This window comes from Paroedura picta, chromosome 5 (genome assembly GCF_049243985.1).
Source record: "Paroedura picta isolate Pp20150507F chromosome 5, Ppicta_v3.0, whole genome shotgun sequence".
In the NCBI taxonomy this organism is placed as follows: Eukaryota; Metazoa; Chordata; class Lepidosauria; order Squamata; family Gekkonidae; genus Paroedura; species Paroedura picta.
The window spans coordinates 40658438-40727279 of NC_135373.1; the positions used below are offsets into that span (position 1 = coordinate 40658438).

Below are 68842 nucleotides of genomic sequence, written 5' to 3' on the forward strand. Positions count from 1 at the left end.
TCATTTATTTGCTTCATTTATAACCCACTGTTCTCCCTAATGGAGACCTGAAGTGCCCATCCTCCATTTCACCCTCACCACGACCCTGTGAGGTACGTTCGGATACAAATGTGTGATTGGCTGGGGGTAACCCAGTTGGCAGAGCAGGGATTCGAACCTGCCTCTCCCAGATTTTAGTCCGACCCTCTTAACTGCTATACGTCGCTGGATCTCAACTAGACATTAATTTGTTAGGGCTCCTGGCTTTAAAAAGAAAAACTGACCCCTCCCCCCCACCTTTTTTGGTTGCATTTAATTTCTTTTCCTTGCCTTTGGCGGGAGCTCCCAAACTTTTACGGTAAGCTGAGAGAGGAAAGATGCCCCCCCCCTCCCCAAGGACATCCTGATTGGCCTGAGATTGCCGGCATCAGATTTAACAAGTAACGTTGCGTTGTTTTATTGTTTTATCAGATATTGATTTAAATTGTATGTACTCTGGGTGCGTATGTGTGTGTATATATATATAGTAATGGCCTTTGGCTATAAACAATAACATCTATTCATTCATTCAAGTAACGTCATGTGCAATAATAGTGCAGACTCGGGACAGGGGGAGGTGTTTTCATAGGAGCACCCCCACACACACAACACACGCACACTGCCTTAGGTGCTGTGTTATGCTTTCCCGAGCAGTGCATTGAAAACCACTTTCTAGTATCCTTGAGAGCAAAAATACACTGGAATGGATGCAGCCAAGGCCTGCTAAAGTTTCAGGCATCACAGTGTCAGGCTAAATACGGTGCCCTGCGGTTTGAGCATCTGTGTACCACAAGGCATAGTGATTGGGTGGGGTGGGGGCAACAGTAAAAATTGAAGAATATGTTCGGCAAAGAAGTTTGCATCATTGGACAAGTCTCAGAAGCCAACTTTACAGTTTGGAGCTACTATTTTAACTTACAAAAATACAATCTGACCCAAACAAGGCCATTTCCTACTTTGGCAGTTCTAAGCATGTGCCACCAAGTGGCACTGCTTCCTCGCTCAGCTTGCAAGTTCGGTTTGGCAGGCCAAATGCAAGATTGTGGCCAGCCTTTTGGCTAGGTCTACAGAAGGGGCTTCAAAGACACAAATGACAAATCTGTGATCTCATTCCTGGTTAGGAGAACTACATAATGAGCAGCATCTTTAAAAAAACGAAACCATAAATTTCTCGTGAGCCCCCCCCACACACACACCCCTTGCCTCTTTAAGCACCCTGCTTGCTTTCCCAGCATGGTATAATGTCCTTGGTGTAGGATGATTAAGCGATGGGAGATGCCCAGATTGAACCCCCCCCCTGCCGCCATGATGACCTTGCACCAATCACACACACTGAGCGTACCCTAACCTGCAGGGATGTAGTGAGGCTAAAATAGTGGTGGGGAGGGGATGCATGTAGAATTCAGGTCCTTGGAGAAAGGCTAGGATGAAAATGTTTTTCCCCATTATACTCTTTAGTCTAACTATGTATTCCCCCATCTTATCATCTCAGACTCAAGGCAGCAAACAAAAGAGGCATAATACCCGGGGTGGGGCATAGTTTGAGATCAGGGGCACCTTTTACTCTGGGCGTAAGTTTTCATGTGCACACCCATTCTTCCTCAGACACATTGAAATGGGAAAATATATTCATAGAATCATAGAATAATAGACTTGGAAGGGACCTCATGGGTCATCTAGTCCAACCCCCTGCACTATGCAGGACACTCACATCCCAATCTGTAATCTGCCACCCCCTTGAGCCTTCACAGAATCAGCCTCTCCGTCAGATGGCTATCCAGCCTCTGTTTAAAAATTTCCAAAGATGGAGAACCAACCACCTCCCGAGGAAGCCTGTTCCACTGAGAAACCACTCTGTCAGGAACTTCTTCCGGATGTTTAGATGGAATTTCTTTTGAATTAATTACATCCCATTCATTCTGGTCCATCCCTCTGGGGCAAGAGAGAACAATTCTGCTCCATCCTTTATATGGCACCCTTTTAAATACTTGCAGATCCCCTCTCAGTCGTCTCCTCTCTAGGCTAAACAGACCAAGCTCCCCCAACCTTTCTTCATACGTCTTGGTCTCCAAACCCCTCACCAACTTTGTTGCCCTCCTCTGGACACGTTCTAGTTTGTCAACATCCCTCTTCAATTGGGGTGCCCAAAACTGAACACAGTACTCCAAGTGAGGCCGAACCAGAGCAGAGTAAAGCGGTACCATCACCTCCCGTGATCTGGACACGATACTCCATTTGATACAGCCCCAAATCCCATTTGCCTTTTTAGCCACTGAGGCACACTGCTGACTCATGTTCAATGTATGGTCAACTACGACTTCTAGATCCTTTTTGCACATGCTACTACCAAGACAAGTATCCCCCATCTTATATCAGTATATTTGGTGTTTCCTACCTAAATGCAGAACTTTAAATTTGTCCCTATTGGACTTCATTTTATTCAGTTCAGCCCACTTCTCGAGCCTATCAAGATCATCCTGTCTTCAGTTGTGTTTGCTACCCCTCCCAGTTTAGTATCATCTGCAAATTTAATAAGTATCCCCTCTAATCCTTCATCCAAATCATTTATAAATATGTTGAACAACACAGGCCCTAGGACAGATCCTTGGGGTACTCCACTTGTCACTCTTTTCCAAGAAGATGCTGAACCATTAACAAGTACTCTCTGGGTACGATTTGTCAACCAGTTCTTGATCCACCTGACAGAATTAGGATCCATACCGCATTTTACCAACTTGTCAACAAGAATATCATGTGGATATGATGAGCCTCCCTTCTCCAAACCTTGCCATCTCCTGAATCTACCCTCCCCAATTGCTAAGAATTTCCCAAGCCAGAATTGGGAACGGCATCATATGCATCTTTTCACTTAGGTACAAAATCCCTCCAATTGAAAACTGGGTATCAAGAAGGATTCAATTCTCGCTGGCATGCTGGTTTTCTAGGTGTGGGGAGGCCCTTTCTTTTTTAGATGGCAGACCACACAATGCTGCATCATCCCCCTTTGCCCCCATGACACAGGCCCATGTTTGTCTTCCTTGTGACAGCTTGGGCAGGGCTCCTTGCTCAGTGTGTGCAGTTCCTATTTCTGTTGATTGGTGTGGCTCTCCCTTCCCCCCAAGCTGCTAAGTGGGGAGACACCAAGAACAGCCCTCAAAGAACACAAGAGGACTTCCCTGCTCACGGCTTGAGGAAGAGGGCCCCTGCACAGGGATTGCTGCTCTAGCCCCGCATCCCTGGCTGGCCTTCCTTGGCAAGGACACCGGAGAAGAGGCTTTTCCCAACAAAACAGGAAACAAGACAATGGCTGTCTCCTTATCTCAGCCGGGCAGCCTTCCCAGAGCTGACCTCTTCCCTTGTCAGGACCGGCAAAGCAAGGTGCAGTCCCCCCTCCCTCCCCCAAGGCCACTGCTGAAGGGGCAGGGAAGAGAGGGGGAGGGGGCTTCGATGCCCACCCCCTTCCACAGGGTAATGTGCAATGCCATACACCAAGCTGAGGAGGGCCTTCAACGGCAGTCCCACCCCTTGAAGGTGCTGAGATGGAGAAATGCTTGATGTAGTGAATAGAGCTGTAAGACTCAATTTCAAATCCGTGCTCTGCCTAGGTGAACTTAGGCCAGTCTCTCTCAACCCACCCTACCTTGCAGGGTTGTTGTAGAGCAGCCTTTGACTTTTTATACCACTGAGAAACCCATGAAATATTCTTCAGGCTTGAAGACACCCTAAAAGTGGTGCAATTGTGCAGAATATGGTTGAGAAGCATAGCTGTGTACACGCCCACATGGGGCTCCTCCCCTTCTCCCCCTCCAGGCCAATAATTGGCCATTTTGGGAGGTGGGGCAGGTTGGCATGACCATATATGTCACCCGATAAACGTTTAACAAATTTAAAATATATTTAAAAAATTAACCTGCTGTAGAGTTTAAAACGGAAGCAGGGGGATCCATGTACCGTGCCCTCAGCTTCTTGGAAGAATTTTTGGGTAAAAACATGACAGAAGACAACAAAACATGCAGAGTATGAAAGCTCATTGACCCTTTTGTTTGACTTATACTCTGTAAGCCAGCCATTGAAACACATCTTTGGTTTGGGGGTGGTTGCTTTTTTTACATTTCTCACCTAAGCTGTTTCTAACTTGTTTTACAAGCTAGTGAAATGCTCAAGCTCAAATGCTTTTGGGAGACCTTCAGGGCTCTTCAGAGGCCTACAAAGAACTTCCCCCAACTCCCCAAACATTTCAACCTGCCAACTTGAGAAATATGTCTATTTTTAAAACTCCAATAAAATAACCATGGGGAAGGAAGGGGGGGGGAGCTGCAAAAATTTATCACGAGGCATAGGAGACATAGAAGGGGGGGGGAGCTGCTGAAATTTATCACGAGGCACAGGAGACATAGAAGGGGGGATAGGGAAGGGAGTAAAAAAACCAGGCACTGAGACTATTCGCCGATCTTTGATGCGTTTTATTTACAAATAATAAAAAGCAAAATAAATATAAAAGAATCCTCAAAATACAAAAAAAAAAAGTTCTCTGCACAGAAAAGGTTAAGATAGTCTGGTCTTGTCTTTGGATGCTCATTTGATCTGGGCCTTGCTTGGGTCAACGTCTTTGGAATGTAAATAATCATGTTGGGGGGAGAGAAGTGAGGTTTCCACATCAGGTTTTGCTAAGCCACCCAACTCAGCCGATGCTTACTGGTAGAGAGGAGAGGTTTTTCATTCTCAGAGACCACACAGGGAATCTGAGGTGGCTAAAGAGGAAGAAGGGGTAGGCTCTGGCTAGGAAGGGGCAATGCAGTACTTCTCTCCGCACTACTTGGATGGCACAGCTCAGACAGCCGCAGTGCATACAGGGTGAGAAATCATCTGGTTCACATCTGTTCCCACCCCCCAATGCCGACAGGTCTCACTTGGCACCAAAGCTTAAGGCCCAATTTTAACATTACCCTGGTGCATAGCTGCATGAGGGTTGAGACCCACAGGACAGGGTTTGGGCCAGTGTCATGTTCAAATCAAAACCCTCCTTTTGGGTTTCCATCCAAAGCTGTTCTCCTGGGCCTGGGAGCTCTGCTGGAGTTCAGAGTGACCAGACGTCCCTCCTCACAGCCGGCCTCCCTGCACCTCGAAAACTGACAGGGTGAGCAGAACAGCTTAGCCGTCTCCTTGTGCTACTAGCCTCCTCTGTTGTGAACTCAGGGGGTGGGATGTACGGAGCAGCATGTCATGGGCAGACATTTCACCTGCGGTGTGCAGCAGCCTGGCCCAGGCGCAAGCTTACTGGCTCAGTGAACCCAAAATGGAGCCTCAGAAAATGTCCCCCAATGCCCATCGACCCCCCTGGGCCCGGCTTTGATCTCAGCGTGGTGTGTGAACATATGCCTGGATGACCGCACGTTCTGGCGCCCCATGCTCTTTTGTGAAATCGCTGGCTCAGGCCCTCGTCTAAAGCCACGCCTGAATGCGCTGCCCATCAATGCACACTTTCCCTCTCTGCTTCTTTAACATGAATAGGGGCAGCTCGGTGTTCACAGGCCGCCGGCGCAGCTGATGGGACCGGTTGCGACATCCGGCTAAGCCGGGCCCTTTAAGCAAGCGGCAGGTTCTTCACAATGGGCCCATTCAGCCAGGGCAGAGGATTAAGCACCCAAAGCCCCTCACATCCTGCCCAGGAGGCTGCGGGGCAGGAGTTAAGACCCGAAATAAAGGGATGGGGGTGACCATCAAGGGGAGGGGGGCTTTGAGCCCAGATCGTACAGGAGGGTGTGCAACACAGCTCTCTCCAGGTCAGCAGAGCTCCGTAAGCGCTCTTTGCAACAGATCTCATGGGGGGTTGGGGGAGCAGAAGTTAGTATGCATTTGGACACGGGAGGCCAGGGCAGAGCAAAGGTTTTCTGCTTTCCTGTTGTGAATGGCGGGGGATTGACATCAGGAAGGCCCTGAGTTCAATGTAGCTCGTAGAGTCAACCATCATTGGCTGCACAGTCTCCCTTCACCAAGTCCTGTTGGGCACGAAGGTGGAGTGGCACGCGGCATGGGATGTGGTCCTCCTAAACCCTAAACGGAGACTGAAATCCAAAGTTTAAACGTTGCCTATATCCACTTTAAAGAACTGCGTCCTGCTCAATCTTAGTCATCTTTAAAGAACTGCGTCCTGCTAAATTTCCCTTCAGAAATTGCATGAGATACAGGAGCCCTGGGCCTCTGTAGAATCTGACCGCCTTGTCCTCAAATTGAGCTGCGCCTTTCTCTCTCCTGCCTTCCCACTGGTTGGCGGCTCCAGGCTGAAGTTGGAAATCATGCAGGTTAGGAAGTTCAAGGCAGTGGGGCAGAACGCTCGGAGAGTCAGGCTATGACCAGAGAGATCGAGGGTCATACCCCTGGTTGACAGGAAATGTACAGGGGGACCTTGGGCCAGCCCCTCTTGCTCAACCTAACCTACCTCACAGGGTTGTTGTGAGGATAAAGCAGAGGAAGGATGCTACGCTCACCTGAGGGCTGCAGAGGAAGGACAAAGTAAAACTATAGTAGATAAATAGACATAGTAGATAAATAGAGACATGGTAACTTTTATCTCCATTAGATGGAATACGCTGCCTTGGAGGGTGGGGGAGTCTCCTTCGTTGGAAGTTTTTCGGAGGCAATTGGATGAGCACCTGTCAAGAATGGGTGGCTTTTAAGTCCCCAAGAAAGGGGAGGGCTGGACTGCATGGCCCTTGGTGGTCTCTTCCAGCTCGGTGGGATGCTGATTCCGTCACCAGGCTACTGTTGCCAGAGGGGGCCTCATGCTTCGATCTCCATTCCCTGTTTTTGTGGCCTTTTGTCATTGCCAAAACTCACAAAGTTGCCTTGCTCTGAGAGAACAGAAATGAATAGATGTTCCACAAATGGCAAAGCGTCCCTTGTGCACACAGCAGGGGCCCAGAAACGGGTCTCCCCCGGATAAGACAGTGCTAAATCTGCATGTCAACCAGAAATTATAACAAAGGAGGTGGGGGTGATTTGGGGGCTCCAGGCCAGGGCTGGGAGACAACCCTGTCCCCTCCATCCCCTGGGGGGCCTGTAGTGTACAGAAGCCTCTCCACCCCAGGAGAAAAATCAACTTAGGAGGAGAAGAGAAGGCATTTGTGATTCAGAAATGATATGGGGGGGAAGAAGTACAATCCAACCCCCGTGCTACTGTCTTAGTCCATGGATCTTCTGCTCTCTTTTCAACATTGACCTGCAGCCACTCTCACAAGCTTGGAGACACAATTGCCGTCTTGGCTCTTCCACCAGTCATGAATGGATGAATCAAAAATTAGGTCCCCAAATGAGACGAACTCTGGACTTCTCTGGAAAAACTTGTGCTCTTCTACATAACTCTCTACTCAAAATCCAGATGGCATTTCCATTTCTGGACTGATCCAATGCCTGCCCGCTGCTAGAAATGCCTGGCGAGGTCCTGAAATTGGCCGCCTTTTCCTCTCCTGGCTTTGCTGGGATGATTTGTCTGTTTGTCTGGGAGTTGGAATTCCTCCCCTGCAGGTTAGGAAGGCGACAGAAGTACAGACAGAAGGGCTAGGGCAGAAGCAACCCCCTGGGAGTTAAAATTGATGTGAGGCAGCTTTGAGGCCGGCTTGGTCCCCATAGGGTCTGGCTTGTGTACATGTGTGAGGGAGGGCAGCTGGTAGGCTAGCCCACCCTGCTTGAGGTCAGAAAGGTTTGTCGTGAGAAGCTGCCAACTCTGGTTTCACTGCCATGGAACGGTCTCCGTAAAAGAGGCAGCCATGGGGAAAGGCCAGGTCTGAGGAAGTGGTAGTTGCAAAATGTCTCCTGTAAGGAACTGGTGAGGTATGGAGGAAAGTTCTGGAAACCACAGGAATGAGAGAGGCTGAGCTCCCCTTCCTTGTAGCATGGAGCTTGGCTTGGCCTGGATGCTTGAGGCATCTCACCCAGTGTTCCAGCCATTTTGTCCACGGCGTTCCTGGTTTGCTCCTGAGCCATTCGTTCTTTGTGATAAGGGGTCAGGGATGAGGCCCTTTCGTGGTCCTTCCCGATGCTTCCAGGAGGCCTCCTCACACACAACATCTTGAGTTCTTAAGGATAAGCCAGCCAAAGCCTCAAGTTCTAGGCCTCAGCGAGTCCTGTGCAGAAATCAGATTGCGGCCATTCGCTTTGGAGACAGATGTGAGGGTGAAAATCAGCTGTGTGATGGATCTCCAGGCTTTTCAGAGAAGAAGGTGGGCAGAGGTAATAGAAGGAAAGAAGTCTGTGCTGCTGAGCTAACTCCAGAGGATCCCTCCTCACTTTTTGCGGTGCATGTCCTCCATCCCAACACGGCCCCAGACACCCACGACAAAGGTCTCTATCTCACACTCGTTGGTGCCACGGGCGATACGGAAGTAGCCATGTTCACCCCAGTGCTTTCCCCAGGAATTAGCAGCAATCTGAGGGCAAGGAAAAGAACACTGTGATAGTCTGTGCAAATCAAAGGACTCCCCGACAAACAACCCATAGCTTTAGACAGCAATATGTCTATGTATATATTACTTTACCAATATATACTACTTTACCAATCTGAAGCCACAGCAATACAAATGCAACTGACATTTTGTTGTTGATTATTATCCAGAAGCAAGGGGATGGGGTGGCAGCACTCAAGGGGGAGGGGTTTCAGCTCCCCTCCCATTTTTCCAACCCCAAGCCTGGGGACCTGTATACTTCTTACCAAGACTCAGTGGAGAGCTCACATTATACCAGTGCTCTCCCAGCTTCACTGGCTCCAGATCGAAGACCAGATCAGGTTCAAGGTCTTGGTGCTAATCTTTAAGGCCCTAAAAGGTCTGGGACCCCAGTATGTACAGGCCTACCACTTCCACTACACTCCCCCCCCACACACAAGTGCTCTAAAATCTAGTGAACAACACTTGCTCAAGATCCCCAGGCCAAAAGAACTAAAATTAGCACTGGACAGAGCGCCCTGGTACCATCCTGGTGGAACACTCTTTCTTGCAACACTGGGGCCCTCCAGGACCTTCAACGGTTCCGGGGGGGGGCTGTAACATGGAGCTGTTCCGCCAGGCCTAAGGCCGAGGCCAGGAAATTAACACCAAGAAAACATTGGCCTCCTGGCTCATAAAACAGCAGTGCTTCATCCATAACACCAACCGCCCAACAGAAATTAATTCCCCTTCGGAAGGTTTTTAAGGAGGCGGTTCAATGTTACAATTTAGCTAATAGATGTTAATTTAAAAGATTTCAAAATTGTGACCAAATACTGGTATACTTCTTGTTGTTACCCGCCTTGAGCCAGCAGGGAAGGGAAGGCTATAAACTTATTATATCATTATTATCTAAAGAGAGTTACACCCATGAACACATGCAGCTTCCTGAATCAGACTCTTGGTCCATCATTGTCAGTACTGACAACCCAGACTGCCAGCAGCTCTCCAGGGTCTCAAGGTCTTTCAGATCACCTATGACATGTTCCAATTAAATGGAAATGCCCTTCTGAAGCCCCTGAAGAGAGGGGTAATTCTGCTTAGGACTGCACTGTCAATGAGTAACAGTGGTTAAGAGGGAGGCCTCTAATCTGGAGAGCCAGATTTGATTCCCTACTCCTACTCCTCCACACACAGCCAGCTGGTTGACCTTGGGCCAGTCACAGTTCTTTCTCTCAGCCCCACCTCCCTTGCAGGGTGTCTGCTGTGGGGAGAGGAGGGGTAGGTGATTGTAAGACTCCTTCAGGCAGTAAAAAGTGGTGTACAAAAAACCAAACTCTTCTTCTATATATAAACTTCCTCAACAGGGCAAGCCAGAATTGCCTTGGGCAGTTTCAGGTTGGTAAAATGGCATTCCAGGAGGACACTTAAGTCCCGGTTCCCAATGTGCTGCAGCCCTTGTATGAATTGATCCCCAAGGGCTTGCCTGACTACTTCATGGAAATTTTGTCTGGCCATTCTTAATACATTTTACCAGACTATAATGTTGAACCAGGGACAGTTAATTTTTACCTAAACTTAATTCCTTCCTTATCTGCTCAAACTTCTAACCTCTCTCTTCATCCATTATCTGTTTCAGCCACAAAGGAGAGCTCACAATTAGAAGTTCTAGGACAGAATTCACACCTAACCTTTCAAGGTCTTCTCCCTACATGAAGTTGAAATATTTGTGCTGAAATTTGCTCTCCACTGCAGCTTGCTCCTGAGTCTTGACCCATAATCTTCCCCATAAAATTGATTCCCACTGTGTTTTCCACAAATATCTGAAGACGTGAGCTCTGACTCATGAGAGGTCACACTAACACAGTGCCGCTAGACTTTGATCTTAGATTTGATGGAAACATGTGAATCAAAAACCAACAAGGGTGTAGCAACCCTGAACATGGGTTTTTCTGGTAAATCCTGGATCCAAAATAGCAGCACTCACCCAGTACTTCTGATTTTGTCCATCAGGTGTTTGCTCTTCTCCCCATCTGTGGCACAAAACAAAGGAACATGTGAATAGCTCCACTGATCAAAAACAGAAACCAAGCCTGAAATGCTGGCTTTTTCTCACTGGACCAGAACCCATTTTGCAAGGAAGCCCCGTATGATAAATTTATACACAATCAAAAATTTTTGTAAAGCTGTTGTATTCGATTTTTTAAAGAAAGTTACAGAGTTATTATTAATATATCTTATTTAAGATGTCACACTTCTGTCCACACAATGATCTAGTAAACCTGTTTTGACAGACTCCTGCTTCTTCAGTAGACTCAAGAAGCCACAAGGAAAAATGGCTAAACAGGTGCCAAAGACAAAAGACCGCACACCAGTCATTGCTATGTGTCTAGGAGAAGAGCTGTTCTTTTGAACTGAAAAGTCTGTTTGAATATTATGGAGATATATATATATATATATATATATATTGTTACAGCCCAGGGCCATACACAATAAATTCAACTCAACGAGCAATAAAAATAATCTTTTCCAATAATATGTTGTCCATGTAGCTGGGAATATCTGAACCAGGACAAAAATTCTGCATTACAGACAGCCTCCGTATAGCTTTATCATATCTTTATCATATCATAAATAACTGTGCCAACAAAACCTTAAATCATGTCCTTCTAAATCCAATAGTCTTTTGTTTCTCAATAAAACCCATTCTTTATCCATAAGAAGCAACATGCCGCAAAATAAAATTTCAGATCTGATAAATCCAAACCTGAAACAACGAAGACTGAATTTAGCAGTCCAGATGACTTAGAGAAAAAGCAGCACATGCAAAATATGTTCAGGTTAACTGGAAAACAAATGGGGAGGTTGTAGAATCCACTATCTTGTCAGCAGGACTGGGGTGCTGGAGGTGAAGCAGGAAGGGGCACCATACGTATTTGCAAGGAGAGAGCTTCATCCGAGAGCTATGGGAAGAGCCGAGCAAAAAGGTTCATTCCCCTGTTGGCTCGCGACATCCGCCTCAGCTCCTTCTGGTCTTAGGCATTTAAAGCAGTGGTCCCCAACCTACGGTCCGAAGACTGGTACCGGTACGTAGATCAGTTGGTACCGGGCCGCAGCTCCTCCTCATCCTCCTCCCTGGCTGCTGCCTCAGAGGCTGCCCTCCCACTCTGCCACTGGCTCACCTTTGGTGTTCTCCAGCAGCTGCCATGGCTGGGGCTCCCCCTCAGCATGGCACTGTGCAGCTGCTGCTGGCAGCGCCCCCCCAGCGGGCAGCGGGAAGTCAGGGGCGCGGCAGGAAAGCAAGTGGAGCAGGGGCTCAGGGGGTGGCAACATCCCTCGGCAAGACTACCCCCCCCCGGGCCTCAGTAAAATTGTCAAGCATTGACCGGTCCCCGGTGACAAAAAGTTTGGGGACCACTGATTTAAAGCATGTTTTAAATCATGGACAGTTATTCTTTGTAATTTTAGGAGTGAGCTTAAACAGGTCTATTCAGAAGTAAGGGTTTTACTCCCTGGAAAATGTTCTTAGGCTTGCCCTGTTTGTTATTTTTCTCTCATGAACCACCTCGAGTCTTTCTTAGGGCAGAAAGCTCAGAGAACCAGTGTGGTGTGGTGTAGTAGTTAAGAGCAGTGGCCTCTAGTCCAGAGAGCCGGGTTTGATTCCATGCTCCTCCACATGCAGCCAGCTGGATGGCCCTGAGCTAGTCACAGTCCTGATAGTGATCTTCCCACATATCAGTTCTGTCAGAGCTCTCTCAGCCCCACCCACCTCACAGGGTGTCTGTTGCGGGGAGAGGAAGGGAAGGTGACTATAAGCCGGCGTGAGACTCCTTCAGCCTACAAAAACTCAGCTCTTCTGGAAACTGACTTTATCATACCTACAAGACTGCAGTCCTGATAAGTACTTCATCCATCACATTTTTATATTCTTCCCCCCCCCCCAGAAGTTCAGAAGGGTTCAGTATTCTCCTCTCTTCCATGTTATTTTCACAACAGCCCTGCAAGGTAGGTTAGGCTGAAAGAAAGTGGCTAGGCCAAGGTCACCCAGCAAGCCTCCAAGGCAAAGCAGGAATTCGAACCTGATTCTCCTAGTCCAACAGTATCAGAGTTTGGAAAAATAAGAATGCAAGAAGAGCCTTGCTGGATAGAGATCCATTTAATCCACCGTCTTGTTTCACACAGAAGCCAGCAAGTTTCACGGGAGGGCTGAACAAACAAGGCACAGAGGCCAAGGCTTGCTGTCTCAGCAAGTGGAGGTTCAGTAGAAGAAGAAGAGCTGGGTTTTTGTCCCCCGCCTCTTCACTGCCCAAAGGAGGCTCAAAGTGGCTGACAATCACCTCTCCTTCCTCTCCCCACAACAGACACCCTGTGAGGTAGGCGAGGCCGAGAGAGCTCTGAGAGAACTGAGCAGGCTCCCTCTTAACCACCACGCCCCCAAACTGGCTCTCAGTAAGCACTGACAGACCTCTCTTCCACAAAGCTGTCAAATTCCCTTTAAAGCCACCTATATTTGTGGCCAATGTCCCCTGGCCATGAATTCCACTGTTCATTTACTCATGGAGTAGCATTTCCTTTTGTCTCCAGCCATGGCAAGGCGACTCGTGGTTGTCTTGGAGAGCTCCCAGTTCATTCCCCACCGATAAGCTCAGCACTCACTCGTTCCCCTTTCGGAGGAGATAACAAGCCTGGTGGAAAATGCAGCCTCGATGGGCTGGCCAGGCGCCTTTGGCTGCGTTCTCTTCAGCCTGCCCCACAGTTCAGTTTTTTCCTTCATTCCAGGGGGGGCCTTTGCCCGTCTAGGAGTGTTTTGCTCTCCGTATTGGAATGGGTCGTCCTGGCAACGCTGTTGACTTTCGCTCTGCCCAGTTGGAGTTACAAGCTCGGAGGACTCCCGGTGCCAAGGCTTTGTTTAGATTTGGTGGGCCGTTCCCGACCACCATCCTCGGCTCCTTACGGCACACAGTCTTCGCCCGACGAGGAGGCTGCAGACGGCTGGTATTTCAAGCACGCCTCTCCGAGAGAAGAGCATTTCTCAGTGGAGACAGGGCAGCTCAGCGAAGGAAAATCTGGGTCAAGTTCTTCTCCGCTTCACCTCCCAGTAGACCCTGCATCTAAAGTCCCATGTCTTTGGGGGTGCTCCACATGCTGAATTTCCCACCCTTTGACATTGCATAAAGGAAGTGCAGAGGTGCAAGGAAGGCCAGATGGGGAAGTAGCATCAGGAGAGCCTTGGGCTGGCATGGTGCTTAGGGGACCTGGCAAGGATCTGGAAAATGCAGATCCAAATCCCTTCTTTGCCATGAAGTTCAGTCTTGGGTCTGTTGCCTTGTCTCATCCTGGCCTACCTCACAAGGCTATCGTTTGAATGTAATTTGGAAAGGGTAATCATGCAGACTGCTTTCGGCGAGGAAAGTTGGGATTAAAAATGTGCTACAGAGGTAAAAGAAGAAGAGTTGGTTTTATATCCCACTTTGCACTACCAGGAGTTTCAAAGTGGCTCACAATCACCTTCCCTTCCTCTCCCCACAACAGACATCCTGTGAGGTAAGGCGGGGCTGAGATATCTTGGAAAATGGCTCTGTGAGAACAGCTCAAACAGCTCTAAGGTCACCCAGCTGGCTGTATGTGGAGGAGTGCGGAATCAAACCCAGTTCTACAGATTAAAGGCCACCGCTCTTAACAACTACACTAAACAGATTGCATTTAGAACACCATTATTCCCACAACAAGAATCCCTGCTGACGAATAACACGTACAGAGTGCATTTTCTTCCCCACTGAAGAACCACAGCCCACCCAGAGACACATGCAAGTGTGGGGGAGAGACCACAGTGTTTCCTAGTCCACTGAAATGCACAGAACAGGGGTCATTGGCCCCAATCCAGAGCCCTCCAGCCTCCACTAGATCTGGCCCTTCCAGAGGCCCTCTTTCTCCATGTTTGACCATAGCAGGGTGGTTCGAAGGGTCCTGGGATGTTGCCATCTCCTGCACCAGTCTCAGGGGAAAGGACTTGGCAGGCTCCAGCCCAGCTGCGCTCCAGACCCCAGCCTTTCCCACTGGGTCAACGAGCAGTTGGGTTTCTTTAATGCCACAGAGGGGAGGGGAGGGGAAGAAACCTCACCTTCCCTGGAGAGGCTGCCCTTATCCGGCAGCAGCTTGCTCCGACAGCCTCTGCTTCCCCTCACAGGGCCTCACACAACAGTTTTCGTTCCTCATTCCACAAGCAGCAGTGGACCTGGCAGGCACCAAGCAGCCCTCTCTCAGCTCCCCAGCCCAGAGCCCACAGAGGGCCGGAAAGATGAGAGAGATCCTCTCCACAGGGCACCGCAGAGGCGAAGAAGCAGGCGGATGACTGGGAAGCCCTGGGTCTGGCCCAGAAAAGCTGCTCTTGTCTTCTTTAGGACAGAACTCCCACCCTAATCTCATTCTGGAATACGCGCCCCCTCTCAAAAGATTGCTCCCCCCCAAATACCTCTCAACATGCTTGTCCGCCCCTGCCTCTCCATCCAAACCACCGTCCCTTTGTTTTCTCACCCTGTGATTTTGACGGAATGGGTGCCGTGCCGTCGGTACTGCTCCGGCTTCCCGGCCGCTACAGGGGTATGCCGATAAACTCCACTCCCGTACATGAAAAAGTCCTCGTGCACCTCCATGATGGCTGTAAAGAAAAACAGGACAGAGATGAGCAGGGACTAGCAAGGAGCCCACCACTGGCATCTGTTTAGGCCTCCTTAAACTCTGTGCTTGGATGCATGCTCTACACCAGGGGTAGTCAAACTGCGGCCCTCCAGATGTCCATGGACTACAATTCCCATGAGCCCCTGCCAGCAAATGCTGGCAGGGGCTCCTGGGAATTGTAGTCCATGGACATCTGGAGGGCCGCAGTTTGACTACCCCTGCTCTACACCATTGTGGCTTGCCCCCAAAGGTCCTTGGGAGTGGCAGATTGCAAAGGGCGCTGTGAACCTTGCTAGGGCCACAGAATTTCAGAGGGGTATTTAGGTAAGAGTGCTGAAGATCTGTCCTAACAGTTTGGATGACAGATTTGGGGAAGGAGCTGCTGACGCGGTTTTGCAGTACCTGCTTCTTGATGGTTCCAAGCTCTGAAGGGGTCCTCGGCAAAGACTTGAGTGCAGGATCCCTTCCACGCTGCCGTTGCCCCCCTCTGTTTCCCTCCCCACCTTTCTGTGCATCCTTTCCCAGTCAATTGTAAACCCTCCCTTGGCCTTTCTGCCCTTCTCTTGTCCAAGGAGTGTAATATAATATCGACTCCAGAAAGAAGAAGAGCTGCATGTTTATCCTCCGCTTTTCACTCCCTGAAGGAGTCCCAAAGCAACTTACAAACCCCTTTCCGTCGCCCCACAACTGACACCCTGTGAGGGAGGTGGGGATGAGAGAGCTCTTGGAGAACTGCTCTACAAGAACAGCTCTGAAATGACTGTGACTAGACAAAGGTCACCTAGCTGGCTGCATGTGAAGGAGTGAGGAATCAAACCCGGCTCTCCACATTAGTCTGCCGCTCTTAACCATGCTGGCTGTCGTGCAAAGGGGCTTTGCTGATCAAATACCCTTTAAGCAGGGACAACCTTGTGATGGTCATATTGTGTTGCTGTTCCGAGGACAGGAATCATGTGTCTGCTGATGCCAGGGGCTAGCCAACGATTTCGGTTTTGAGCCACCTGTACTGCAAACCACAAAACAGTCATACTGCAAGGAGCCATTTCTACCCTGGGGGCAAGCAGACAAAGCTGTAGCCAGTGAGTGGTCCTGGGATGAGGTCAAAAGCGCTGTGGACCTTGAAGGTCCCCTCTGCTCCAACCTGCTTCTGCTCAAAGCTGTTGAGTAAAAACCCTGCTGCCGTGCCCCTGTCATTTTCTTATTCAGCTGCTAAATTTCTTTTACTGTGTCAAGTCATACAGCCGACAACAAAACACTTCCAAGGCCCTTGTTCTTCTCAGCCTTGTGCTGCATCCTGCAGAAGTTATTCACTGTTCCACCCAGAAGAGACATAACCAAACCCTATGAGGAAAGGCTGAGGGACTTGGGACTGTTCAGCCTAGAGAAGTGGAGGTGGAGAAGGGACATGATGGCTCCCTTGAAGTATCTGAAAGGATGTCCCTTGGAGGAGGGCAAGAAGCGGTTCCTGTTGGCAGCAGGAGAGGACCCACATTGATGGCTTTAAGCTACATGTAGAATGGAACTGGGTAGATATGGGGGGGACTGTAGTCAGAGTAGTTCAGCAGTGGCATCAGCTGCCTAGGAAGGGGGGTGAGCTCCCTCTCGCTGACGGTCCTTTAAGCAGTGGCTGGACAGATCCTTATCCTGAATGCTTTGGGCTGATCCTGCAGTGAGCAGGGGGTTGGACTAGATGGCCTCTATAACACCTTCCAACTCTATGATTCTATAAAGAGAACAAGAACTCTGCATCGTCCTGTCAGCCTCGTGCCTCCCTTCTCCAGCACCAGCCTCGGCCCTGCTGCAAATTCCAGAAAGTCTCTGGGTGGGCAGGAAGACCCTCTTGCTCACCTTGCACTGGTCCATTTTCCATGAGCTCTTTCATGATTTCCTTCTCCTGCAAGCAAAGGGGGGAATTCAGTCAAAGACCAGGAGGCCTCCTTCCTTTAGTTCCTCTCTATGCCATGGAAGAAGGAGAGGTTTTAAGCCTATTCCGTTAACAGGAACCAGAACTTTCTGACCTCAGATCTGTGATAAAGCTGGCATGATCTAGCACAAGGGGATTACAGATTGGGGATGCATGCACTAGGTCTTGTTGGCAGCAGAGGATCATAGGACCTGCAGTAATGGGCTACAATTACATGTAGAATGGTACCAGCTAGATATTGACGGGGAAGGGTCACAGAGAAGTCCAGCAGTGGCATCAGCTGCCTAAGGAGGTGGTGAGCTCCCTCTCACTGGCGGTCTTCAAGCAGTGGCTGGACAGATGCTTCTCATGGATGCTTTAGGCTGATCCTGCACTGAGCAGGAGGTTGGACTAGATGGCCTGTAGGCCCCCTTTCAACTCTGTGATTCTATTATTCAGTTTGGCCTATCTATAATGCTTCTTTTGTGGACTCACTGAGACTTGGCCCTTAGATGCTAGGAGAGAGGGGGCTGACTTTGATCAAGATCACAACATTGGGGGTGGGGGAGTAAGCCTCCTCCACCTGCTGTTTGTCTGACCTGAAAAAAATATTTACTTCCGCTTTTCTCCCCAGCAGATCCCCCTAAGTGGTTTACATCACTCTCCTCTTCTCCCTTTTACCCTCACAATAACCCTGCAAGGGAGGTTTGGTTGAGACGAGGTGACTAGCCTAGGGTCACCCAGCAAGCTTCCATGGCAGTGTGGGAGTTCTGAGATGGTCCTCCCACTCTAACCACTATACTATACTGAAACAGCCCTTAGGGGTGCTGCTTGCCTTGCTGGAGGACCTGTGTTCAGAGATTGGTTGTATATAAGTTTCCCTTATGTTCCATCCACGGCCGGTCAGGCTAAATACCCCTTCCCCACATACCCTGTGGTCCTGATGCAAGTCAGCCTCGATACTCCAAAGAATTAAGTCCCAAGCCAAGAACATGCCTGCTCACCAAGACCCAGCGTAGCCTGATGATAACGTATCACTTCTCCAAGCGCTGAAGAATGGGACTGCCCCTGAAAGTTCATTCAAGCGCTTGGAAAGCTGTGGTCCTTCCCTGTGGTCAGCTAGCATAACCTGATGCCAATTATCAGATTGCTACCAAGCTACCTAACCTGGGCAAAGGGGTTGCTACTACTGTCCTGGGGGCATCTCAAGCCACTCCAGACCTTGAAACTGCACCCCAAGCACTGGATGGCCCATCCATAGGTGGCATCTGAAGTTCTCACACTATTACAATGGACCTCCAGATGACCAAGATCAGGAGATAATGGTTGCTTTGGAAGATGGACTCTATGGCATTTCACCCTACTGAGGTCTCCCCACTCCCAACACCCTCTCAAAGCTCCATCCCCAAGATTCAGGGACTTCCCAAGTATGAGTTGGCAACCCAACCCCAACATGATCCCTGCCTTGCCTCTAGAACTTACGTTCGAGGAGAGTCGATAGGCAGGGGTGGACTGGTAGATGTCATTGGAGTGCACCCAGGGGTTTGGGCACCGTGCCGTGGCTTGTCTCTTCCCTCGGCCAGTGGCTTGGCTGTGCATCATGCACCGAGGGGGCACTGAAGAGCTGTCTTTCTCCTGGTTGTTGAAAGGATAGCATTCATCTGTCACCACCCTGGAACGCCAAAGGGGAACATGGGGAGAGATGTTGACTTAAGAGGTGAACAGCAAGACAGCTTGAGGGTCTCGGATCCTTGCCTGTTCTTCCAGAGGTGCCCACAGCTCCCTCAGGCCCCATAGATTCCAGTCTCTCTGACCCTCATTCTCCCATGGGCTCTGCTGATGTTCCTCATTGCTGCTTCCCATTCGCGATATTCTGGGTTTTCCCCAAACCAAAGCCAATGGCATGTAATGATTTGCCCCCCTCCCAAAGTGGCTAATGACAGTCCCGGAGGGGGTGAAAAGGGGAGGCCCTCCAGCCATTTAAGCCTTTGCCACTCAAGACTCCTCTTACTGCCAGAGGGGCGTGTGACAGGGAGACATGGCCAGCTGGTATCACTTCCTGGTACCTGGAAGCCTGAACAATATTCCAGCAGTCCCACCATAGTCAAAAGGCTGCTCTGAAGAGTTGCTACCAGTCTGAGGGTACAATGGACTTTTGGCCTGATGGACCAAAGGTTTGATTCAGTATAAAGCAGCTCCTTTTGAATCTCCATTTGGCCATGGAGATGTTCATCAGAAAGGTAGGTGTGTGTTAAATATTTTAGACTGAAAAATAAATACGGAGACCCCTTGGGGATCAACATGACCGACACCAATAAGGAACAGGAATCTCACAACCCATGCTCAGTACAGTCAAAGCCATCCTGGACTGTTTCAGAACTGAAAGGACCGAACCTCTCTGCACCAACTCACCCTCTCCTGCGTAGAAACCACCAGGCCCCATCAATCCGGCCCCCACTGCAACCTTGCTGGTGGCGGGTGTTGCAGGAAAGGAGGTTCTGGGGGGATAAAGCGGGGGTCATGTGCCCCATGGAGTGGATGGAGATTCGATCGGAAGCCACCGCTAGGGAGAAAACACAGGTCATTAAATGCCAGGCTTGATGATCAAATGCCCAGAGCCATATGGAAGGGCGGTATAAAAATCTAAAATAAAGAAATAAAATAAAATAAAGCCACGTTCCGGGAACCTTCCCGTCGGCCTCCACTAACAGGAAAACACCCCCCCACACACACTTGTACTCCAAGGCGCCTCTGTACTATTTATTCCTTTGCTTCATCCCTACCTCACCTTTCTCTCCAAAGGGAACTCAAAGCATCTTACAACATTTCCCTCTATTTTGTCCTTGCAATGACCTCTGTGAGGCAGGCTAGGCTGTGTGACTGGCCGAAGCCGGAGGGGCCACCACGAGGGCCAGACTCACGTCCCAGGTGACTGTTCTGATTCCCAGCACGTTCTGAGTCAATGATCTACAAACGGGTGTCGGCATTCCAGCCAATGGGATCCTTCCCCAGTAGGCTGAGAAACCAGATTTGCTGCTACCATAAGGAGAGACAAACAAAAGTCTGGAAGTATGCATCCCTTCCCTCGGAGAGTCTCGCTCGGCTACCTGCGGTGGAAAAGGCCCATGAGCCGGCGCAGTTGCCCTGATCAAGGGGCTCGTGGATCATTCCAGACCATTTCTCAGCAGCGCTGAAATGAGGGGGAAGCACCTCGTTGGCATCCATGCTCACCTGAGGAAAAGCAAAAGCAGAGGAAACAGGAAAACTAGTCAGTCAGAAAACGGAAAACCAGTCCGGGGATTCCCAGACGAAATAGCCTACAAATAGTCATATCCTGGCTCTCAGGAAACTCAATCTGCAGTATTCCAACAATGCATGTGCTTCCCCTTGCTTAAGTACTTCGTTATTGATTCATTTATTGGCTTCTTTATTCTTTGGGTCTCCTAAAAGGGACCCAAAAGCAGCTGACTTCATTATCCCCACTTCCAGATTGGTGTCATGGTTAAGAGCAGCTTCTAGAGAGCTGGGTTTGGTTCCCCGTTTCTCCACATGCAGGCACCTAGGTGCCCTTCGACCAGTCACAGCCCTGTTAGAGCTGTTCTCACAGAGCAGTTCTCTCAGAGCTCTCTCAGCCCCACCTAAGTCATAGCGTGCCTGTTGTGGGTAAAGGAAGGGAAGGTGATTGTAAGCCACTTTGAGACTCCTTTGGGCAGTGAAAAGCTGGGTATGAAAAACCCCTCTTTGTCTTATCCTCACAGTAACCCTGTGAGGTAGGTTAGGCTGAGAGCATGTGACTAGCTTCAGGTCACTCAGCAAGCCAGAGCCAGGACTCAGGTCCAGCCTGGGTCACCTAGATCCTAGCCGTACACTCTGACCTCATCAAATCGACAGTAAAATTTCCCTTGGTCATGGCTTGAACATACGTCAGACCATATAATTCCCCCAAATTCTAAATGACAGGTTAATCCTCATCAAGAATACAAGTTTGTAGGCAGGAAACAAACTCCAGTTGGTCACAGAGGCCCAATTTGGTCCTTGAGTTAAGGTCAAAGAAACCTTGAATCGGGAAGTCTTGGATTTTGGTTCAGGGTGTGTGGGTGGGGGGTGGGCGAGCCCCAGAATAAATCCTCGTCTTCCTCATTGTAAACTAACTCCAGAGTGTTAAGAATATCAATAAGATATCACTGCGAAAGTCATAAAGGAAAGTTCCATTAAAAAGATGGGGAAAAGAGGACATCAGAAAGAGAAAAAACAGATTGCCCAAAATGGTTCTTTAGAAATTCATGTTCAATAAACATGGATCCTTCGTTCTACCACATTATCATGTTAACTGAACAGCCACACAGAGCACCTTGGGTGAATGATTGTTTGCAGACCTTTGTTTTGTCAGAAGGAAAGCTCAAGGGACATGCTTCTGACTACTTTGCACTTCTCTCTTTCCCCCTCTCTGTAGACCGCAGCCGGCCCACAAAGCTGCAATGAAGTTGGGTCACCCCCCACAGAGAACTGCTTAGAGTACCCCAATCCACCACAGGGGCCAGAAGGAAGGAAGCCAGCCTCCAGGTGGGACCTGGGGACCCCATCCCATAATAGCAGCTCCTCTCCAGACTACAGAGATCAGTTCTCCTGGAGGAAAGGGCTGCTTTGGAAGGATGTCTTGCAGGGCATTGCACCCAGCTGAGGGCCCTGAACTCCCCAAGCTCCATCCCCACGTCTCCAGGAGTTCCCCAACCTGGCTATGGCAACCCTGCATACCCCATCCTTTGCTTGTGGCGGGGGGGGGGGACCTGGCAACCCTAGTAAGAAGTGGGCAGCTCTGGATATGGGAAATTCCTGGAGATCTGGGGGAGGAGCTTGGGGATGGCAAAATTTGGGGTGGTGAGGGGCTTCTGAGGGTATAATGCCACAAAGTGGCCAGGAAACCGATCTCTGTCGATGAATTGTCAGCTTGATGTAGTGGTTAGGAGTGCGGACCTCTAATCCGGCGAGCTGGTCTTGATTCCCTGCTCCTCCCCCACATACAGCCAGCTGGATGACCTTGGACTGGCTACAGCACCGAGAAAGCTGTTCTGACCGAGCAGTAATAACAGGGCTTTCTCAGCTTCACCCACCTCACAGGGTGTCTGTTGTGGGGAGAGGAGAGGAAAGGCTGCTTTGAGACTCCTTTAGGTAGAGAAAAGCGGCATATAAGAACCAACTCTTCTTCTTCCTCTTCAGTAATATCAAGACTTTCTCAGCCTCCCCTCCCTCACAGGGTGTCTGTTGTGGGGAGAGGAAAGGGAAGGCGACTGCAAGCTGCTTTGAGACTCCTCCAGGTAGAGAAAAGTGGCATATAAGAACCAACTCTTCTCCTTCATTCTGGAAGATCTCTAGGCCCTACCTGTACTTGGCATCGCAACCCTATCTAACCTGCCACTGGGGCTTTGCTATTTCCCAGCTAGCAGCATAGATTGGCTGGGTCCAAAGCATGGCCTGCATTGCTAGGTCTCGGGGGGGCAACATTTGGCTCCTGATGGGGAACCCAAAACCTTTGACCCACCCCTGAGCAGCAAAGATCCAGCCACGCAGAACTGAAACCCGCCAGCTAGCAGCTGGCATCCCTGGCTGAATGGACAAGTTCTTGTTCTTCCCTCCCTGAGAAAAAGGAGCATCTTTGAAGCCCGTTTCCCGTTTCCTTGCTCCAGAAAGGGAGCCAGACTCTTCCTTCCTTTGATATTTCCATTGCTGGCTGCCTCTGGCCCCCGTGTTTGCTTTGGAGGGGGCTTCCTTTATGTCCAGGGTAATCTAGCGGCACCTCAGTTCTGCTGACTCAGTGGCATTAGCCGATGTCCCCGAGGGCCTGCTGCCTTCCCAGAGAGCCCTGCCATCAGTTTTCCAGTGGGAAAAAACAACAACACCGGCCAACAGAAAAGAACATCCCCGCTGGGGTTGGAAAGGGCTGAAGGCGGCTGCTGAGTCAGGATTTGTTTGCAAAAGTGTTTGCAACTCTCCCCGCCCCCCTGCTCCTATTTTAACAAAGCCACATGTGAAAGAAGCCCTCACTCCCCACCCAAAAAAGTACAAGTGATCTCTTCTTGTTGTTTAAAGCTCCAGGCTAGGAACAGAACAGGACACCTCAAAAGCACAATGAGTGCAGATGTCAGCTTATTAAAAACCACAATGATCCCCCCTTTTAGAAAAAGAACAAGCTCCTAGTCCTCAGCCTTTCCTAAACCTCTGATACAGGAAACTGTGGACATTCGTGAGCTAGATTGAATCCAGTTGCAGAGGATTACTCTTGCTTCACAAGGCACTGTGTGAGTAAGACGTCTGATGATAAGGAAACATACTTGGAATACTGACTCATGCAGAGATGCAACATGTAGCCTCTTCTGGAGGCAAGTTATCCTGTGAGATGATTGCAGTGGCTGCCTGGGATAGGACCACCTACCCTTGGTGGATGTGCATTGCCAGGAGGTTGTAGAAGAAGAAGAAGTATCAACGAGTATCCAAAGAAAGCAACTTGCATGATTCAAGAAGAAGAAGAAAGAAGAAGAAGGAAGAAGGAAGAAGGAGAAGAAGAAGGAGGAGAAGAAGAAGGAGGAGAAGAAGAAGGAGGAGAAGAAGGAGGAGGAGGAGAAGAAGAAGAAGGAGAAGAAGAAGGAGAAGAAGAAGGAGAAGAAGAAGAAGAAGAAGAGTTGGTTCTTATATGCTGCTTTTCTCTACCCGAAGGAGGCTCAAAGCGGCTTACAGTCGCCTTCCCTTTCCTCTCCCCACGACAGACACCCTGTGAGGGAAGTGAGGCTGAGAGAGCCCTGATATCACTGCTCCGTCAGAACAGTTTTATCAGTGGCATGGCGAGCCCAAGGTCACCCAGCTGGTTGCATGTGGGGTGGGGGAGCACAGAATCAAACCCGGCTTGACAGATTAGAAGTCCACACTCCTAACCACTACACCAAACTGGCTCTCTAAGCAGGGATGGAGAAGCCAGGCACTTTTGGCTACATCAGCTATGGGCTCACAGGATACTTTAATTAGATAACTACTAATGAACCATTTGGAAAATGTAACAAAAATAATACATAGAATTTAGACAACATTTTCATAAAGGCATTACCTTGTGATCCTTATAACAATCCTGTAATTTAAGACTGTGTTATCATCCCAATATTGTAGATGAGACAGAGAGACAGAGGGGGGTGGGGGGGTGGGAATAGAGAAAAGATCAAAAGCAGGAATATCCTGACTTAAGGCTCAGATTCTCGACCACCACACACTGTGGACCTCATTGTTGCTCTTTGTTCATGCATTGTTTGGGGCCAGCTTGTTGCATACTGGGGGCGCATGCCATGGGAGACTCACATGCAGTTCATTCATATTCATGACGGCCGTGGGAGGCTTGATGGTGCCTAGCCGGTACTGGATCCCCTCTTCCAGCGTCATGCCCCAGAACTGGCTGTAGTTGGATGCTCTCCAGCTACAGAGATGGAAGGAAAAGGAGACACTTGGAGAAGGTGGTGATGTTTGGCATGGATATCTTACTCAGAGGATGTCCCTCTCCCAATCTTCATTTTATGGCTGGCTCCACACTCCCATGGCAGCCATTTTGTGGTTGGCTCCATCCTCCCATGGCAGCCATTTTGCAGTTGGCTATGCTTCCCTGTGGCAACATTCCACAGGGAATGTTACTCAACAAGGTCAAGGACCCTTGTTCTTGTATTTCTAACTCTATATTCATTCCCACACACTGCATCCAAATCCCACTCTAAATCTCAAAGCAAACACCAACACTTTGTCCTTCTGCGAAACTACCCCTTCCCTTTTTTTTTTTGAGCCATCGCATAACAGAAAATCTCCTGGTGTACCATCAACACGAATGGTCACCCCCTAGGCTCATGACCAACGGAACTTCTTAAAGCGTTCAGCATGAAATCCGTACCCATAATTCCCTCTGTTGACAGCATCAATCCATTCCCCGTTCATGAGGCAGGCGTGGTTCTCACAGTCCCATTGCCCATTTCCACTGCACGTGCTGAGGAGAGAAGACACAGCAAGGATCAGGCACAAAGCCACAAGGGGAGGACCGACTTGCAGTAAAACAGAATTCATAACATTTCTAGGAATCTAAATTTACAGACAATGATGGTAGAACACTGAGAAAACTTAGTCTGGCTTTCTATACCACTTAACATCCAGTGCCTCATGAACATTATCTCCACTGTGCTTACAGAAGCCCTTCAAGGTTGGACAGTCTGATTAACCCCCATATTGCAGAAAGCTGACAAGGGAGCCTTTCTCAACTTTTTTTACCATTGAGAAACTCCTGAAACATTCTTCAGGCTTCAGGAAACCCCAGAAGTAGCATGACAGTACAGAACATGGTTGGGAAGCATCGCTTTGTACATGCCCAACCAGGGCCCCTCCCCTTCCCACCCCCTCAGGCCCATCTTCGGCCATTTTGGCAGAGGGGAGATAGGTTGACATGGCCATATATGGTCATATCACCTAATAAATGTTTAATGAATTTTTTAAAATATAAAAAATAACTAACTCCCAGTCATTCAGGAAACCCTTCCAGGGTCATCAGGAACCCCCAGGGTTTCACAAAACCCTGGTGCAAGGCAATCAAGTGATTTGCTGGTGTGTAAAATAACTACCTCGGAGAAATGTTGTAAAGGAAAGCAGGGTGTAGTCTGCACAGGGCTTTTTACCCACTCCCAGTTCGAATGAATCCCTCCCATCTACACTGAATTTGATTTACATTTTGATTTTGGGCGCTTTACATTTTCCCTCTGCAACATGCATGATTGATCCAGAGTGACCCTACCTTTCCCCCGCGATATCCAGAAGTGGATATAACCCACGATATTTGAAAAACTGGCATTAGTAAGTGTGCAACTTCCTGCTTTTTGCAAATTAACTCCTTTCTCTGTGCCTTGTAACAAAGCAGTCTTCCCTGATTGGCCAGGGAGTCAGTTCAAGGACTTCCTGGTTCCCGGCTGCAAGGCTGGTTTTATAGTTGTAACCCGCCACGAGCCGCAAGGGAGTGGCGGGCAATAAATCGAATGATGATAATAATAATAATAATAGTGACTGCGCTCCAGAAGCCCTAATTTCTCTCAGCAGAGATTTGCCTCTTATTATTTCCTCTGCTGTCTCCAATCCTCTCTCCCCACCCCCAGTTCAAGAAAAGAAAGAAAGAGACGCCTGCTGTGCTTGTCTCCCCTCCCCATTCTGAGCTTCCCCAATCAAGTGCCGGAAAACTTTTTGTTTCAATGGGGGGGGGGAGATAGAGGAAGACCCGAGTTCAAAGAAATCTGAATTCAGCAGGATCCACAATGGGGAAAAACAAAGTAAGTGCAGAATCAGCCCAGGATGAAGACTTTGCGAGCTGACAGCAATCCAAAATAAAGCACAGAATTTTAAAATCTCCCAGCGTGATCTAAAAGATCTTGTGGATCCTGGGGCCTGATGTATTGACTGTGCTTTGGAAGAAGGCCGGCCAACGTGTGCTGGCTGGCTAGCTTCCTCCTCAGATTCTTTTTCAACCTGTGTGTTTGTTTACAAGCACATTTTTATAAAGACAGCAGGGATTTCCAGTGTTCTCAACTGCAAAAGGAAATAGGCTCTCCCAAGGCGAGCCCTGAACTTTGCAATGCTTGGCCAAAGGGGTGTGAACAGGGCCAATATGATTGTCTTCTGTGGGTTCGTTCGGCTCAGCACAGATGTACAGCAAACCGGACTGCTGGGTCCTTCCCGCTTCCCTGAGCAACGAGAAATTTAGATGACAGCATCTGGTTTCCTTTTGGAAAGGCAGGAGTGGCGATGGATGTTCTCTTTTTGTTTAAAAGTAATGTTTTATTTACAGGCATGTAAGCAGGACACAGTAGAGGCACAGTAGATTCCCAGAGCTATTTATCATGGAACAGTTTCCGAAACAGCAATTCCTGAAAGCCCCTTAACAGCTGCAGCCCCACTTGTAGCTCAAGCTAGCTAAAAACGGTCAGCTTTCACTGGCTGCAGCTACACAATTCACTGCTCTGCATTTATGGATATTATATGAATACTAGAAATCAAGCCTGCTGTATGCTAAATACAGCGGGCGCTAGCATGGTTCCTGGGCAGCCCCTGGCACGGCGGTGCCCCTGCCACCCTCCCCCCCAGGACCCCGGCGTGAGGAAAGGAGCAGGGTCCCTGCTCCTTTCCCAGGTGGAGAAGCTTCATTTTCCATGCCCCTCCTGCCCAAGGCCCTGGCTTCCCGGCTGGAAAAGGAGCAGGGCCGCCTGTCGGAGATGCGGCATCCCTGCTCCTTTCTCAGCCGGGAAGCCTCGTTCCCCGCCCCCCCTCCCACCCTGGGCCCAGGCCTCCCAGATGGGAAAGGAGCAGGGGCACCGTGTTTCTGACGCAGTGTCCCTGCCCCTTTCCCCGCTGGGAAGGCTCGCTCGTAGGTGCCCTGCCGCTCCTGCCTCTGGGTACCTTGTTGGAGCCAAGCTCCAAGGCAAGCATGTTCTTGTAATGGCGGCAGGCGGCAGCAGGCGGGCAAGTTAGTGGGCTGTGCGGGCAGTCCTGGGCTCAAGGGGCCAATCAGGAGCCGTGCTGTGATTGGTCCCCTGGCCCAGGACTGACAATCAGGGGGGGGGGTCCCGATTGGCACCCTGATTGTCAGTCCTCCTGATTGGCACCCCCGATTGTCAGTCCTGAGCCAAGGGCCAATGGGCTCTGTTCCTCATCCCGGACTCTGCCCACTCCCCTTGCCCTGCTTTATTTATACCGCTCCCGCGGAGTGGTTACAGATGAATACAGAGACTTTCCCATCGACAATAAGAATGTTCCCAGGGGAGTTTTCTGTGCATTTCTCTCCATCAGCCCCAATTTCCCCTGCATTTTTACTCTGCCATATCACCAAAGGTTTTTTTTTTGTAATTTTCTAAAAATGGTAAATTTTAGTGGTATAACACTATATTGCTAGAGCAATTGCAGGGGGTGAGTGGGGTTATTTAGTGTCCTTTTTGCCATTCTGGGACATGATGGAGAAAATGGTGGCTATGAAGGGGTTTGTGGTAGGAACGTGGCATTGATGTAGGTGGGACCTTAGAAAATGTGAACTTCCTTATCCAGGCAGCGCACTGATGCAGGTGGATTGTGGTCTTGTGATAAATTGTGATAAAACAGGTTCATAGTCAGGACAACTAACCCCTTGTAACTGGACAATTAGAGTGCAACATATCAGCATATTTAATTTCTATACCTCCCCCCCCTCACTAGGAGTCTTTAAGCAGAGGCTAGATTTATTTATTTATTTATTTATTTATTTATTTATTTATTTATTTATTTATTTATTTATCATACTTCTATACCGCCCTCCCCGGAGGCTCAGGGCAGTTTACATTATAACAGAGAACCATACATAAAATCATGGATGCTCTAGGCTGATCTTGCATTTAGCAGGGGGTTGGACCAGATGGCCTGTGTGGTCCCTGCCAATTCTATCATTCAGTGATTCTATCATTCTAAAAAGAAAAGGTGCTCCCATTTAGAAGCAAAGGCCATCAACATGGAAACATGTCCAAATGTACCTGCAACTGCCCTTTGGCTTTCTCTCTGGCCTTTTTCAAATCTTGACAGGTGTGACATTCCAAAGTTTGGGGGGATAGTCCATACCATTAAGACCCACCAAGCTCCTTTTGCTAAGCCTGGATACCAAGTGAGGTGAAATCATAGACAACCAAGACAGCAAAACCTTTTAGCATGACAACTATGGCAATCCTCCCCAAAAACAGAAGAAAAGAGAGTGGGGAAACAGGCACATATCCCTTTCCCCCTTCTCGTAGCTTCTGTTCTCAAAACCCCATACACTGACATTGCCTCTTTCCCTTTCCCACATGTAGGGGAAAAGACACAGGCCTTTTTTGTGAAGAAATCTATGTATACATCTGAATAATTTATGCATATTGAGCCTGCTTGCTTACTCCATGCTGGAGTTCTTACTGTTTTACATAATTAATCCCATTTCTGCTAGTTACAGAACTCTGAAGGCTTCCTGGGGACAGAGCCAAGGTCCCCTCCCCCTAAAGTGGCCAACTTCAAGCTACGAAATTCCTAGAGACCTGGGGGTGGGGACTGAGGAGGGTGGGGTTTGAGGAGCGGAGGATCCTTTGTGGGTCATAATACTATAGGGTCCACCCTCTAAAGCAGCCCTTTTCTCCAAAGAAGAAGAACAAGAACAAGAACATTTGGTTCTTATATGTTGGTTTTCTCTACCCGGAGGCTCAAAGTGGCTTACAGTCGCCTTCCCTTTCCTCTCCCCACAACAGACACCCTGTGAGGTGGGTGAGGCTGAGAGAGCCCTGAGATTACTGCTCGGCCAGAACAGCTTTATTAGTGCTGTGGCGAGTCCAAGGTCACCCAGCTGGCTGCATGTGGGGAAGTGCAGTATCGAACCTGGCTCACCAGATTAGAAGTCCGCACTCCTAACCACCACACCAAGCTGGCTCTCAAACTGATTTCTGTTGCCTGGAGCTCTCTAGACCCCACCTAGAGGCTGCAGAGCAAGGCTCCCCTAGCATGATTTGCCTTTTGTAGCACAGAACTCCCATGCCAGTTTGACCCTTTGTAGAACAGCTGTCCAATCATGTGGACTAGAAACAAGGTGGTTTTAAAGGAGAGATTCCTAGAGAGCTCTTTGTTGTGTGCTTTCTTCCTTTGTGACAGAGAGTTGTCCTTGCTTGGATTGAAGGCTGCAGCTAGAAAAGTGCCATAATCCCTTTCATGGAACCTTCAGGAATCTTCCGTCTCCTTGACTCAAGGCCAAGTCCAATATTAGCTACACACATCATACAATGCTTGGCTTCTCTCCTAGCTGAAAGCCACTTAAAAAAAATCCAACAGAGCCCCTTCCTTGCCCATCCCATAGGCAGAAACGAAACGGCTTTTCCTTTTACGGGTCTGCCCAGCTGCCTTCCTGAGTTAGTCATTGCCCCTCGAGGGCCTGCTGAGCAGCAAACAGTAGACTGGAGGGGAAGAAGTATTTTAACTCTTCTTCTGTCGGGTGGATGCAGGACAAAGGAATGAAGAAACAGCTGCTAGCTGCAGACTTCTCCTCCTCTCCTCCCTTGCTGCTTTTTATGAAAAAGACCCCCAACATGTTCCACTCCCTGCATTTTCAGTCGCCCATGGGTTTCAACCTCATTCAGATGCTGGAACAAACTGAGGGTTGTCTGCACAAATGCAACCTGACTTGGGCCTCCAAGCAGGTTATTGTGAGTGGGGATCCTCCACTGCTAGTGGGCACTTCTCGGCAGCTCCTTAGCTGGCCAGCAGGGGGTGGTAACTTCACTCCCCATCCACCTGGAAGTGACCTCAAAGCGTTGCAAAAGGACAACCTGGCATTTAGGGAAAACTCTATGACTGAACATAAAGTTTTGCCCGACTGCCAGAGCTTCACTGGCGATGCACTGAGATTGCGCCATCTGGGGACCAGAACATTAAAAAGTTCTTCCAGTGACAATTACCAACTGAACTTTTACTCTTTTTGAAGAACTACTGCAAGACAAAAAGATTCCCCGGATGAAGCCTGTTGGCGAAACACGCAGGGAATTTTTGGAAATTTAACTGAGTAATAAAATATATTTTGATCTGATTTCACACCATCGGCCTTGGTCCTATTTTTAATCTCCTGTGGCTGATGTAGTTCTTGGTTTTCCAGCAACATCGTAGGACTGAGTAGTACTCATTTAGCTCCTTCTCTTTACAATATGAGCCTTTGGAACTGCCTGCAGACCTTTAATTCTTTTGTTGGCCCTCCAGCTCTAGAACCTGCCTAGGTTTGCCTAGGATAAACTGGACCTGAGAATGAGCAGGGTGCCAGATGCACCAGGGGCTTAGCTTACTCCCAGCCCTGAGTGGCAGGACAGGCAACTGGAATCTCCACTGGGTCCTGTTCTGTCCCTGACACGGGCTGAGTCCAAGCTATGTCTTAGAGGCATTGCTGCAGAGACTTAACTTGGACTTGGCTAGGGTTGTCAGCCCCCAGCTCAGCATGGCAACAGAAGAAAAATAAAATAAAAATGGCCTCTGGGCCTATGTTGTGATGTCACTTCTGGGGAAAACCATAGAGTTTTCTGGTGGTTCTTACAAAGGCGTGACATCACTTCTGGGATTTCCCAGAGCTGCTATCATGCCATTAACAACAGTTCCAAGTGGCAGTAGAAGAAGGGCGATGAATGAATGAATGAATGAATGAATGAATGAATGAATGAAGGAAGGAAGGAAGGAAGGAAGGAAGGAAGGAAGGAAGGAAGGAAGGAAGGAAGGAAGGAAGGAAGGAAGGAAGGAAGGAAGGAAGGAAGGAAGGAAGGAATGAGCCATTGCATCACTTCCAGGAAAAATCTGGAAGAGAAAAAAGGTGTTCCTGGAGCTGCTGGTGATTCCTAGAGCGACCTCCACTGATTCCAGGCCATCTCTGGAAGTGATGTCATGCCATACCTGACACTGAGCCCCCCCATGACATTGACCAGTTGCCAGGCAACCCTACAATGACATGGAGTTGAATTCAAGATTTCTCCACTCAAGCACCCATTCTCCACCCAAAACAAGGGAGAGAAGGAACCAGGGGAAGACATGAACGTGAGAAAACATTAGATTTGCATCAGTCACGAAACACCCCACAATGACCATTGACTGTGCCACCTAAATGCTCCCATTTTTTCTTCCCACTGCTTCAGAATTCCCCTATTTAACTTAGGGAAACAGTGAAACCTTCCTTCCATCAGCAGCTTGTGGGGGTTGTTTGGGAGTTATATCAATACAGAAAGAGAATGCTATGAGATTCTTGTGCCATGTGAAATATGGGCTTGGATCAACAAACATGGGCAAAAGTAGCTGCCTTGTAACTGGGATATAAATGAACTTGATCCAAATAGGTAGCAGTCCTCATTTTACTTATGGAACTCATGTCCTGGTTTCCTTCTGTGGTAAACCACAGAGTTTCCACAGAATCCTCGAGTGGCTTGATGTCACTTCTTTCTCCCCCTGAAATTGGCCACGCCATCCTCTCTTAAGCGCACCCCTGTGTCTCCCAGCCTCCCATGGGTTGGCAACCCTACGCTCCACCATCCACACAAGCTTTCTTGTTCTGAAGCCTGGCTGTTCTGACATGAAGGAGACATATTATTTCCCTGGAATCTCTTTTTTTTCACACAGCTGTGGGGTCTCTCCTCCCACGCTCTGAACCAGGCAGGAGCTATGAGGCAGTGGGAAAAGTCAGAGGTCAAATTCCTCTGCATCCAAGATTCCTTTTCGAAAGACCTCCCTCTGCCCCCAAGCCATAAAAACACACACACAATTACTAGAGGTTGGCAGAACACCCCAGTCGCTAAATCCTTCTGGGCAGGAATTCAGCCCTGCCTCAATTTCTTCTACATCCCATGTGCTCTCAGTTTCCACAGTCAATGTGCTCTGTGTGTATCCATGGGGGGCAAGAGGGGGGGAGGACCAGTGGTGGGATGGGCCACATAGGGAGAGAGAAGAAGGGAAAGAGGGAGTCAAACCTGAAACTGCTTCCTATGCAGGCAATCAGTCCTGCAAATCTGATTTGCATCCTCACACTTCTGAGTCTGGGGTGGGTCTTATTATGTCCATTTTAGCAGAAATTCCTATTTATGAAGCTTGTGAACTGACTGGTTTTCTTGGAAAGTTGTGATCCTGCTTCGCACCTGGGAAAAGCTGAACTGGAAGCAGAGGCCAGCTTAGTGTAGAGGTTAAGAGTGGCGGACTCTAATCTGGAGAGCTGGGTTTGATTCCCTGCTCCTCCTCATGCAGCCAGGCGCGTGACCTTGGTCTAGTCACAGTCCTGTTAAAACCTGTTCTCCTTGAGCAGTCTTCTCAGAACTCTATCAGCCCCACCTACCTCACAAGGTATCAGTTGTGGGGAGAAGAAGGGAAGGTGATCGCTTTGAGACTCCTTTGGGTAGTGAAAAGCAGGGTATAAAAATCAGTTCCGCTTCTTCCTTTTGCTGTGGCCAGTAACACACATACACTAGGGGTCTGGAGTGCTCCAGGGAGCGTGGAAATGGACTGGAAGGTTTTGTTTTCTATCCTCTGCTCAATCTGGCCTGCATTTTATTCTTTGAAAAAGATGTGGCCGGGGGAGAAGAGGGTATTACAGGATATGAGCCAATAGACAAGGGTGATTTCCACATGGCTTGTTTACCCAACCATACTGACGGACAGAGGAGTTTCCCCCCACAGCCCCTTAGCATTACAGTTTTTCCATGCACCTCCCAGCTTCTCTTTCCAATCCCGTTTTACAATGATCTTTTGGGAAGGCCTGCAGCCAAACTGGTGTGGCTGCCTCCTGCCCTAGTCTTTTACAGTGGTCCTTTCTGCTTGACCCCACGCAACCAAGGAGCTTTTTCAGGATGGACATATGAACCTGACACTATATTGCTATGTCCATGACTAAATTTGGCGAAAAGCCCACTGGTGGCACAGTGGGGGAGGTCCACCACAAGAGACCGGGGCAGGGAAAATTTGCCAAAGCCCACCCCTGTGGTTGCCAACCTCCAGACGGGGCCTGGAGATCTCTTGAAACACCAGTGGTTCTCCAGACTACAGAGATCAATTCTCTGGCTGGTTTGCAGTGTGGACGATGGCATTACATCCTTTGGGATCTCTCGTCTCTCCAAACCTTGTCTTCCCTAGGCTCCACCCCAAATCTCCAGAAATGTCAAGGTATTTCAAGGTGGGGACCACTTGCCAATCAACAGCTCCACTGGACAAGGGCTTGCCCACTTCCCTGAAGCATGGGGAACAGTGCTCAGAAGAGACCCTGGTGGCTGAGCCACTGAGATTCATTGCCCTAGAAGAATCCAAAGCAACTTGCAACCATTGAAAAAAAAATGCAATCCTTTACAATAACATTAATTGATTTTATGAACTTAGGCAGAGTGGGTGGGCAGGTAGTTGTGCATTGTGCAGGGGGTTGGACTAGATGACCCTGTAGATCTCTTCCAACTCTTTGATTCCATGAAATACAATTTAACTACTTATCTGCCTTGGTAACTGACATATTGATACTCAAACCTTAAATCTTCAGATATAGAACTGATTTGCCATCTCCAGACTGAATGCATCAATATATCATTCAGAATTTCACATGAAGGGACATTTCTGCTATTTATCCCGCTTTAATGGCTAACAGCACTGAGGTGGAAATGTGAAAGAAGGTTCCTGGCCATGCTACCCAGGACACAAAAACTCTGGCCACAGAGATGTGTCCAAAAGGAAACCCTGGACTGGCCAATTTCCCAGGGATGTCCAACTACCTTTTGTTGTCTGGGGAGAAGCATTTTCCAGATGCACAGTAATTGATTGATTGGAAACATGGTAATGGATCATAAACAATGTATCACATGGTTTGGCCCAGCTGGTCTATTGCTTTAAGCTAAGGGTCAGTCGAAGGAATAGGTTTAGTCAATAGGAGTTTCAGTCGAAAATTGCTTTGACATAAAGTAACCCACTTACCAGAGGTTGCAGTTGTCTCTGTAGGTTGCCCCTGTTGGGAATCTGTGCCCACCACGGATGCATCCTGGGGAAAGGGGAAAACAAGGAAGTTGGTGCAGGGAGAATCTGGGCATGGGTGGATAAAAGAAGGCTCAGATTTGGGGCGTGCTGATCACAGCTGAGTTTCCTTCTTCCTATTTATTGCTAAGGATGCTGGAAGAGCATCCTGCAAAAGGCCGATGGTTTGCTTGACAGCATTTCATACATGAGCATGAATGAGAGGAGATGTGCTCCAGATGTCCTCTTGCCCAGTTTTGGGATACACAACGTACCTGAGTTTGAGAAAGTGTCACCTGGCCAGCCACTGAAGAATAGCAGCCTGCCCGACTGCACCCAGGTCCCTGAGCTTTTAGAACAGTTTCAGCATTGCTCATTTTAGGAATTAGCCACTGGAAAGAGGGGATCATCAGAACAAAATTGAGCCTCTGGTGGCAGGTTCTGTTTCTTCTACAGATCTGGTTCTCCTGGGGTTAATATCCAGAGCACAGAGCCAAGCCAGAGAGCTGGGTGTGACTGAAGGCTCCCTTCCCTTCCTCAATACAACAGGCCCAGAAAAAAGGCATTGATTGTTTACAAGCAGGAAAATCACATTTTCCTTAAAGCGGGTCAAGGGGGGTTAGCAGCTGCCATGGAAATGACAAAATCCAGGCTGGGACAACTAGGATTCATGGTTCAATGGTGCATCTGCAGGATGAGGTAGGCCCAGCAGCAGCCTGCAAAAACCCAAAGATTACTTCACTCGCTCAACCAATTAACACATCCCCACGTTCACCCTGGAACACCCAAACAGTCCTCCCATTACTCACAGGAACTGTTCTGATCACCCAACGTTTTAAAATTTATGTGTTTTTTTTGTGATGTACACTGTCCTGAGTCAGCTGAATCAAATTATAAATACAAATAAAGAAATAAAATTTCCAGTGGCAGCACCTTTGCTCCCTCTAACCATTGTCTTCTGTTTGTCCCCAAAATCATGAGGGTCTCAGAGGTAGGCTGTCTTTAAACATGGCGGATTGGGACTAACACCCACTGATGGACCTGTCTCCTCCTCCACAAATGACTCATCCTTTATTAAAGCCACCCAAATTTGTCGCCACCCTCCCCGTCCCACATCTTGTTTCAGTGAGGCCCTTCCTTCCCGCTACCAATTGATCTGATAACAATCTTCAAGTATTTAAAAGGCTGTCATATAGAGGATGGAGCAGAATTGTTCTCTCTTGCCCCAGAGGGACAGACCAGAACCAATGGGATGAAATTAATGCAAAAGAAATTCTGTCTCAACATCCGGAAGAAGTTCCTGACAGTCAGAGCGGTTTTTCAGTGGAACAGGCTTCCTCGGGAGGTGGTGGGTTCTCCATCTTTGGAGATTTTTAAACAGAGGCTGGATAGCCATCTGATGGAGAGGCTGATTCTGTGAAGGCTCAAGGGGGTGGCAGGTTACAGTAGATGAGCAATTGGGATGTGAGTGTCCTGCATAGTGCAGGGGATTGGACTAGATGACCCATGAGGTCCCTTCCAACTCTATTATTATATGATTCTATGATTCTATGATCCCCTTGCTGGTGTCGCCATATTCTGGTGTGATGAGAGGTGGAGAAAAAGGCAGACACATGACAGACAGGAGATGAGTGAGCATTTACAATTTCACACCCACCCACAATGCACACACCTCAAAGCCAAACACATGCGTGGCAGTCACCCACACCCTCCCACTGTCTTACCATATTGCCCTCAGATACATAAGAACCCACTGACACGTCCACAAACCTCCACATAGCCCCCCCCAAACATCCATTCCTTCCCACCAATGCCTTACCCTTGTGTGGAACAAACGGAGGCTCGATGCCCAAGCAGTACTCCCAAAAGTCAGGGCAGCAGTCCGAAACGGTGCGGTTGCAGAACAGGTCACAGTAGCAAATGGTATCAAGGTAAGGCACGGTGCAAGCATCATTTCTCCCGGGGCAGCAGGCGTCCTGGCGCTCGCAATATGAGCCCCCTGCGTCTCGAATGCCCTGTTCGTGCAGTCCTGGGGCCAGCTCTCTCCGTGTCCGAGACACACGCGCGGTGGCTGTCTCATCTGCCAGCAGCGAGACCACCAGGAAAGTCCAGAAGGTCTTCATTCTTTCTGCGATCCTCTGAAATCTCCGAGTGCTGCCGAAGAATGGGAAGATGTCAAATCAATCGCATGGGGGGCACGTCCTAGTGTTTGCCAAGGCAAACAATGTTTACATGGTGCTGTATGGCATTTCTAAAGGTGTGAAATCTCTCTGTGAGAAATTTTGCTAACTTTATGGAAATCCCTTTGTCTTCCCTCAGCATTCTTTCTATCCATTGGTTTGACCCCCCCCCCTTTCTTTGGGGAGACTTATACGCTTCTCCTCTCTCACCATTTTGTCCTCAGAACACCCCTGTGAGGTAGGGTAGGCTGCAAGAGGATGATTGGCCAAAGACATTCAGTGATTTTCATGGCAGGGTGAGGATTTGAACCTCGGTCTCCCAGGCCCTAGTTCGATAGTCTGATCACTATGCCACACATTCTGCAGTTCTTCTACCCAAGCAAAATCCCTCCACATTTCCAGTGAAATCTATTTTATGGTAGCAATCTAGCAATGCCTTGGACCTCCTCCCCTCCCCCCCCCATCCTCTTGGCCTTTTTTTGTGCAGAAATGACTTTCCTTGCAGGATGGACCTGTTCAGGAGGTTTGAGCATCGTTGTGTGAACAGACATTTGATGGGCAACCGACCTATAGATCTACGACAGTGCATGCTGAGCTATTCTTCCTGTTACAATTTCTAACATATCTGTCCCAGTCACATGAACTGCAATCCAGACTTTCCTAGCCAGTACACTGTGGTCAGGAATGTAACACAGGACATTTTCCTGTTTACCCGGACATCAGGATGGAAACAGAGCGACCGGCAGCCTTGAACTCACAGACTGAGCAAGGGCAGGCTGTTAAATGAGGAGGGAAGAGGCGGAGGCTGCTGCACACCCAAACGTTCTGTTCTGTTGATTCCCGGTGTTTGATAAACTGCTATTTATAACATGTCGATCCTGCCGTTCTTTCAACAAGCTTTCAGTAAAATCTTCAGCTGTGCTTCTACCTTGCAAGGTAGTTCAGGAAAAGGAGCAAGTTAGAGAGGCAAGCTAGAATCATAGAATCATAGAGTTGGAAGGTGCCATACAGGCCATCTAGTCCAACCCCCTGCTCAACACAGGATCAGCCAAAAGCATCCTAAAGCAAGAAGATCCATCCACAAAAAGATCCATCCTGAGAAGTGGTTGCCTGATGCATCTCTGCATGAATCACCGGTCTGGGCTTACTGCATTCTAGTAAAGAACAGTGACTCAGACAGAGACATAGCAAGTGGGAGGAATAAGAGTTTACTCAAAAAGCCTCAAAAGAGGAAATTTGCTTGAGCATTAAAGCTTAGAGAGTCATGGATGTTCAGATGTTCACTGAGTCGCATCTCTTCCTCTGACCCTTTCAATGCTACCTGCTGGCTCCAATGAGGGCAGGCATCAGCCATGCAAGACACCAGCCATCTCAGGAGGAGGCGTGGGAGGTCAAGAGGCAAGGAAGGAATTCAGGCAGAGGTTTTGCCCTCCCAGATGGCAGAAGGCAGCTGAACTCCATTTTCATGAGCTACAACCCTGTGACCTTGTGAGGCTGACAACCACAGATATACAGATGTCGCAGGTCATAAATCCACAAAGGAGGAGGAACATGAAATGCGACTTGTGAAATCCTTGGAATTGCAGGTTGCATACAAGCTCTGGCTTGACTTCTCTCCCTTTGAAGCATCAACGATGCTTCTATACATCTACAGGGAGGGGTTCCCAAACCAGAAGGGGCTGCAGTTTAGTTGGTCATTTGAGAAAAAGGATCTCTCAAGAGATCTTGCCTAGTGTCTGTCGGACTCCCTGCCTCTGGATGTGGCTGCAACCTTTGGGGGTTCAGGTTTCAAACAGACTCACGCCCAAGTCTGCAGGGGTTTGTTTTATTTTATTGCTGTCACGAGTCACAGCCAATGCATGGCAAACCCACAGGGTTTTCAAGGCAAGAAAGGTTCAGAGGTGGTCACAAGTGACCAACCAGACTGGTGCTCAGTTTTCAACCACACGCTTACCCCCAGAAGCCAGTCTCAAAATCTGGAACATACCAGAACCTGTCGTACGCAAACATCATGGAACCAAAAAGAAAAGAAAAAAGATTGGCAGCTTATTCTGGTTTTGATTAACCTTGCCTTAGAAATAACACAATAAAATCAGAGTCCAGTAGCACCTTTAAGACCAACAAAGATTTGGACAGGGACCTGGAAAGCCTAGGTTTGAGTCCCCACACTACCTTGAAGGGCTCCCTGGATGGGCTTGGCCAGTCAGCCCATACTACCTCGCAGGGTTGTGGTGATGAGGATAAAACAGGGGATAGGGGAATAACATCAGCCTCTTTGGGTCTCTATTGGAGAGACAGGTGGAGAGTATAAATGAAGTTAAAAAATGAGGGGGGGGTTCCATCACCACATTTTTAGGATCAGCTGCTTCCCCAATGACCCAATGCTCTGGGGCAAGCTCAATCTCCCTGAGAAACCTTGGCCACATGCAGCTGATATTGTTCTCCTCTTCTGAAATGGATCCTCACAACTTCCCTTTGAGGTAGGGAAGACAGAGAGTTTGACTGTCAGCAGAACGGGGACGCTGGGTCTCCCAGATCTTAGCCCAACGCTTTAACTGCTCCTCCACAGACTGGCCTTTTCGGGAAAGTTCCCAACAGCTTGGAAGATGGCCAAGGGGATGTGCAAAGTGGGTCTGTGCTACAGAGGCCCATGGCCGTTGTTGAGCTGAATCGTTCTTGTGCTGTCGGCCACCCTCACACAGGGAGACCCCTGAGGCTATTTCTTCTGTGCATCAGACAAGTTCGGTTCCCTGGTTTCTTCTTCCGTAGGTGAACTGAGTGATCAACTTCACTCCGCGACCTGGCAGAAAGCATTTCAAGCCCTCCCCCCTCCCCTTCCCAACTTCATCATGATCTTTATTTTTGCATCCTGCCCTTCCTGGATAGCTGAGGGCAGGTACCAGCATACCTTAAAATAATCAAGCCAGCATTGTGTAATGGTTGGGTTTGATGCCCCATCCCTCCTCCACATGCAGCCAGCTGAGTGACCCTGGGTTAGTCACAGTCCTGCCAGAGCTGTTCTCTCACGAGCTCTCTCAGCCCCACCTACCTCACAGGGTGTCTGTAGTGGGGAGAGGAAGGGAAGGCGATCCTAAGCCGCTTTGAGACTCCTTCGGGTAGTGGAAAGCGGGGGGGGGGGGGGAAACCCTGCTGTTCTTCTTTTCCACCTGCGCCATTCAGTAAAAAACTTTCACAGTTGTTTCACCCCCTTTCACAGGCGGCCAAACCCCCGGAAAGAAAGTTCAGACGGCGGAGCCCCGTGCAAGAGGCGCTTGCAGCTGGGTCCGGCATCCGTGCAAAAGCCCCGGGACGTCGGTGCCTTGCTCCGCGCGGGGGAGCGTTCAGCGGAGACAGGGATAGCCCCGGGCAGGGGACGGCCACATGCCGGGCAGCGAAGCGCGCGCGAGAGGGGCGGGGGGCTCCTACCTGCAGCTCGGGGGCCAGAAGGCGCGCGGGTGGGGGTGCGGGGGTCGCCTCGCAGCCGGGCCCTTCGGTCGGCCAAGACAAGCGCCACCTGGCTGGCCCGCCCTTCTCAGCGGGGGAGCGCCTCGCGCATTGCGGAGCCCGGGGGCTCGGCGCGCGCCTTATGTACTGCTCCGCCGAGCGCCTGCCGCCCACCGGCTCCCTGGCTCGAGGCACCGCGGAGAAGCCCAGCCTCTGCCCTCCCCGCGTTTGCAGGTCCAAGGGAAGGGGCCAGGAAATGGGCGGGGGGGGGGAGGATCTGGAGCCAGCTTCTCTCCTGCCCCTCTGCGGATCAGGGCGCTTTCTGCAGTTCACCGCTGAATTTCGATGCTCCCTGCGGAGGAGGCTCGGAGCGGACGCGGCACCGAAAAGAAACCTGCAAGTGCAAAAAAAAACAGGTTCAATGAGCAGTCGGCAGGAGTTAGGAGGACGAGACACGGATTCAAATCTCCCAAACTCTCACCATGTGACTTTAGGCAAGCCACTCTCTCTTTCAGCTCCAGCTCTTTCCATTTGTGTCAGGAGAAGTTAACACCACCGGCCTACCTTTCAGGGCTATTGTAAGCATTGCATTAAGAGGAGGGCCATCTGCATGCTGGGCATCATGATTTCAAGACAGCCTGGTGTCGGGCGTTAAGAGCAGTAGCCTCTAACCTGACAAGCTGGATTTGACCCCCCCCCTCCACGTGCAGCCATCTGGATGACCCTGGGCTAGTCACAGTCCTATTAGAGTTGTTCTCACATAGCAGTTCTTTCAGAGCTCTGTCAGTCCCACCTACCTACAAGGGGGTCTGTTGTGGGGAGAGGAATGAAGGTGATTATAAGCTGCTTGGAGACTCCTTTGGGTAGTGAAAAGTGGGTATAAAAAGCCAACTCTTCTTCAGTTGCATATGTTACTGCATTTACATGATCGCTATTGAAAATGTGCCCCCTCCATGACCCACAAGAGCCGTGCAGCCCTTGAGGTGCAGGTAGAGCTGCCTCTGCAAAGACCATGGGCATTCCTGTACTCATTGGCATGGTCAGCCCCAGGGCTCTGCCAGCAGCCCATGGGAGGTGGGGGCACTTGGTTCCATTGGCTTAACACCTGCTTTAAGGTCCTAGAGTTCTAAAGATCTAATCCAAGGGTAGTCAAACTGCGGCCCTCCAGATGTCCATGGACCACAATTCCCAGAAGCCCCTGCCAGCGAATGCTGGCAGGGGCTTCTGGGAATTGTAGTCCATGGACATCTGGAGGGCCACAGTTTGACTACCCCTGATCTAATCCTAAAGTTGCTGATTTTGGATTGGCTCCATGGATGTAGAATAATCCCACCCAATGCAACCCCATACAGACTGGGACAGTGGTGCTGGAGGAGAGTGCATTAAATTGCCCCCTTTCCTGGTTTCCTAATCACAACTGTCCCCTTGTTTTAAGTCCTGGGAGGGGAGAAAAGGGATAGTGAAATGGAATTATGCCTGCAAAGGGGTAGTAGCCATGTTAGCCCCCCTTAGCAGACTAGTTGGTCCCAACCTGTTTTAAATTTGGGAAAGGGGGGTGGAGAGATATATTGGATTAAAACAGAAAGTTCAGGGGCTTCTTAAAGACTAGCAACATTTATTTCCACCTAGTGGGATGAGACTCACAAAAGCTAACATTGAAATAAATGTCATTAATCTTTTAAGGTGCCCCTGGACTTTGGTTTTAATCTGGAATATGTTTCCACATCCTTTCCATCCCAAATTTAAAACTGGTTTGGGAGGAGGCACTGTTGCTCCGAGTACTGGCATTAGCATGCAAGGGGGCACTTCAGAGCCCCCATCCCATTTCACCCCCATTTCCCTCGTCTGAAACAGCCCCAGGGATGAAACAATTTGTCCCATTGGGTGCTCCGTGTGTACTGATGGGGCTCACAAAGGTAGCCTGTTCAGGGCTCATCCTCTTTAGGGCCAGGAAAATAGTATAGGGGAAAAGGCATACAAAATCTCTTTCCTCACACCCATGGGTGCCTGTGAGCTTGGGACTTAATTGTACAAACAGTACATATCAGTGTGGCATAGTGGTTAGCATGTCGGACTAAGATCTGGGAGACCCAGGTTCTACTCCCTACTCTGCCATGGATGTTTGCTGGGAAATCTTGGACAGTCACAAACTGGCAGCTTAAGCTATTTCAAAGGATTAAATGGAGGAGAGGGAAGGAGAATTTAAACCACTGCCATGTTCCTCTTGGGGAGAAAAGCAAGGCATAAAAGAAAAGTGAATGGCCCCCAGAGAGCTTCCATGGGATTGGATCTCCTAGATCCTAGGAGCTGGCTTGCATGAAATTCAGATCAGGCAATCCAGCTCTACTTGCTAAGACTGGTTAGCACAAAATGTGCTTCCCATATTTCACAAAGGAGGACACAGTCTCCTTTCTGTAGAAGAAACAGAAGAAGAATAGTTGGTTATATCCCGTTTTTCTCTACCCGAAGGAGGCTCAAAGCGGCTTAGCCACCTTCCCTTTCCTCTCCCCGCAACAGACACCCTGTGAGGTGGTTGAGGCTGAGAGAGCCCTGATATCACTGCTCGGTCAGAACAGCTTTATCAGTGCCATGGAGAGCCCAAGGTCACCCAGCTGGTTGCATGTGGGGGAGCACAGAATCGAACCCGGCATGCCAGATTAGAAGTCCGCACTCCTAACCACTACACCAACCTGTAGGTAGAATAGCCCAGTTCTCACTCTGAAGATCACTGGCTAGCATATGCATACACAACCTCTGTTACTCCACAGAGCTACCGACCTGTTGGCTAGATCTTTTTTATCCTGCATTAGCTTGCTTTGCACAGATTGTTCTGAAAGGGGTGCATCTACATCAATACACTGGCTGCAAGTATCTCCATTAAAAAAATGTTTAAAATGGATTCCATCATCCTATTTCAAAATAGCTGTAATCCTGGTCCAATAAAATGTGTGCAAGAGAAACTGTTCATTCAAAATGTACTTGCCTAAAATTTGTTCCAGCTTTCTGGCATTAACTTGGGACAGGTTCTGTGTGCGTACACTTTGGCTGCAAACTGTACCCACTTTGAAGACTAGGGAATGAAGACCAGCATGGAAATGGGTCCATTTTACACATCCCCAGAGGCTTAAAAGGTGCAGGCCTTTACTGCAAGCCCATTACCATTCAAGGACTCAGGAGAATGTGTTATGGGATAGGAATTTCTTATGCTTGAGCCCTCTTGGGAACTCCAGAATCCCAGATCGTGCACAGTAATTGCATCCAGGCACTGAAACTTAAGCAAGAAATCTGCGGTAGAATATGGCAGGGGGAGTCAAAAGCTGGGCCCATAGGCATAACCCCACCAACCTCTTTTCTGTTACCCAAGAGACTTTGAGCTCTGCCTGAATATACTGGATGCATGCAATTATTATACAACTGAGGAAGTTCCACAAAGAAACTAGCTGTTACCCAGGATACTAGTGTTGGTTGCGCTTGATGAGGATTATTGAAGATATTAAAGACGGGAAACTTTTCTTCTTGCTCAGCTTAATGTTGACTTCCAGTTGAAATATAGGAATCCTTCAGAAACTTACAGGATTTATTGAGCCACGTGTTTTTCTTGTTCGTGCAGCCTCCAGATGGAGCTTGCAGATGTCCCAAAGTTGCAACAGATCTTCAAACTATGAAGACCAGTTCCTGTGGAGGAAATGGCTGCTTTGGAGGGTGGACTCTGAGACATTATACTGTGCTGATTTACCCTGCCCTCTTCAAATCCATATTACCTAAAAAGATATCTGCCCTATTCACAAATGCTCAAAATAAGAAGAAACAGCAATTAGGACATAGGTTTTCTCAAACAAGACAAATTGCTGATGAGACAGTATGTAGACAGGGGTTACTCCTTGAAACCACCTCCTCCCCGTATGTCTCCCCAAAGGACATTAAGAGCAGGCAGTCTAAATCTGCTTAGGGTCTCTTGTCCCAATGAGAGAAAACTGGCCTCAATTTCAACTTGGTCCATTTTTTTAAAATAACAGCATTATTGTTGTAATGTCTAGAAGCCATTGTGTAACGGGGTTGTCCAGCCCTGAAGAAGACCAGTTGGCTTTTTGTCAGGATCACAAATTGTGTAAGTTTGAGATAACTATAGGATTTAATTCTGATTTGAGGCTACATTTGCCTTTATCTAATTTGTAATAAATACATGTGTTTCTTGTATATTTGATAAGAATTATGTTTTATGTCTAGATATAGAACTATTGGGCCCTCAGGTTGTAATATCAGGAAAGGTCCAGGCAAACCTAGCCTTCCCCAAGCCCCTCCAACCCCAAAATATCAAGGAATTTCCCTATGGAGAGTTGGCAACCTTTCTGGTACATAAACTGTTCTGATCTGCAACTAAATATGAGGGGTGAGGGAAAGTCACCCTCCAACCCTACTCTCTAAGCCTCCACTAGAGATGCTAGCCTCCAAGATGCATTTTGGGATCCCCCAGAATTCCAGCTCATCTTCAAAGGAGGCTCTAGAAGAAATTGTCACAGATCCAGGCCACGTTTTCCATGCCACAGACAACCCCTCTAAAGCAGTGGTTCCCAACCCCCGGTCCGGGGACCGGTAGCGGTCCATGGATCAGTTGGTACTGGGCCGCGGCTTCTCCTTGTCCTCCTCCCTGGCTGCTGCCTCAGGGGCTGCCCTGCCACTCTGCCGCTGGCTCACCTTTGGTGCTCTCCAGCGGCTGCCATGGCTGGGGCTAACCCTCGGCATGGCACTGCATGGCACTGTGCAGCTGCTGCTGGCAGCGCCCCCCCAGCCGGTGGCGGCAAGTCAGGGGCACCGGCGGGAAAGCAAATGGAGCAGGGGCTCAGGCGGTGGCAACGTCTCTCGGCAAAATACTACCCCCCCCAGGCCTCAGTAAAGTTGTCAAGCATTGACCGGTCCCCAGAGTTAAAAAGGTTGGGGACCACTGCTCTAAAGTATTCCTGCAGTGACTTTACCTACTGCGGATGCCAAAATTCAGATTTCCTGCTCTTCTCCTAGCAGCACTCAGTGCCAAACTGCAATCACAAAATCCCAGTCAATTAATGTGTGGCACCCTGGTGTGGTTGCCCCATGCCAGAGCTGGCTACAATAAATGTCAACCACAGTGGGAGGGAGGCCTGCCAACTGTAACCTCAAAGAGCCAGAGATATAGGGAACAAGACTTGCGGTTACTGTCTGTGGCTGGATAGGATTAAAAAAACAGGGAGAGATTTAGATGGGCTCTGTGCCCTCCAGTCCTGACCTCAGCAGACCTCGGAAGCTAAGCAGGGTTGGCTGTGGTTAAGACTCGGATGGGAGACCACCAAGGAATTCCAGGGTTGTTAAGAAAGACAGCTAATGGCAAATCATGGCTGTTTGTCTCTTGCCTTGAGAACCCTATGGGTCACCATAAGTCCGCTGAGACATAATGGTACTTTGCCCTGTGCCTGCCAAGACTCAGTCTATTCAAATATTCGGCCAAAGTCCAAACGCTAAGGTACGTTTTGTCACTCTTACACCTGGGGAAGGTTTTTAAGAGTGTGAAAAGGTAAGGACCATCTGCCTTCAGGGGATTAGATTCCATCATCTCTGTGTATGCTGCTCACTGTTCTGAGTCTACAGTGTAGTCTGCATGGGGCTTTTTACCTAGTCCCAGTTTGAATTAATCCCTCCTGTCTGCACTGAATTTGATTTGCATTTTAATTTTGGGCGCTTTACATTTTCCCTCTGTAACATTTTCCCTTTACATTTTCCCTCTGCAATATCCTGGAGTGGATATAAGTCTCGGTATTTCAAAAACCACCATGAATAAATGTGCAGATCTCTGCTTTTTTAGAATTAACTCGCTGCCTGGTGCCTCCAACGCTATAGCAAAGCAGTCTTCCCTGATTGGCCAGGGCATGAGTTCAAAATCTTCCTAGTTCCCAGTTGCAAGGCTTGCCTTAATGTGACTGCATTCCAGAAGCCCTAATTTTGCTTCATTGGGGAGGGGGGGGACAGAGGAAGACCCAAGTTCAAATCAATCTGAATTCAGCAGGATCCACAATGCAAAAAACAAAGTTAGTGCAGAATCAGACTACCTTTTCATCAGGAGGAGGTTGTCTAGAAGGATGACTCATGCAGAGATACAAGGGGCAGCCTCCAAGGCTGAGAAATCATTGTCGCACCTCTGAGATTGCTTCCATATGGAGAATTCATTTTGGTTTGGCCCCCATGGTTCGTCTTCCCCGTATCATTTCCTTTTGAATTTTGCCCTGTTTTGTCATGATCTTTCCCAAACTTTTTTTAATACAATCTTTTTTTAGAAACATTGCAGTGAAAGTACCTTTGCATGTAGTGTGGTTGAGAAAATATGCATTTTTAAAGGTCCCACCCACTTTATTCTTACTTCAGCTCCCGACATTTGCCATTTCCCCCTGCAGCACCAAAGAACTTTTTCATGCTCTGTTTTTTAAACAGGAGTTGCTACGTCAATTCACTACAATGCAATAATGTTATAACCATCTATTGCCATCATGTTCTAACGCTTCTGAATGCACAGCTTCCATTGCTTAATGAAACAGCTCCACTGGTTACCAATTGTCTTCCAGGTCAGGTTGAAGGTGCTGGTTTTAACCAGGGTCATACATAACCTGGGCCCTGTGTATCTATGGCACCACCTCTCTGAATGTGTTCCCTGAAGAGCCTTGTGCTCAGCCAATACAAACAGGCTAGTGGTCCCCGGCTCCAGAGAATTCCGGCTAGACTTGACCAGAGCCAAGGCCTTTTTGACCCTGTCTCCTGCCTGGTGGAAGCAGCTCCCAGAAAACATCAAGGCCTGGTTGGAGCTTACTGAGTTCCACAGGGTCTGCAAAACAGAGCTCTTCCACCAGGCCTACGGCTGAAGCCAGTAGAATATCAAAATAGCAACATCAACCTGGCCCTCAATGCACCCCTACCTTGGGTTCTGGCTTTATACCCATGGGGCAGAATTATTTTAGAATTGCTTTAATTGTGATTTTAATGTATTGTTGGTAACCTGTTGTTCATGGGTGACCTTGGGCCAGTCACACACTCACAACTCAACTACCACAGAGAGTTGTTGTGAAGATAAAATAGATGAGAGGAGAATGAAGCGAGCCACTTTGGGTCCCCTTTGGGAAGAAGAGCACGGTATAAATGTCTAAACCGAGTAATCAAAATAAACCATGAAGGGTAATGAACAATTAATCATAAATCATCCCTTATATCTCTCCTGCAAAAGGGCTAGAGACTTTGTTCTTTCTTTTGAATGAATGCTGGGGATTCTGAGGATTTAGCAGATTGTGGCACTAGATTGTTTTAATGTTAATTGCCCTGTAATGATCTAGCAATTGCATGTGTTTTTTAAAAGCCCCCAAAGCTCACCTTTGATAGAGAGGGAATGACAGTTGTCAGTGAACGGAGATACGGAAAGTACCAGGAAAACTGCCGTGGGGACACTTGGTTGTCACTGTGCAAACCCATCTCATTCACAGCAGCCATAAGAGCTGCACAGAGAATTGTCCCTGTGTGGAAGCAACCTAAAGCAACAGCAATTGAACCTTCCAGCCTCCAGATTGGAACACTGATGCTGTGGCTGTCTCTGGTATGTGCCCAGCTATGCTCATCTCTGATGCCGGTCCTGGAGACAGATAGAGGCATGCCTGGCAACTCCAGGATGTTAAATTCCTGGAGAATCTCACTAGGGTATAGTGCCATAGAGTATAGCCTTAAAAGAAGCCGTTTTCTCCCAGGGAACTGATCTCTTAACTCTGGAGATTACTTATATTATCTCCAGCCTCCATCTGGAGGTTGGTAACTGTACAGGTCAGACAGCTGCTTGTTTTTTACAGACCCATTGCTTGGAAGGATCACTACTTCATATTACCCATTTCACACACGCCCTTGCAAAGGGTTGGCCTTTCCCAGGGGTGACCTGCTAATGTCCCCATTACGCAATGGCCCAGCACAGAGCCCCAGCACAAAGGGGTTCCTGTTACTCAAGGATGAGTCATTAACCCTTTGCAGGGCCCTCGCACGAGTGTAGAGAAAAACAGAACTGAAAGTGACCCATTGTAAAGGGGCCAGGGGGTTGAGGTTGGGATCCCTCCTTACCAAACAACAGACGAAGCCAAAAATTAAAAAGAATCAGTGACTCATCCCTGTGCTGACACCCCTTTCAGGGTTGAGGTCTTTAGAAATAAGGAACAAGAATAACTGAGTCACATCAGGGTGACCCCTTGATGAGGTGAGGAGATGTTATGCTGAGGCAACCCACCATCCCCATGAAAATGACAGCAGCCAGGGAAAAATGGCACCCACTCATTCCAATGAGTCAGGTGCCCTGAGGTGCTCCTTCCCCAGAAGTCGGCATGGGTGGATGAGAGCTATTTGTGGACTCTTTGCATCACTCGGCTTCCCAGATCTGGAGGCGTTTTCTTGGCTGGCTGTGAAGGGGAGACTTTGGCAGAAAGGAGTTTTGTTGCTAGGACGATGAAGAAAGACCAGTGAAAGAGATAACAGGGGTTGCCATCCTCCGGGATATCCTTATCCATTGTTGTTCCTCTATATATTTATGAAACAGCCTAGGGGGTGGGATGTGTCCGGCTGTCCAAGTTAGAATAGGGCCAATCAGGGTGCAGCCTGCCCTGATTGGCCCTGCCCCTGCAGCTCCCGCCCTCTGTCCCTGGACTCTAGCCTCTTTGCTCTCAGACACCTCAGTGCCTAGAGACAGCAGCAGGTAAGGGGAGAGGCCCTGGCCAAAGGATCGTGGTGGAGGGCTTGCTAACAAGTGTCTCTTGCCTACTAGGCTGGCCTTGCTAATGAGGGCCTCCCGGCCTTCTAGGCTGGGCCTGCTGACTGCCTGCTAAGGAGCTCTGTTCCGGCCCTGCTAACGAGCTGCCCAGTCCCCGCCCCACTTGATCTGGCTGCGAGCTGTGGCCCAAAGCCCCTTGAAGCTGCCAGGCCAGGGGCCAGGGGAGGGGGCTCTTTCTTAGGAACGGGCTTTGAAGCTAGTAATATTATAAGTTGTAGTTTTTGAGACTTTGTATTAGTATACCATTTTACACCAATCATTTTGGCCCACTGTAGGCCACCCTGCAAAATGGGGGATTACCTGATCCTCGTTTAAACTTCTGTTCGAACTAACCTGTTGGACTTTGTCCCTCAACTACTTTTTGTATTACACTCGTATTATTGTACACAAATCTGAGTATTGTATGGTTATTACTGATGACTATCTTTACAATGCTTTATAAATAACTGTTATGTACTTTTGGAGAGGCATTATTTACCATGGTTTTAGAACCACTAGAAGACAGCATCATTGTTCCTGGTATCTCCAGGTGGTACCTGGAATTGTTTCAGAATGACAAATGCTCCAACCGTAAACCGAGATGCCACCCCTGTCCCCGTAATCACCCTGACAACCCAATAACTGACCTTAATACCAGCAAGCCATACCATCTCAGGCTCATTCACTTGTTCATCTCCCAACTTTAGATATGCTGTCAAATTTCAGCCATGCCCTTCCACTCTCTACATTGCACAAAGAGGCCCAGTCCCCATGCAGAAGAATAAAAGGATGTAAATCAGACAATAAGAGTAACAGCTCTCAAGAAGCCCATGGGAGAATGTTAATCTTTAGTCTTCCACTCCATTTTAATCTTCCACTCCACTGTTGAGTGGAGAGTGGCAGTCCTCAAACAAAGGAACTTCTTGGGGAGATTGCAGTATGAGATTACTGAACCTGAGTTCATTCATAAGTCTAGAACAATGGTGCATAGGATTCTTATCTCACTACAGGGCTGATCCTGCGTTGAGCAGGGGGTTGGACTAGATGGCATGTATGGCCTCTTCCAACTCTATGATTCTATGATTCTACAGATGTTAATGTTCTGCCTCCAAGTATTTCCCCTCTGCTCTAATCATGCTGATTCCAATATCTGCTATAGCTTTGTGTCCTTTACAGCAGTCCCCAACCTTTTTATCATCATGGACCGGTCAATGCTTGACAATTTTACTGAGGCCCAGGGGGGGGGTAGTCTTTTGCCAAGGAATGTTGCCGCCACTGCCTGAGCCCCTACTCCACTTGCTTTCCTACTGGCACCCCTGACTTCCTGCCACTCACTGGGGGGCGCTGCCAGCAGCACCTGTGCAGTGCCACGCCAAAAGGGAGCCCCAGCCATGGCGGCTGCTGGAGAGCACCAAAGGTGAGCCAGTGGCCGAGTGCCAAGGCAGCCCCCAAAGCAGCAGCCAGGGAAGAAGACAAGGAGGAGCCGCGGCCCGGTACTGACTGATCCACGGACCGGTACCAGTCTCTGGACCGGGGGTTGGGGACCGCTGCTTTACAGGCATTCTTTAGAACACCTCTCCTACCTCTTGACAAGGGTATAAAGACTCACAGGTCTCCATTCTTATGCATGTCTGATGATGAACGTTGACTCTTGACAGCTTGCATTGGGCTTTCTCAACCAGGGTTTCTTCGCCATGTGCCCCTGTCTCTGCTTTTTTAAACTGGTTCATGGTCATCCCTGTGTCGGTTTTGATTGTGTCGAGCCAGTGGATCCTTTGGCGACCACATTTCCTTTTGCCACTGATCATGCCGAGCATTAATGATTTTTCTAGCGAGTTTGATCGCATGATGTGTCCAAAGTAAGTGAGCTTTAGCCATAATATCTTCCCTTCTGATGATGAGTTGGTTTGCTCCTCTCTAAAACTTGTTGGTAACTTTGGCTGTCCATGGTATTCACAGCATTTGTGTCCAACACCACAATGACTTCCTTCTTCAGGGTCCAGCTTTCGCATCCTTAGGTTGTTATGGGGAAGACAACGGCATTGACTTTCCTAGATTGGTGGGCGTTAATATATATAGTTAGACATTTATCGGGTGATATGACCATATATGACCAATGATGGGCCTGCAGGTCTGCATGAAATCATATCTCTGATGGAGTAAAAACTTGGTAAACCATGTTTTCAAAAACGTTTCATCAGTTGTAAGGCTATTGAAATAAATAATAATATTTGTAAATCAAAAATAATAAGCATCTTATTCTAATGACCAAAAATGTTTGTGCATTATTTACTTACAACAGTCTACAATCTTGTTTATACAGTGGTGGAATAAATCTTGAGAGTATATACAGGGTTCTACAAATTGACAAACAAAACCCAGTCATAAGAAGTTGTGTTGACAGTCAAAATTGTAATCCAGACAAATGAAATAAAAGTATAATAGAATTTCTGATAGAGAAATTCATACAGTAGTGCAGGGGGAGTCAACCTGTGGTCCTCCAGATGTTCATGGACTACAATTCCCATGAGCCCCTGCCAGCATTTGCTATACAAGGATTGAAGTTAATGAAACCAGTTGTTTTAACTGTAAATTGACATGTTGAAAGTAACGCTGTACATTAGCTGATATTAATTTACATGCATTATTGATGATATCCATGGACACCTGGAGGACCACAGGTTGACTACCCCTGCAGTAGTGAACATACCTTGTGAAATAGCTTCTCTAGTCTATAGTCATTAAATCAGTATTGTATTCTGGGGGACTGAGTACTTTATGAACAATGCCTACCCATCTTGAATGTCCTCCATGGTTCAGATGCTCACTTGTGTGAGGTTCATGAAGATTAAAGGGACATTCACAGAAAACATGTCAGATTTAATGTGGGCTTAAGACCATTAGGATAATAAAGATTTAAGTTTGAAAATGTAATAGGCTTCCCTATGGAGCAATCTTTTAGAAATATCAAATGTACAATTCATATTTTAGGTTAGGATTTCTAGTCCAATAAATTGAAAGTCAATTGGGATGTGTTCCACCATAGGTACTTCACACACCTGATTCTTTATTCTGGACTGGTGTTCCATAATGTGAACTTTTAGACGGCTGGTTAAAATGCCCACATAAATAAGATCACATTTTCACTTTATATAGTAAACAACATTACAAGGATTGAAGTTAATGAAACCAGTTGTTTTAACTGTAAATTGACATGTTGAAAGGAACGCTGTACATTGGCTGATATTAATTTACATGCATTATTGATGATGCTTCTAGGGTATCCCCTTTCAAGAACGGCTGTTTCCAGTTGATCTGCTGATTTAAGGATAGTCTCAGTATGGTATTAATGTACTTATCCCACTGAAATTGTCCAAAAGGTACATGGCACCTCAAGTGAAAAGGGTGATAGATTGGTAATCTAACAAGGCATTTCTATCTGTAGGTTTCTTGTATGATGATACATTTAAGTACCCATCATCAGTTAAAGTGACTATAGTATCTAGAAGAAGAAGAATTGGTTCTTACAAGCCGTTTTTCTCTTCCAGAAGGAGGCTCAAAGCGGCTTACAATCACCTTCCCTTTCCTCTCCCCACAACAGGCACCCTGTGAGGGAGGTGAGGCTGAGAGAGCCCTGATATTACGGCTCAGTTGGAACAGCTCTCTCAGTGCCATGGCGAGCCCAAGGTCACCCAGCTGGCTGCATGTGGGGGAGCAGGGAATCATCCCAGCCCACCAGATTAGAAGCTGCTGCTCTTAACCACAACACCAAGCTGGCTCTCTAGAAATGGAATATTATGTTTATCCATATTACCTGAGAATTTAACCATCTGTTGTTGTTCATTACCGCAGAGCAGAAAAGGTTGTAAAGAGGACATGCCTTTAAAGATTAAGAAAACGTCATTTAAGAATCTGCAGTAAAACAAGATAACTTTGTAGACTAGTTTAACACAGGCATTGCAGAGCCACTGATAGGTAAAGTCAGTGGTCGAATTGAAAAAATGTTATTTTCTATGATTAGGTCAAAAATGTCCAACAAAAATGGATAGGTGGTTTATTCAGAATTCTAGCTTCCAGATGTTTGCTTACCAATATTTTAGCCCCCTTATGGGGGGTGTTCATATATAGAACCCCCACACCCAGCATCACCAATACCAATCCTGAATGTACTCTAAACTTCTCTATGATATCAATGAAATGAGTGGCATCTAAGTAATGATGGCATATTAGGCATTGATTTTTGTAAATCATTATCCAAATACTTAGATAATGGCTCTAATGTAGAATTTCTACCAGCTACAGTAGGTCTTCCTTGAGTAGGATTGATATTTTTATGAATCTTAGGCAAGATAGAAAACTAAAATATTTGTGGAATTTTGTTCTCTGAATACTGAGCCTCTGATAAGGAAATATAATCTAGGCTCAAACCCTCGTGAATAACAGTCCTACTAGTTTTTAAAATTTTGTTCTAATGTTTCATATGGAATGGGCTTGAAGAACTTCAGATCATTTAGTTGACAAAAGACCTCTTGGTCACAGTCACTCTTATTCAAAATAATGTAATCGCCCGACCCTGCAGAAAAAATTTAAGCTGCCATGCAGGAAACTCAAAGCCAAGATCTCCAAGGTAGCCTTCTCAGAAATGTTGCCTGTTCCACCTGCAGGCCCAGCTAGACAGGCATGAATCCGTAGTCTTTGTGTAAGGATGAAATGATGGTGCAGGGAGGAAGAGTTTACATTTGCTAGGCACTGGGCTACATTTTGGAACGAGGACCTGTACAAAGGAGATGGCCTCCACATAGGAAGTTGAGTTGCTGAGTCCCTATTGGTGACTCAACTTCCGATGAATACTCATTCAGATTGCAACTGTATTGGTCAATGAGAGAGAAAAATCTAGCAGTGTCATAATTTTTATTTTAAGTGAAATCAGACTGTGCCGCGCAAAGCAGATTTCGAGTTGAACCTTGAACTGCAGAGGAGCAGCTATGGCTGGCGTACTTTTTGTTGGCAGAGTTTAAATATGCCAAGGAGTCAAGTGCTGGCTGCCAAATAAATAGCTTTATTAAGAATTGAAACAGCTTTGTAAAGGAAGAGAGGAGGGAGAGAGAGAACCCCAGCAGTCTAACAGATTAACTGTTCTGAATCTGAAGGCAAATGGGGTGAAAGTGTGCCCAAAGGAGCAGGAAGACTCCAATTGCACCAATCAGGACATTATTTGAAAAATACTTGGAATCTCTTAATCTAATATGCTAACTAAGGGTGGTATAAAAATCTAATATAAAATAAAATAATAACTACACATCTCATGCAATGTACCCTGTAGGGTCCATACTCTGCTGAATCATACAAACTACATATCTTGCATGTTCCAAAACTTTTGAAATCATGGATTTCAGCAACAGTGAGGATCTACTTCTGAACTTGAGGTACGGCAGGTGGATGGAGCTTCCCCTCCTTCAATCACATTCTCAGCCATGGGCAACCAAATCACTATTCGGTCAGTAACTATCTCCCTTTTCACTTTACATTGAAGGCACCCAGTCAAAGTGATCAATTTAATAATTCAAGGCTATCACTGCACCATTTTTCTTCACGTCCACTGTGCTTACAAGGGACTAGTAAGGTTGCCAGCCTCCAGGTGGGGCCTGGAGATCCCCCAGAATTATCTCTGATCTTCAGACTACAGAGATCAGTTCCCCTGGAAAATATGATTATTGTGGAATGTGGTCTCCATGGCTTCATACCCTGAGGTCCCTCCCTATCCTCTACCTTCAATCCTCCAGTTTCCCAAGCCAGAGTTGGGAGGCAGCATGGTCCAGTAAACACTAGAGGCAAGTCCAAATGTCCTGCTGACTTGTGCGTTTTCCAATGGGAGAACCACCGTTGCTTCCTTTCCCAGGCATATTTTGCTGCAACATTATTTCATCTAACCAAACTGTACTTCTTTGTGCATTTACCTGGAAGCCAATCTTTCTGGCAGTGTTGCCAACCTCTAGGTGGGACCTGGAGACCTGCCAGAATTACAACTAATCTCCGGGCAACAGAGATTGGTTCCCCTGGAGAAAATGGCTGCCTTGGAGAGTAGACTCTAGAGGGTATCATAACCTTTGGCAGTCCCTTCCCTCATCAGGCTTCATTGGCAAATCTTCAGGAATTTCCTAGCCCAGAGTTGGCAATTTTTCCTGCAGTTTAGTGAAGCTTAATTCTGAGAAAACATGTACAGTCCTAGCTAAACTAGGTCTTATTATACGGGTATTTCCAATTTAGAAAAGAAGCAGAGAATAACCCTCCAGGGTCTATTATGCACATGTTGGATAGTGCACTTTAGAAGTGGATTATCCTGTTCTGCACAAGAAAACTCATCTGCAAAGGCACATTGAAAGTGCATTATCCAACATGTGCATAATGGGCCCAGATCAGTGATCTTCAACCCACCCTCAGGTGGATCACAACCTTCTAGAGACCCACCATGTGGACAAAGAAGAGAAGTACAAAGAAAAGAAGACCCTGCAGGGAGCAGCAAGAAGACTGTTAGGATAGTGAGGTCAGGACCTTCTCTCCTTTTAAGTGTCATTCTTTGCCTGTCTCCAGATTGCTACTCTTAGGGGCGATTTTCTGTTTCAGATCCAGTCTCTCCCTCTCAGGCATGTAGTTAGCTCCTTCTTCTGTACTATCAAATATGGCAATTCCTGAATAAACCTTTACCTACTCTTACCCAGGGTGTGCAACCTCACTGCCTCATTGACTCTGCCAACAGAGGTAGAACGTGCAAAGCATGCCTTCATTAAGTGTGCTGGGTCAGCAGCTCTTGTATCGGAGGGCTACCACAGAAGTTCAAGCAATGGCCCTCGAAAGAAAGGCTTTGCTAATCAGCATGCGATTATTCTCCTGAGGGCCCCAGCACAAGTTTCCCTTCCTCTGCAAAGCAGCCAGTTGTAATGAACTCGCAAAATCCGCAGTGACGCCAGCAGAGAGGAAGTTGGCCAAGACTGAGCAATCTGAGCACGCTTCAGGGCACCGACGGGTTGGCAGTCGGGTCAGGAGGAAATTTCCTCCCCCTGGGACGTTGTTGCTCCAGCAGCATTCCTGGGGCCTCCTGAAACACCTGATGTTTGATCCTGCTGATAGCTTGAGGCTGCTCAAGCGTGGCTCAACCTTTTCCATTTAGGGGTTGTCCCTGCAACAGCCTGGTAGGATGCCAGAGGCAGGAAGAACTGCAGAAGTGTAAGGTTGGAGAGAACCCAAGAAGGTTATTCACCCCCTTGATACAGGACAGGAACTTTGCTTGATTCTCACGCTTCCCAACTCATTCCAATCCCGTGTCAGCTTTGTGTGGAAAAAGCCTCAGTCATGGCCACAGATTTGCCCTCTCCTCTGCTCCCCCTCCCCTAAACAGCATGTCTTTTGAACCCCTTAATGCCGCCCTTTTTTACTATCTCATAAGTGTTTGGGGGTAACGGTTGCCAACTCTGGCTTGGAAAATTTCCAGGCCTTTAAGGGGGATGCATTGGGAGGGTGGACTTTAGGGAGCAAAGGAAACTCAATAGAGATTGTAGAGTTTTTTCCTTCCACGGCTGCCATATTTCCAGGGCAACTGTTCTAGGGATCAGTTGTGATCCCCCGGCCCTACCAAGTGGTTAGCAAACTTCAGCCTAGACCAGCTCCTTGGGTCTTTAAACCATTTATAGGCCAGGGAACTGCCTAATTTTGCCAGGACATCACTAGCCAAGATTCACACAATGGAGACTAATATGGAGCAAAGAGCCAGCAGATGGATACAGAACAGATACTACCTTACTTACAGAGGAAAAGCAGAAATCTTCACACGTGGGTGGGATTCTTCTTATCCTCAGCATGAGAAAGCCCCCACAGAGTCTCGTCAAATAATAGGGGAGAGAAACTGGCAACTTCACTGCAAGATTAAGAATTAAGGCTGTTCACAATGTCCTAGCACGACAAAAACTACTCACATAGTCCCACAGTCTACTCCCAAACCTACCCTATAATGCATGGGCCAGCTTTACATGTTTATGTTTTTATGCCTTAGTATTCCCCAACTAGCTGAGACCCTTTTGTCTTATATATTAAAACCAGCACATGCCATATAACTGGGTAGCCCACGGAGCCCAGTCTGATCAGATCTTAGAAGCTAAGTGGAATAGTCCCTGTTTTGTACTTGGATGAGAGACCAACAAGGAATTCTGGGGTCTCTATGCAGAGACAACATTCGGCAAACCTGCTCGTTTCTTGCCTTGAAAGCCCTGCAGGTCTCCGTCAGTTGGCTGAGCCTTGAGGGTACTTTCCAGCACATTTGCAAAACAGTTTTAAACAATATGGTCTCAGGAGACCCTCAAATGACGGTCTGCCCTAGCTCTATTCTAAGGAAGGGTGGAGGCACTTATGAAAAGGTTATGAAATCTGGATGGATTCCTACTCCACCAAAGCACCTTTTCCTGAGTCATTTTGCTTCCTGGAGAGAGGAGCCATGCCCTTTGATGAAGGGTTTTGGCTTTGAGGGTCAGGAAGGCCCAGCAGGACACAAAGTCTCCTGTCATTCATACTTGAGTGGTGACAAGGGGCAGAGAGGAATTCATGGTGATTCATGCTTCCCATGAGTCCCTGGGGAGGGAGGTCTATCAGGAGTGGCGGCAAGAACATCCTCAGACTGGGCATCCGTCATAGCCACTGTCAAGATAGCAGACTTGCCCTTCTCTCCAGAGCTGTGCTTAAATGCCCTTCAGCACACAATAGAGACGGCAGGGGCAGACCTCTGGGGATTTTGTACCTCAAAACAAAATCTGAGCTGAAGATGCATTTTCCCACAATGCTCTTAAGCCGCCTCACTGGGAAATGAGAAGCCTTCCAGGGCACTCCCCTCCAGAGAGCACAGCAGCTAATTATTATAAGAAGGATAAAGTGAAGTTCGGGTTGCAACAGCAGACTGGGGCTAGGGTAAACTCTCCAGCAAATATTCACTGTGCCCACCAGCACCCGAAATGCTGGTGGGAGGGAATAGAGGAGGAAACTGGGGAGATGATACCATAGAGTTTTTGCAATTCGAGAAGGTCCAGTGACATCACTTCTGGGTTTTACCTGTAGTGATGTCAAACGGCCCTGCCACTTTTCCTCCTACTGTCTGTACCAATCTCCATGTGTGCCTGGAGTTCTCCTGGAATTACAAGTATCAGTTACCCTGAAGGAAATGGCAGTTTTGAAGGTGAACACTACAGTATCACATTCCTGTTGGCCTCCCTCCCTAAACCCTGCCCCCCCCCAGCACTGCTCCCAAATCTCTTAGAATTTTCCAAGCCAGAGTTGGCAACCCTGGGAGGCAGGGAGGTGACGGGAGGAGAGGAGAGGGCAGCAAAACAGCTGCATTTTACAAATTATAAGTGGCACCCAATTACCAACCTGCCCCAGGGACTCCTAAATCATTTTTTTGGCAAATTCTGCCTGATTTGCTTGACATTTCCTCCTGGGAAGCTGCTAGGAGCAACAGTCTCCTGTACACCAACCAGAAGAATGAATGCGTCAGTGGCTACAGTCATGCTTGCTCTGTATCCCTGAGATATTGAGCCAACTTGGTGTCCTTGTTAAGAGCAGTGGTCTCTAATCTGGGCCCATTCTGCACACATAGGATAATGCACTTTCAATGTGCTTTGGCAGCTGGATTTTCCTGTGCGGAACAGGAAAATCTACTTCAAAAGTACATTGAAAGTGCATAATCTATTGTGTGCAGACTAAGCCCTGGAGAGCTGGTTTTGCTATGCTGCTTCTCCTCTACATGCAGCCAGCTGGATGACCTTGGGCCAGGCACAGTCATGTTAGAGCTGTTCTCGCAGAGCAGTTTTGTCAGAGGTCTCTCTGTCCCACCCACCTCACAGGGTGTCTGTTGTAGAGACAAGAAGGGAAGCCGATTGTAAGCTGCTTTGAGAGTCCTTCGGATTGTGAAAAGTGGGGTATAAAAACAAACTCTTCAATACCTCAGACTGCAAAATGTCGGACTCTGCCATATTTTCAGATTTCAAAATCTAGGTTTTTATGTTGTCTCCAAAATCTAGCATTCCTATTATAGGACTGACCTTTGGCAGTTTGGACCGGCTGAACAAATGGATGGACCATTTGTTTTCTCAGCTGCAGACAGCAAGCCGGTGGCCCAAGGCTGTCAAATGCTAACCCCAGCTGCATGTCACCTGTCAGTTATTCTTGAGTGATGATATTTCCAAACCTTCCAGGGGCAGATGCTAGAGAATATTTGGTGACACCCACTGTCAACATTCATTTTAAGATGAAGTCCAATTCATTTAATCTCTGACTTCTTTGTGACTAAAGCCATTCTTCCTTTAGAAGACTTCTAAAAGTTAAAAACCCTGTGGGGCTGTGTGTGTGTGTGTGTGATAGTGAATTACCATTATGGATAACATTTGGACTGAGATCATGGCTGAAGGAAGCCGCTGCCTTTTCCATGTATTTCTCAGTTGGGAGTCTTTCCCCCTGACCATTCCAGACAAGATGCTGTTGGTGATAAGAGCCCTTAAGTAATGTGCAGCACATGGCCACCAATGACTCACACTTCCTTCCATGGCATTCCTCACATTGCAAACTCCAGCCAACTATTATGCGGGTGTATATTTAACAGGCTACGACCATAACTGAAGTTAGAAGCTCTAGACTACATAGCATGGCTAAGTGTTGAATTGGTCCATCCATAAATGTGCAGCCTCAATTTGTCTTAAGGTGGTAGAGGGAGTTTAGCCCTTTAGCCTCCTCTAAATTTTGCTATTTAAAACTGGGTCTCCCATTCTGCTGTTACAGAGACACCCTTTCTCCCTTCCCCCCATAAAATTCTAAATTTAAAGCAGGGAGCCGAGTTAGAAATAGCAAGTTACTCCTACCTGAAGGTGTCTCAAAGCGGCTTTCCTTTCTTCTTCCCTTAACAGACATACTGTGAGGTAGGTGGGGCTGGGAGAGTTCTGACTGGTCTGCTCTGTGAGAACATCTTCTATCAGGATTGTGACTAGCCCAAGGTCATTCAGCTGGCTACATGTAGAGGAGCGGGGAATCAAACCTGGCTCACCAGATTAGAAGTTGGTGCTCCTAACCACTACACCAAGCTGAGCAGTGGCTGAAGGGTTAAACCCCCCAGTCACTTCAGGAGCCTGCAATTAGTATTTTATGGAGGGAGGGACATCTGTGACCTTCATGTCATCTGTTTGAACCTTAACAGAAAGCAATCTAAAACTCAACAAGGCTTTTGATTCCAACCCCTTTACAAAACACACCTTAGGATACGCATCAGATTTCACAGAGGCAAGGAACATTGTTTTATCTTCTGTAGGCTCATGTTGGCACAAGGCCTTTCAATATTGCTAAAAACATTTCTAGATGTTCTGCACAATATATTTATCGGGCAAGTGCTTGCTCTGGAAATATTTGAAGCAACCAGGGTGTTTGGGGTAAGAATATACAAAACCCACCCCATCTTTAACCGCTCCTGCGGAGCGGAATAAATAAAAGGGTAAGGGCAATGTGGGAGGAGATAGGGCGGGCTCTGTGGGCCCAATCAGGAGGGCCCAATCAGGAGCCGCGAAGCGGCTCCTGATTGCCCCCCCCCTCAAGTGTCCGTCCAGGGCCGCTTGCCCCAGCTGGGGAGCCACCGCACAGACAGAGAATGCTGGCTGCACGCTGAGTCCTCCAGCCGCCTTCTCCTCACACTAGGGAACGGAGCAGGGATGCCTCGTCGAAGACGCGGCGTCCCTGCTCCTTTCCCGCCTCGGGTCCCTTCCTCACGAGCCTTCTGCCGGGCCCAGGCGCTCCCTCATGGCGTCCAGGACGCCGCAAGGGAGCACCTGGGCCCGGCAGAAGCCTCCGCCGCCCGCATTCTTAGTGTCCATCTCAATTAATTGAAAAAGAAATCAAGGCTGCTGGCCTTTGGGACCTTGCTGAACTCAAAATATTGCTTCTCAGGTATGATTACCTGCTTCCAAGTGGGGCCTGTGTATCTCCCAGAATTACCACTGATCCCCAGAGATCAGCTCCCCTGGAGAAAATGGTTCCTTTAGAGCAAATTCCCAACCAGGGTTCCAGGAAGAGCTTCCTGGGGGCCTTTCTCAGAAGTTCAGATGGCTGCTGACATCTCTAGACATCCCTGGAGCCCACTTCCCCTGTTGCTCTACAGGCCTCATCTCTTTCTTCACAATGGAAATGGCAAATGATCAATTGATTGGCTGGCTCCTGCATCTTGATTCTCTGGAGAGTAGAGCTGCCAACCTCCATGTGGGTCCTGGAGTTCTGTGAGAATTACAACTGTACTCCAGCTTGCATAAATCAGTGTTCCTGGAGGGCAAACTTCATGGCATCTCAGGGTTCCCAGCCAGAGGGAGTCAGGGGAAAGTCTCAGGTGTGCGCATGCAGCTACCAGTGATTCCTAGCATGGTTTGACGTCACTTCCGGTTTTCCCTGGAAATGGCATAATACTGTTCAGCCAACTGTCATTTTTTAATTTTCTCCTGTCGGCCTTCCCTCTCCAGTGGGAAATAAGCAACCTACATCACAGCCCTGCTGAACTTCCTCCTTTTCTGAAGCCCCACTCCCTTTAGGCATCCCCCACAAATATCCAGATTCCCAAACTGGAGTTGGCAATCCAGTGAGTCTGTGTGCAGCGGAAGAGCTTGAGAGAGAGGGTGGCTTAAGGGCCAGAAAACCAGGTTTAAAAACCTGGGAAAGTGTAAGTGCTAGGTCCGGGAGGAGGGGGCAGTTAACCAGGAGGATGTGGCGAGAAGGCAGGCCCTGGGGAAGGAGGAGCTATGCTTTGCTAGTGGAGAGAGGCCAGGAGGGACAGAGTGGCCCCCATTCAGGGCAAATAAATAGCCTGTTTAGATGAAGAACTGTAGTGCTCAGTTTAGGGGCATGCACTGGGACATGGCCCTGAGTACCTTATTTTCCATGACCCCTCACTGTGGATCCTTGGAATGTGTCCAAGTGGCCCGGGGCCTCCTTTTGCGCAAGGAAGACCTCAATAAACAGAGAGTTCACTGGCTTCCGGGAGTCTGAGATAGGGATCTGAAAACACCCAGAGTGAATGGAGCATCGTTCATACTTGCTCTAACAGTGTTCGGCCTGGGCCTGCCTGGCTGCCTCGTGCCAGTCCTGCTTGGGAGGGCGGAAGGTTCCTCACCTTGGAATCTGAGGCAGCTCATCCGGATGGGATGAAGGCATCGTGCCACGGAGGGCTTTCCAGGCCTCTGAGCCCACAGCGGAAGGTCATGCTGTCCTATGGGAAAGCAGGGGCTGTGATGAAACACCTCCAAGCAGTTGTGCTGAAAAGGCCTGCTGCAGCCCCCACCTTGCCCTTCTGCTTATTCTTCCTGCCCACGTTCTGCAGCCTGTTGAACTTCCACCTGTTTAGAAGCCAGGAGGGTGCACTTTGCTAAAGAGAGACTTAGAACATGATTACCCGACAGTAGTTGCATCAGCTGTTCAAAATGTACTTGGAAAACGTTTCAGTCCCACTTTACTCCCTGATTGGGGGCCCAAGGTGGCTTTTCATATTGTTCCTCTCTCCTGCACTTAATTCTCATGCCGACGACCTGGTGAGGGTAGGTGAGGTGGAGAGGTTGTGATGGCCGCAGGGCCACCTCGTGGGCTTCCAGAGTGAAGGACTTGAGCCTAGTCATCCTACTCTGGAGAGCTGGGTTTGATTCCCCACTCCTCCTCCACATGCAGCCAGCTGGGTCACCTTGGGCACTGATAGAGCTATTCTGACTGAGCGGTGATATCAGGGCTGTCTCAGCCCCACCTACCACACAGGGTGTCTGTGGTGGGGAGAGGAAAGGAAGATGATGATAAGCTGTTTTGAGACTTCTGGTAGAGAAAAGTGGGATATAAAACCCAACTCTTCTTCTAGCCCAATTCTCTCACCACAAGGGCACACCATCCCATTCATGCACATGTTTTGATGTTAAAGATGAGGCAGCTGCTCCAATATTGAACATCTTGGGTCTCTGGGGAGGAAGTTAAGCCTTCGTGAATGGAAACTGTAGAAACACACAGGGGGGAATGCCAAAAAAGAGAAAAAAGGGACCAAGTGAGGACAGGAAACAACAAGCAAGGACTGCTAAACTGAGCCTGTTTATTCCGTGCTTCCTTTTAGTAATAATCCTTCCACAACCAGACCCTCCCAAACTGGGGTCACATTTAAGTTGTGAACAATTTTAATGCCATACCCCTTTCTTCAGCATTCCTGGAGCTAGAGCATACGCACATAAATACCCTTAAGTTGCAACCCCAACAATGAATTTTTGAACCAGGTGGGCAGAGGTGGTTTGCCTTTGGATGCACTCTCTCCCTTAATGGTCTGGTCTCCCATCCAGGTACCTGATGGAACATGCACAATCGGCAGTGTGCATGATTCAGAAGGATATGAAGAATATCCTATAGCAGGCATCGGAGGAGATGCGGTTTTAGCACCGTTCGATTAGGAACTTCTTGATATATATATAAAATAGTCTCCTCCTAGGTCCTGATTGACTCAGCGGGAGACTTCCTGCTCCTGTGAGCACACTTCCTCCCTGCTTGCCTCTAGAACTTGCAGAAATACAAAGGGGCTATGGGATCTTTTCATCTGGCCCTTGATCTCCTTTGATGGGAGGATTGACCTGTTGGACTTTAAGACAGACTAGCTGTGAGCAGTCTGACACTCCCCAAAAACTGTTAGAACAGCTCAGGAGACCTTTAGGACAGCAGAGTGGGCAGAGAGAGCCACATCTGATCTCTGCCTACGATGGAGAAGTCTTGTCTGATGGTGATGTGTCCTACTGGCAGCGAACGCCAGATGCAGAAACCCACATGTGGTCCTCCGGCCCCCTAATATGCCTGCTTTTGCACTGGACAGAACAGATCTATGCATTTCATGTCCTGTTTCTAACAACTGCTGTAGCAAAACAGTGCCTGGAAGTCCCCCAAGGTGACCCGGGCATTCATGTTCCTGAAGGCATTCTGAATTGGAGGGGGGGGGGAGTAGAGCTCTCAGACAGATGTTCCGAGTGCTGGCAAACAACAGCGCTGTTCTCTTCCTGGATACTCAGCAAAAGTTCAAGTTTCCATAGAATATTCGGACAAGGCCCACCATTGTCCCCCTGTGATGTACATTTCGTTGGGATGATTCCGAGGGCAGAGAGTGGGTGGGCAGATGGTAGGCGCTGGAGGTTTCAGCAGGCAAAGGAAAGAACATGATTGGAAAGAACTTCTAGACAACATGAAGGCATTGGGGGGTACCTACTTCTTATCTTGCTGCTTTTACTCCAGCAATTTTTAAAGTAATGTAGAAATGGCCAGTGGGGGGCGTAGGAGGTTAATCATAGGTGATTTGCCACGTCCTGAAGTTAATTTTGCTTTTAAAAACATCTTTTCATTCCATTGTATGGCATTTTGTAAGTTATTGTCTGCAGGGCGTGAATGCATATGGGACAGGGCCTGGCCTGCTCCTACTCATGTTTGGTAGAACTTGTGAACCCAAGTTGGTCTTGCTGGTTTTGTCCACACAACTGGGGAACCCTGGGAATATGGGGTTCTGCTTGCACGTTCAGAGTGCCAAGGGCAGCTCACCAACCCACCACACACATTCTGATCTATGGCCTTGCAGGCAAACCCAGGTTACGGAATCATAGGGCCTTGGCAGAGCACAACCAGTGCTGTTCCTTGTGCTGCACAATTAACTGCTGGGCACCTTCCCCAGCAAGAGCTGGAACTTTGGCAGCAACTGACGGCTTCGCTTTGCTGAAAACGTTTCTCGAGCCTTGGTGGGATGCTCAAGCGCAGTGCCCGAATATCTAAGGGGACCTTCATGCTTATGTAGCTTGCAGCCGGTACACATGTTCAAGAAGTTACAACAGAGCATATGCATTGCCCTTTTCCCTTCTTGCAGTATGCAAGCTGCACAAGTATGAAGACCGCCCTAACAATCACAGTGTGAAGGCCCTGCAGCACCCCTAGAAACGTGGGGCCCATAGCACGTGTTCCATGTGCTACTAGGATAAACCACGTCTGCTGCCAGAACCTTTTGGCTGACACAGAGAGCTTGTTTTTCACCCAAATAACCACTGGAACAAGGTGTGTAGAAGGCAGTAAGGTGGCATCACCTCCAAGGCCTGTGCAGCCACCAACCAGGTCCAGGGTGAGTTTAGCACATGTCAGACTGTAACTGGAGCTCAGCTTTCAGGCAGCAAGAGGATCCGGACTCCATTCAGCTCCTTTTCTGTTTCTGATGTCCCTCAACTTCCAGCTCCTCGGCCTAATGTGATCAGAGTGGGGCTCCCCAGACTGCTTCGGAATGCTGCAAAGAATACTATTAGAAAAACAAATCTCTGCTCATTCCAAGGACAGCAAACGAAAGATCCAAAGCCATGCAGGGACACAACTTTTCAATCCTTTGTAAACCTGCCTATCATGTCAGAATTGTCTTGCTGGATCAAACAGATATCTCTTTGTTTTTATTTGATTGTTTATGTGTTTGTACCCTGCTTGACACCGTCATGGGTATCTGAAGCTAGTTGCCCCAACACTTTTGCTTCCACCATTTGATGTGCAGTCAGGTAAGCAGGAAGAGAATCATCAACCCAGGGTCAGTCTGTGAGCATCCATGGCAGAGTGGAGGTTTGTGCTGGAATAGCCAAGATCTGTAGTGAGCATGATTCAACAGCTTATGAAGGATATCCTACAAAGGGCATTGGAGGAGATGTGTCGCTACATATTTAGATCAGGAGCTTCCTGGTGTTTTTCAAATAATCTTCTGTGTCCCGATTGGCTCAAAGGGAGACTTCCTGATCCTTTGAGCACATTTCCGCTCCGTTTGCCTTCAGATGAAGAATGGTTAGTCAGTTAGACAGTTAGGACTTTCTCTCTCTCCCTCTCTCTCTCTACAAAGTTGTTTCAGTTCTCAATAAAGCTATTTATTCTTTAAGCAGCCGGTGCTCTGCTCCTTTGTATATTTAAACACTGCCAGCAATCCAACCTCTCCACCACACCCAGCATTCTTTGTCCAGCGATCGGCAGCTCCAAACCTCTGAAAGTCCCCCGTCTTCACTGAAGGTGAAGCATGTCCCTGACATCTGCTATTCCGAGGCACTCTGCTTCTGGCCATGGCAGCTCAATGTAATTGCATTGGCTCATTGCTGTGGACAGACCTCTCCTTCATAAAGTTAATCCCTTATTAAAAGCACCTCAGTTCAGGCAGCAACACATTTTGTGCCAAAGAGATCAGTAAGACTGAATTATGTTCCGCTACTTTGTCTGCCGTGCTCGTCTTCCAAAAGTCCCAAATCCTTTTTCGACATTCTTCACAGGGGAGAGGCTTTGATCTCTTGGCTGCCCATTTTGGGTTGTCCTTACAGTACCCCTATTTTTGGAATGGGGAAATAACTACAGGACTTGCTGTAGGCTTCTAAATACATGGTTAGAAGAGCTGGGTTTTATACCCTGCTTTTCACTGCCTGAAACAGCCTCAAAGCAACTTGCAATCACCTTCCCTTCCTCTCGCCTGTAAAGCAGTTGGGGCTGAGACAGCTTTGACGGAGCTGTTCTGCAAGAACAGATCTAACTACTGTGACTGGCCTAAGGTCAGCTGGCTGCACGTGGAGGAGAGGGGAATCAAACCCGGCTCTCCAGATTAGAGGCCGCTGCTGTTAACCACTAGACCAGGGGTAGTCAAACTGCGGCCCTCCAGATGTCCATGGACTACAATTCGCTGGCAGGGGGCTCCTGGAAATTGTAGTCCATGGACATCTGGAGGGCCGCAGTTTGACTACCCCTGCACTAGACCAAGCTGTCTTTTCCTCCTAGTTCACAAGGACCTTGGAAAGCTGCATTTAGTATCTTTAGCAAAAATTCACCCCTCATTCCATTAAACTCAACTCTAAAGAGAATTAATGCAGCAGGCACCTAGCCTGCAGGTACAGAAAAGCTTACGGTGGTGTTTAGAAGAACAGCCATGGAAGAATGTAGGGACTGAGTGAGTGGCCGCTTCAGACACCCGAGAGCCCCGCTGGTTTCATGTGGGGGTGAAACTGGTGGCAAGAATCCAGGTGGCTTTCGTTTTCAGTCCATGTCCCAACCTTTCTCTTCCTTCCCTGCTGTGCTCCTCCTGCCAGGTCCAAGCCAGACACGCATCCCACCCTATGAGAACCGGGCTGGAACGTGACCGGGCAGGTAAACAGCATACCTGAGCCCCTGCCTTGTCCTGCCAGAACTGGACAGCGATGCCTCTTTGAGATGGGAATGTGAAGAGCTTTCCAGCTGCTCGGGACACAGGGAAATAGAAGAAGAGTTGTTTTCTATGCCCCGCTTTTTACTGCCCAGAGGAGTCTCAAAACGGCTTGCAATCGCTTTCTCTTCCTCTCCCTACAAGAAAGACCCTTTGGGGTACATGGGGCTGAGAGAACTTTGAAAGAACTGCTCTGTAAGAACAGCTCTAACAGGACTGTGAATGGTCCAAGGTCACCCAGCTGGCTGCAGGCAGAAAAGCAGAGAATCAAGCTTTCCACCCTGCTTAACCACTGCACCTTCTGTCAGAAGGACCAATCTCATTCCCAAGCACACTCCATGTTGAGCTGAAGGGTGCTGCAACTGGGGACAGGGGATCTGACAACTGCCTTTTATTGTGGGGGGTAGCCTCCAGGCTCTGGGGAATCACTGGAAAGAAATGGGGGTGAAGTCTCGTCCTGAGCTCCAGACATCTCCTTCGAGTGGTTCCCCTTGGCACACCTGAAAAGCAGCTTCAGGGCCCAGGAGAAGCATGTTCTGCACCTGAGATGCCCAGACTCAAAGCAAGATGGGTGGCTGGTTAGGTGAGGTCATGGGGGAAGAGGAGTATCAACGGCTAATGGACCATGAGGAGTAGAAGGAAACTCCATGTTCAGACACAGCATATCTCTGAAATGCCGTGCTAATAACCACGCTCTTTCGCTGACATTAGGAGAAAGTTAAGAGTCCATTGTGTGTGCACATGAACCTTGAATAAAACTTTGCTGGCCTTAAAGGTGCCCCTGGAGTCTAAATTTGTTCTGCTGCTTCAGACCAACACGGCTACCCGCTTGAATTTCTCTGACATTATTTGTGAAGAGTAGGAATGGTTTAAACTCGGGTTGCCAACAGATCTCGAGAAATGGAACCATGTCCTTTTAATAGTAGTTTAATGTGCCAAAACAGGCTTTGAAACTTTTCAGGACATTGAGGTAAATCACCATATAAAAAAATTAAATAATAATAATAATAATAATAATAATAATACCTCTGTTAAAGCAGCCTTTCTGGCCTATTGGCAACCCTTAATTCAAGCCAGTAATTCCCATACTGCTTTGGCCAGGTGATGCCAGGGTGGTGCCAGAAATATTATTTATTTATTTATTATATAAATTTATTGCCCGCCTCTCCCCGAAGACTCGAGGCGGGTTACGTCTGGATAAAACCCCAATAAAACCTCTTAAACCAGACTTAAAAACAGGCATAAAATACTAATACAATTCAAAGCCCCATGAAGATAAGATGATGCGGCAAAAAACTCATCCAGTTCTAACAATCCCCATATTGTGTTCTGAGGGGGAAGGATGAGCAGAGAGCGCATATGGAAATCACTACCACCACTCCTATAGAGGGGGCCATGACCTTCCTTGCTGCCTGGCCTCAACTGTAGACCTGGCAAAAGCTCCGTTTTGCAGGCCCTGTGGAATGACAAAAGTTCCTGCAGGGCTAGCAGCTCCTCCAGGAGCTCATTCCACCAGGTCGGGGCCAGGACCGAAAATACCCTGGCCCTGGTCATAGCCAAGCGTGCTTCCCTGGGGCCAGGAATGACCAGTAGACTAGTACCTGCAGAACG

The 68842-nt window shown here is 48.2% G+C and overlaps 1 protein-coding gene across 1 annotated transcript; it reads right to left on the reverse strand.

The window, feature by feature from the left end:
• Positions 1 to 4460: 4460 nt before the first annotated feature.
• TINAGL1 (tubulointerstitial nephritis antigen like 1) lies at positions 4461 to 40405 on the reverse strand. Its single transcript, XM_077337471.1, has 12 exons — positions 40164 to 40405; positions 36377 to 36711; positions 34522 to 34585; positions 24938 to 25030; positions 24361 to 24475; positions 20127 to 20250; positions 19432 to 19582; positions 18502 to 18691; positions 16965 to 17010; positions 14973 to 15096; positions 10426 to 10471; positions 4461 to 8444 (listed from the first exon to the last, which is right to left on the reverse strand). Exons 2-12 carry the CDS (start codon positions 36678 to 36680, stop codon positions 8301 to 8303), a joined length of 1401 nt encoding a protein of 466 aa, XP_077193586.1. The 5' UTR covers positions 36681 to 36711; positions 40164 to 40405; the 3' UTR covers positions 4461 to 8300.
• Between the last annotated feature and the right edge of the window lie 28437 nt (positions 40406 to 68842).

What these genes read in the sequence shown, in the direction of transcription:
- TINAGL1 (XM_077337471.1), bottom strand. Translation starts at nt 36,680, where the DNA reads ATGAAGACCTTCTGGACTTTCCTGGTGGTCTCGCTGCTGGCAGATGAG. An exon ending in AGAGACAACTGCAACCTCTG is followed by an intron (nt 25,031 to 34,521) that starts GTAAGTGGGTTA and finishes TTCTCTCCTCAG; the next exon opens with CACGTGCAGTGGAAATGGGC. An exon ending in CATTCCGTCAAAATCACAGG is followed by an intron (nt 10,472 to 14,972) that starts GTGAGAAAACAA and finishes TTTGTGCCACAG; the next exon opens with ATGGGGAGAAGAGCAAACAC.